The sequence below is a fragment of the Microtus pennsylvanicus genome, chromosome 6 (assembly GCF_037038515.1).
Source record: "Microtus pennsylvanicus isolate mMicPen1 chromosome 6, mMicPen1.hap1, whole genome shotgun sequence".
NCBI classification, from domain to species: domain Eukaryota; kingdom Metazoa; phylum Chordata; class Mammalia; order Rodentia; family Cricetidae; genus Microtus; species Microtus pennsylvanicus.
Window position 1 is genome coordinate 104,891,052 of NC_134584.1, and position 70,212 is coordinate 104,961,263.

Sequence of the window (70,212 nt, forward strand, 5' to 3'; positions counted from 1 at the left end):
TGAAGAATGTTCCTCCAGGTAATGACCAAGCCTGGGGGAAGAATCAGTTACAGGTTGGAATGGATAAAGGCAGAATGGGCAAGGGGAGAGCCTAGAGCCTGGAAGATGGCTTAGTTGGAATCAGAACTGTCCCCAGATTCAGATTACAGCTTTGGGAAGGTGCGTGTAGAGCACGAGAGGGGAATAAACAGAGTGACTTGGACATAGACCCTCTTTTATTTCTGATTATTGTTGCTCTCCCTGAGCAAAAGGAAGTTCTGAGCAGGAAGGTGATTACACACTGGGTCAGCTATGCATGACATGGGATTACAGACAGGATTCCCTTAAATTCCCCATGGCTTCCCTGGTCTGTGTTAGCCTCATATGCACCCCCCCCCACATCTCTATAGTCACGTGAAACCATATTCCCCAAGGCCAGATCATATTCGCACAGTGGTTATTTTGGGCTGTCAATCACTAGGCATTTTCCAGTGTTGATGGGTGGGATTCCCAAAGTGCAAATACCCACACTGGTTTTGTGTATGTGAGCCTGACACTGAGAGGACAAAAAGCAGTACAGCTAGTCCTGCCCCTTGCACAGATTGGAATACCAGCCCTGTTACCGGGTTCTAGCGGTTCCCTCCGGGGAAGAGGGGAAAAGGTGCAACATCAGCGGCATAGACACTGGATTCAGGTCCCTCATTGGTTAGGCATGATCAGGACCCCTGACAGTGCCTGTTGCTAGAGTTCCAGGCAGACTCCAGGTTGGCTCATCTCTGGCCTTGTATGCCTTATCTTCCTACACAGCCCTATTTGTCTCCAACTCCTTGGGCTTCTTCACCAATTATAGTGTCCTAAGGCAGGGAACTGGCCAGTGCTGTACGTTACCTGTACACAGTGAAGAGGTATTTCTGTGACTGGTGTAATAAAGAGCTGAATGGTCAGTAGCTAGGCAGGAGAAATAGGTGGGAATTCTGGGCAGAGAGAGGAAGAGACAATCAAGGCATGCAGGGCATGACATGGAGCAGCAGAACGGGTCGGATACTCAGAATGAAAGAGAGTTAAAAGTCATGTGGAAGAACAGAGATTACTCTGTGCCATTATTCGGGAGCAGTTGGCACAAAGAGAAATCATAACAGAGTCCTGGACACAGCAGTCTTCAGAGTGACCTCCATCATGGGGATGTGTACAAGGTTTTGGGTAATTTCACGCAAAGGAATTCCAAGAAAGGCCAGGCCCACATCCAGCTTACCTGGGGCAATGTACTGAAGGTTGGAAGATGTTATTTGTAAAGGTGGCCCCAGAATAGATATGAGCTGGACAGAACAGAGGAGAAACAAATGGGTTAATAGCAGGCTAGGGAGGGTTTTCCAGTATCATGAGTATAAATGGGTTCAGCCTGATTTGCCCATGCTTTGAAGACACAAGGCCAACAGTATCTTTCATGTATCCATGTATCCATTCCTCATCTATCTGTTTAGCAAGGTCTGGCGCCACAGATTGGAGGGGCCCATCTCCAGGAACACACCTTCTCCAACAAGGTCACACCTCTTAAACAGTCCATCAGTTGAGAACCAAAGATTCAAATGTATGAGTCTATAGGGGCCATTTACATTCTAACCAGCACAGAACTTAGCTGAGAAAAGTCTGTAACAAGGAGAAGAACCATGAACATCAAGAAACATGAAGACCTTCAATAGAAGAATGGATGAAGAAAGTGTGGAATATGTACACATTAGAGTACTACTCAGCGGTAAAAAACAATGACTTCTCGAATTTTGCATGCAAATGGGTGGAAATAGAAAACACTATCCTGAGTGAGGTATCCCAGACCCAAAAAGAGGAACATGGGATGTACTCACTCATAATTGGTTTCTAGCCACAAATAATGGTCATTGAGTCTATAATCTGTGATCCTAAAGAAGCTAAATAAGAAGGTGAACCCAAAGAAAAACATATAGTTGTTATCCTGGCTATGGGAAGTACACAAGATTGCTGGGCAAAAAATTGGGAACTTGGGGGTGGGGTGGGACGGGGGTAAAGGGAGATGGGGAGAGAAAAGTAAGAAGGGGAGAATGGGAGAAACTTGGGGAAACGGGATGATTGGGATAAAGGAAGGTTGGATAGAGGAGCAGGGAATCACATAACTTAATTAAGGGAGCCATCTTAGGGTTGGCAAGAGACTTGAACCTAGAGGGGCTCCCAGGTGCCCAGGGCGATGTCCCCAGTTAGCTCCTTGGGCAGCTAAGGATAGTGAACCTGAAATGACCCTATCCTATAGCCATACTGATGAATATCTTGCATATCACCATAGAACCTTCATCTGGCGATGGATGGAGATAGAGACAGAGACCCACACTGGAGCATCGGACTGAGCTCCCAATGTCCCAATGAAGGGCAGAAGGAGGGAGAACATGAGCAAGGAAGTCAGGACCAGGAGGGGTGCACCCCTGAAACAGTGGGGCTGATCTATTGGGAGCTCACCAAGGCCAGCTGGACTGGGACTGAAAAAGCATGGGATAAAACCGGACTCTTTGAACATGGCAGACAATGAGGGCTGATGAGAAGCCAAGGACAATGGCACTGGGTTTTGATCCTACTGCATGTACTGGCTTTGTGGGAGCCTAGTCTGTTTGGATGCTCACCTTCCTAGACCTGGATGGAGGGGGGAGGACCTTGGACTTCCCACAGGGCAGGAAACCCTGACTGCTCTTTGGACTAGAGAGGGAGGGGGAGGGGAATGGGGGAGGGGAAGGGAAATGGGAGGCGGGGAGGAGGCAGAAATTTTTTTTTTTTTTTGGTTTTTCGAGACAGGGTTTCTCTGTGGTTTTTGGAGCCTGTCCTGGAACTAGCTCTGTAGACCAGGCTGGTCTCGAACTCACAGAGATCCGCCTGCCTCTGCCTCCCTATTGCTGGGATTAAAGGCGTGCGCCACCACCGCCCGGCGAGGCAGAAATTTTTAATAAAAAAAAAGAAAAAAGAAAAAAAAAGGAACATGAAGAACTTCTCAATCCAATGACACATTAGTTCCTTTGGTCAAGGAATTGAGGGTAGGGAGAGTAACTGACAGTAACAGCTGGAACCATAGATTGGACAGCAGTTCGCTAGAGCCACTACAGCACAGCAACAGGGAATTTTGATTATTGCAGGAGGCTGTGCCATGCTAGCAACAAGAGGAAGTTTTGCAGTGCTAAGCCAGGGTCCATAGAGGCAAAGGTGGGAAAACCTCCCTGACTTGAGGTCAACCTGGTTTACAGAGCAAGTTCCAAGACAGCCAAGGCTATGCAGAGAAACTCTGCCTAGAAAATCAGAACAAAGGAAGGAAGGAAGAATGGGCAGAAGGAAGAAGGAAGGAAGGAAGAAAGGAAGGAAGGAAGGAAGGAAGGAAGGAAGGAAGGAAGGAAGGAATTCCTACCCCCACACCCTCCAGCTGAACCCAGACACCTCGGATTCCCTGCCCCATGCACCCTAGTGAAATGAGTGGAAACAGTGTGGTAGATGTAACCCAGATGGTGTCTCTCTACCTGCAGGCCTGGACTAAGTGAGCCCCATCGTGAGCACACACACAGGGCAGATGGAGGAAGCCTCCTCCATGAGAAGGGCACCATGGTTGGTGTCCACACTTCCTGGGAATTCCCTTTGCCCAGCCACCTGTGTTTTGCACCCGTGAGTCCCCTGAACTATGCTGTAGTGTCATACATGGGACTTCCTATCTTGCTGTCTGGTTAAGGGTTTCTATTGCTGTGAAGAGACACCATGACAAAGGCAACCATTATAAAGACAAACATTTAATTGTGGTGGCTTGATTACCATCCAGAGGTTTTAGTCTATTATCATCATGGAGGCTAGCATGTTAGTTGGGAGTACGGCAGCATGCAGGAGGACGTGGTGCTGAAGAACTCTATGTCTTGATCCAAGGGCAACAGGAAGGAATTGTCTCACTGTGCACGGCTTGGCAATACAGGAGACTTCAAAGCTTGCCTTCACAACGAAGCACTTCCTCAAACAAGACCACGCCTACTCCAACAAGGTCACACCTTCCATTAGTGCCACTCCCTTTGAAGCCCATTTTCTTTCAAACCATCTTACTGACCATGTAAGCCCAGAGGACTTCAGGTCCTGAGGTGAGAATGTGCTCTGAGCTCTGGACCAGAATGGGGGGCTTCCTTCATCCCATCCAAACAAAAGTTTTCCATCTGTGACTGGTAGTCTGCCATGCATTTTCAGATACACGCATACGTAAGATTTCTAAGAGAACAACTTCGCCAGGCTTCTGGGTCAGAGGTCAGTGCCCGCAGGGAGTCTAAAGATCTTTTGTTGTGGTGCGTGTCACCACAGGGTTGGAGAGGGAGGAATGCACAGACTTGTCTAACAGAAGACATCCTTGACCCTGGCACCGTGACTGATGGTTTCTCAATGTATACAATCATCTTCCTGTTTTCCACAAATCCTGCTGAACAATAGTGTCTCTTCTCCATGTTCCACGTGACTGGTTTTCATTTAGTTTCAATTCTTAGATCTCTCTTTGTTAGTGTTGTACTTAAACTTCTCACGCCCACCCATTCAAAGTGTCTTTATTTTGTCATTTGCAGTGATGCCAAATTGTTCTCATTGTGCCTTTTGTTTCTCTGTTATTTCAGGGGGTGCGTCCTGTGTTCTTTAGACCCTGGGACTTGCACAACCCTCTCCCTCTGACCAGCTGGTCATCTTTGTTCACCACCTTTCCCAGGGCAAAGACTCCTTGCGTCATTCACTGAACTGAGTACCAGCCATAAAGCACCATGACTTTGCGTGAAAGTCATGACTCCTGTGTTATCTGTCCTGGGCACCAGGACACAGACGAGGGGAGTGCTATGGAGTGGCTCCATTGCTGAGCACTTGGATATCACCCCCTCTCAAGAACCCCTCCATGCCCTCATCCACTTCTTTCCACCTGCATGTGGCTTAGAATACTGTACCTCTTCCTGCCATGTCCTGTAAGAGGAACCACTGGAGACTAGCTGCCATCTGGGATAACGTTCTTGTCATCCCCTCCTGTCATTGCAGAGTCTCAGCCCAATTTATGCTCTCAGCAGAGGCAGCCTGCGTCACTTCCATGTTCAGACTCTTCTTTGGTGGGGAGAGGTCTTGCTTTTTGACTCACTACATAGCCCAGGCTGCAGTCACACTTACCATCTTCCTACATAAGCAGAGGACCACCCAACGCAACCAGACTGCAGATCTGTGAGTCCCAGTGCAGGTGAGGATGTGAAGCAGCTGTCGCTGCACACAAGGTTACAGGGGTGAGAAATGACGCGCTCATTTTGGAAGACAGATTGACTTAGTTTTTCTCAGTTAAACATTCATAGGTTTGTCACAAACTCCACAGTTCCAGGTTTATAATTTCATTCAGAGGAAGCAGAAGCCTGTAGACACACAAAGCTATGCTTGAAGTTAGCCATAAGAGTTTCATTTAAAATTTCAGTGTGCACACCTTTCATTCCAGCAACCAGGGCCGATTCAGGAATGTTAGAGTCTTAGGCAAGTGTGACTATATTTTGAGACATTGTGTAAAAATAAAGAGATACAGAAACCTACCCGCTTGGCCTTTGAGCTCAACTTGATCTATTTTTGTGAGAAGCAAGATTGTTAACACTCATAGGACTCTGATCTATGGACTGCTAGTAGATGTGGGATATGAAATTTTTCTTAACACCTAATTGGATGAAGTCAGTTTAGATATATATCAGTTGGGTGGTGATTTGGAAGGAGTTGGTCTAGGTAAAGGAGTAAACATGATTTGAATACATTGTATCTGTGTTTGAAATTATTAAAGATTAAAATATTCTGGATACATAGTTTAGGGACTTGTCCCTCATGTATAGGATCCTGGATTCAATATCCTGTCTCCACTTCAGATATTTGGGGAAACTGACTCACCAGAGGTGATGGGATGTCAAAATCTCATGTCCATCTGTTAACAAGCTCTAAGTATTCTCATCTACATAGGAAACTTATAAAACATGTGGCTTGACAGAGCCCTGGTGTATCAGAAAGTTTATGTGTTCATAACAAAAATCCCACCAGAAGCAGCAAGCTCAGGTCTATGACAGACACACAGTGATCTGGGTACTTGGAAGACCAAGGCAGGTAGATTTTATGAGCTGGTAACATACACACACACTCCAACTCAATTGCATATATGCATAGACTGATACATGTGACATGCATACATGAATTTGTATATATCATAACCTATGTGACTTATAACCAATAGGAATTCGCTCCCAAGTTTGGAGACCATGAATTCCAAAGTTAAGGTACCATTTGGTGTGTTATATATTGAGGATTAGCTTTCTCACCAAAGATTGTTCTTTTTGGTCACACTGGGCTGATAGGACAAATAATGATGCCCGTGACCTGAGCGCCTAGTGGCCCAACTCTCAATATTCTCACTGTAGAGTGCAGGTTTGAGGTGACCTGATAATAGATGTCACAGCGGCAAAAGACAAGGTCAGATAGAGACAGGAAAAGGCTTGAAGGGACACCTGGTAATTCAAGCAGGCTTTAGCAACAGTAGGAGATTTGCTGAGTCACAGCACAGGTGTGTTTAACTTTTGCAGAAAAGGTCAACCTGTCTTTCAACATGACTACACCACTTTGCATCCCCTCCAGTCATACATGTCTGACCATGTCAGTGGGTCCATGTTTTGCCAATACTGCTATGTACGTGCATATGCAGTAGTTTCTCCATGAAGAGGATTCTGTAGACTTTAGTCCCTCTTCCCCTTCCTGTCTATAAATGAAAGGTTCCAGATCCACCCCTTGCAGCACACACACAGAATTTGAGAGTCTTCCTTATTCTACATGCTTATGACGGTCTCCACCATCATCCATGAAGGGCTTTTGAATGATGCTGCACTGGATGACAGAGCACAGGGGAACCTTCCCCCAAGCCATGCTACACAGCAGCCCAGGAATAAGTAGAGGGCCACCAGGTTGTCCAGATAACACAAAGAAGTTACTTCCATGTCGTTGAGCTTGGAAGAAATGGAGGAGGGTGGGTGGACTCTTCAGCTCCCATAGCCCAGATGTTCTCCTTTAGAAAGGGAGAGAGAGAGAAGGAGAGAGAGAGAGAGAGAGAGAGAGAGAGAGAGAGAGAGAGAGAGAGAGAGAGAGAGAGAGAGAGAGAGAGAGAGAGAGAGAGAGAATATCTGCCTAGACAGGGCCTGAAAGCACAGAGAGTGTGGAGGGAAACACTAAATCTATAGCATTTGTGAATGGGATGATTTTTATGTTCCAAATTGCAAACACCAGGGGGCAGAAGAGAGACAAGACTGTCTCAGCCTTGGCTGCTTTGAGCACAAGAAGACTGCTTGCTGCCTGGTGCTCTCACTGGGGACTGGAGACGTTTGTGAGCTCCTGCTGCACATGTGCATCTGTGGAGTCTCCATTTCTTTTTTTTTATCTTTTTTTTTTATTGAGAAAAAAAATTTCCGCCTCCTCCCAGCCTCCCACTCCTCCCCCCTCCCTCCACTCCTCCCCCCTCCTCCCACTCCTCTCCCCCTCCCCCTACTCCTCTCCCCCTCTCTCCAGTCTGAAGAGCAGTCAGGGTTCCCTGCCTGTGGAAAGTCCAAAGTCCTCTCCCCTCCATCCTGGTCTAGGAAGGAGAACATCTAAACTGACTAGGCTCCCACAAAGCCAGGACATGAAGTAGGATCAAAACCCAGTGCCATTGTCTTTGGCTTCTCAGCAGCCCTCATTGTTCGCCATGTTCAGAGAGTCCGGTTTTATCCCATGCTTTTTCGGTCCCAGTCCAGCTGGCCTTGGTGAGCTCCAATAGATCAGCCCCACTGTCTCCGTGGGTGGGTGCACCCCTTGTGGTCCTGGCTTCTTTGCTCATGTTTTCCTTCCTTCTGTTCCTCATTGGGACTTTGGGAGCTCAGTCCAGTGCTCCAGTGTGGGTCTCTGTCTCTATCTTCATCCATCGCTAGATGAAGGTTCTATGGTGATATGCAAAATATTCATCAGTATGGCTATAGGATAGTATCATTTCAGGTTCCCTATCCTCAGCTGCCCCAGGAACTAACTGGGGACCTCGCCTTGGGCACCTGGAAGCCCCTCTAGGTTCAAGCCTAAGATGGCACCCTTAATTAAGATATGTGCTTCCCTGCTCCCCTATCCAACCTTCCTTTATCCCAATCATCCCGTTGCCCCAAGTTCTCCCCATCCTACCCTTCTCACTTTTCTCTCCCCATCTCCCCTTACCCCCCTCCCACCCCACCCTTAAGATCCCGATTTTTGCCTGGCAATCTTGTCTACTTCCCATACCCAGAAGGATAGCTATATGTTTTTCTTTGGGTTCACCTTCTTATCTAGCTTCTTTAGGATAACAAATTATAGACTCACTGACCTTTATTTATGGCTAGAACCCAATTATGAGTGAGTATATCCCTTGTTCATCTTTTTGGGTCTGGGTTACCTCACTCAGGATACTATTTTCTATTTCCATCCATTTGCATGCAAAATTTGAGAAGTCATTGTTTTTTACCACTGAGTAGTACTCTAATGTGTATATATTCCACACTTTCTTCATCCATTCTTCCATTGAAGGACATCTAGGTTGTTTCCAGGTTCTGGTTATTACAAATAATGCTGCTATGAACATAGTTGAACAAATGCCCTTGTCATATGATCGGGCATCTCTTGGGTATATTCCTAAGAGTGGTATTGCTGGGTCCAGGGGTAGGTTGATCCTGAATTTCCTGAGAAACCGAAACACTGCTTTCCAAAGTGGTTGCACAAGTTTGCATTCCCACCAGCAACGGATGAGGGTACCCCTTCCTCCACAACCTCTCCAGCAGAGGCTATCATTGGTGTTTTTGATTTTAGCCAATCTGACAGGTGTAAGATAATATCTCAAAGTTGTTTTGATTTGCATTTCCCTGATCGCTAAGGAGGTTGAGCATGACCTTAAGTGTCTTTTGGCCATTTGAACTTCTTCTGTTGAGAATTCTCTGTTCAGATCAGTGCCACATTTTTTAATTGGGTTAATTAGCATTTTAAAGTCTAGTTTCCTGAGTTCTTTATATATTTTGGAGATCAGACCTTTGTCTGTTGCGGGATTGGTGAAGATCTTCTCCCAGTCAGTGGGTTGCCTTTTTGTCTTAGTGACAGTGTCCTTTGCTTTACAGAAGCTTCTCAGTTTCAGTAGGTCCCATTTATTCAATGTTGCCCTTAATGTCTGTGCTGCTGGGGTTATACCTAGGAAGCGATCGCCTGTGCCCATCTGTTGTAGGGTATTTCCCACTTTCTCTTCTATCAGGTTCAATGTGTTAGGACTGATATTGAGGTCTTTGATCCATTTGGACTTGAGTTTTGTGCATGGTGATAGATATGGGTCTATTTTCATTCTTCTACAGGTTGACATCCAGTTGTGCCAGCACCATTTGTTGAAGATGCTTTCTTTCTTCCATTGTATACTTTTAGCTCCTTTATCGAAAATGAGGTGTTCATAGGTTTGTGGGTTAAAGTCTGGGTCTTCTATACGATTCCATTGGTCTACTTCTCTGTTTTTATACCAATACCAAGCTGTTTTCACTACTGTAGCTCTGTAGTAGAGTTTGAAGTCAGGGATGGTAAGGCCTCCAGAAGTTCCTTTATTATATAAGACTGTTTTGGCTATCCTGGGTTTTTTGTTTTTCCCTATAAAGTTGATTATTGTCCTCTCAAGATCTGTGAAGAATTTTGATGGGACCTTGATGGGGATTGCATTGAATCTATAAATTGCCTTTGGTAGAATTGCCATTTTTACTATGTTGATCCTCCCAATCCAAGAGCAAGGGAGATCTTTCCACTTTCTGGTATCCTCTTCAGTTTCTTTTTTCAATTCCTTAAAGTTCTTGTCAAATAGATCTTTCACTTCCTTGGTTAGAGTTACCCCAAGATATTTTATGCTATTTGTGGCTATCGTGAAAGGTGATGCTTCTCTGATTTCCCTCTCTGCTTCCATATCCTTGGTGTATAGGAGGGCGACTGATCTTTTGGAGTTGATCTTGTATCCTGCCACAATACTAAAGGTATTTATCAGCTTTAGGAGTTCTTTGGTGGAGTTTTTGGGGTTGCTTATGTACACTATCATATCATCTGCAAATAATGAAAGTTTAACATCTTCCTTCCCAATTCGAATCCCCTTGATCCCCTTATGTTGTCTTATTGCTATTGCTAAAACTTCAAGCACTATATTGAAGAGGTATGGAGAGAGTGGACAGCCTTGTCGTGCTCCTGATTTTAGTGGGATGGCTTTGAGTTTCTCTCCATTTAGTTTGATGAGAAATCAAAGTCTTCCTTGAATTCAATGAAAATAAAGAAACAACCTACTCATACTTATGGGACGCTATGAAAGCAGTTCTGAGAGGAAAGTTCATAGCACTAAGTGCCCACTTAAAGAAAACAGAGAAAGCTCACATTGGAGACTTAACAGCCCACCTGAAAGCTCTAGAAAAAAAAGAAGCAGACTCACCTAGGAGGAGTAGAAGACTGGAAATAATCAAACTGAGGGCTGAAATCAACAAAATAGAAACACAGAAGACAATCCAAAGAATAAATGAAACAAAAAGCTGGTTCCTGGAGAAAATCAACAAGATTGACAAACCCCTATCCAAACTAATCAAATGGCAGAGAGAGAATATGCAAATTAATAAGATCAGAAATGAAAAGGGGACATACCCACAGACACAGAGGAAATTCAAAGAATCACTAGATCTTATTACAAAAGCCTGTATGCCACAAAACTGGAAAATGTAAAAGAACTGGACACATTTTTAGATAAATACCATATACCAAAGTTAAACCAGGACCAGGTGAACAATCTAAATAGACCTGTTAGTCGTGAAGAATTAGAAGCTGTCATGAAAAACTTCCCTACCAAAAAAAAGCCCAGGACCAGATGGTTTCAATGCGGAATTCTACCAGAACTTCCAAGAAGAGCTTATACCTATACTCCTTAATGTATTTCACAACATAGAAACAGAAGAGTCATTGCCAATTCCTTTTATGAAGCTACAGTCACTCTGATACCAAAACCACACAAAGACTCAACCAAGAAAGAGAATTACAGGCCAATCTCACTCATGAACATCGACGCAAAAATCCTCAACAAAATACTGGCAAACCGTATCCAAGAACACATTACAAAAATTGTCCATTATGATCAAGTAGGCTTCATCCCAGAGATGCAGGGCTGGTTCAACATACGAAAATCTATCAATGTAATCCATCATATAAATAAACTGAAAGAAAAAAAATCATATGATCATTTCATTAGATGCTGAAAAAGCTTTTGACAAAATTCAACATCCCTTTATGATAAAAGTCTTGGAGAGATTAGGGATACAAGGGTCATACCTAAATATAATAAAAGCTATTTACAGCAAACCGACAGCTAACATCAAACTAAACGGAGTCTCCATTTCTGTTGACGTACATAGGACACCTCACCAAATGGTCTTTAGACTTTCAGTAGCTGTGTCATTTTTGAAAACATCTGACATCAAATGGTCTCTATGCAACCACAATTGTCCACTTACCAGCATAGATGGGTAAATTTTTCATGAAAGTATGAGCTATGCAATTCCTTTCAGGGAAATATGAGTCTCCTTCTTTCACTGGAAGAAGTCCCCCTGAGCTCCTCTCAGCCAATCACTGCCTAGTCTCTGCTCCAGGACATGATTTAGAAACATCAGAATCCTAGTTATCCTGTCTTCAAAAAGGATTCCTAGGCCACTGGTCCCATTACTAAGTAAAATGCCGTTAGGATTCAAGTGTGCTATGACCAAGTACAGGGCTGAGCTCAGGGAGTTTTGCTGAAGAAAGAGAGGAGGGATTATAGTACCCAGGGGATCCTGACAGGGATGGGGCACAGAGACAGCTGAGCTGAGCTCATAGGAGCTCAAGGACTCTGGACCAACAGTTAGGGAACCTCCAGGAGACTGACATGTGCCCTCTGCATGTGTGTGACAGTTGTGTAGCTTTGTAAAGTTCCTAGCAGTGAGATCAGGATCCGTCCTTGGCACTTAACTGGCTTTTGGGAACCTGCTCCTTGTGCTGGATTACCTTGCCCAGGCTTGACACAAGGGGAGGAGCTCAGTCCTGTCTTAACTTGATGTGCTATGCTTTGTATAAGTCCACAGTAGGCCTGCCCCTTTCTGAGCAGAGATGGAGGAGGAGTGGATAGGTAAGGGGGTAGATGCGAAGTGGGTGGGGGTGGGGCAAAAGGAGCGGAGGGAGAGGAAACTGCAGTCAGTATGTAAAATAAATGGAAAAAATTATTTAAATAAAATAAAATATAAAAAGAGAAAGAAGGAAATTGAAAAAGGAAAAACAGATTCAAGTGTGCTGCATTTAGGAAACCGTGTCTCTCCATATGTGCAAACATCTCCTTTTACCTAATCCCTATTGATAAACACCTGAGTAACCTGATTTTGACTACTTTTAAACAAGCTCTTGTGAACTTTGGAAGTATGAGCTTTTGTGATTGGTGTTTTCAGTTTCTTGAAATAAAGACCTTGCGTGTGTACCTACTCACAGAAGCCCTCTGTCTCTCCTGCAGCATCTTGAGTGTGTACCTACTCACAGAAGCTCTCTGGCTTTGATGGAGGAGGGTCATCTGTCTATGTGTTACTTTCATTGGTTAATAAAGAAAACTGCTTTGGCCCTTTGATAGGACAGAAAATTAGGTAGGTGGAGTAAACAGAACAGAATGCTGGGAGGAAGAAAACAGTGAGGTCAGTCGCCATAGCTCTCCTCTCCGAGATAGATGTAGGTTAAGATCCTTCCTGGTAAGCCACCACCTCGTGGTGCTACACACATTAATATAAATGGGTTAATCAAGATGTGAGAGTTAGCCAGTAAGAGGCTGGAACTAATGGGCTAAGAGGTGTTTTAAAGAATACAGTTACCGTGTAATTATTTCGGGTAAAGCTAGCCAGGTGGCAGGAAGCGGCCCGCCGCTCCTATTTCTACATGGCTTCTCCTGTTACAGCTTTCTGTTAATGTGTGAGGACAGGGCTCCCAAAATAGCTTCAGGATCCACGCTGTGCCTTTCTAGGAGATCAGAGAGAAAATGGAAACAGCAGAGGTGACTTTGCCCTGCCTCCTGGACATTGGCTCCTGTCACTCTGACTAATCAGTTCTCCAACAATGAGAACTTTGCCCTACCACACCAAGGTCCCCGCCCACATCCTTTTGATTTAATTCATAGCTAGGGAAGACCCACAGATTCTGCTTCCTGTTTGTGAAACGTGGTCGTCCTACATAGCAGCATCGACTCAGGCCTGAGAGCTGATCATGTCACTGAACCAGCTTCATAGCTGGCTGAATGCTGCGGTCTTTGGGCTCCTGCTTCTCCTCCTCCATGTGCAGGGTGAGGCTCAAGATCTGCCTGTGGGAATGACTAGAATCAGAGCTGCCAAATTCTGCAGAATCAGAGGCTGAGCTTGTGGGAGGGAAAGCCAGGGAACGAGGGTGTGGGTGGGGTGATGAAAAGAAGAGACTAAAGTATGGAAAACACGTGTCTCACAATTCTCTGGCCAAAGCACACAGATTTTGTGGGTGCTTAGCACACAGAGGGTCAGAGGTGTTTAAGATCATTCCATAGTAAGGAGACAGTTCAGTGTAAGGAGCTCTGGAAAGATCTAGACAATTCAAGGAAGAGCAAGATGAAGAAAATTTCCCTCCTCAAAGTATGGCTCTCACTGTAGCCACTGCTGAACTTCGTATAAGAATGACAATAATCATAATTTCATGTGGCCAAAGAGCTCAGAGTGTGTGAACTCTTTGGCAGAGAAATGCTCTGATGCCCTGCAAAGGGCAATAGGAAAGTTCCTGGCTCTGAGGGATAGGGAAGTTCCCACACTCACACCCCACAGCTGAACTAGGAGGTCCCTTCTTTTGTGCCCTGGTAACAGTGAGATGGGAACTCCCACCATCTGCTGGCAGCTGATTGCATGAAACTAACCCAGATGTCATCTCTCCACACAGGTCAGGACTCCTCAGAAGTCAGCCCCATCAGAAACACACACACAGGCCAGGTCCGAGGCAGCCTTATCCATGTGACTGATACCAAAGTTGCTGTCCACAGATTCCTGGGAATTCCCTTTGCCAAGCCACCTGTAGGACCATTGCGTTTTGCACCCCCTGAAGCCCCTGAACCGTGGAGTGGTGTGAGAGATGGAACCTCACATCCAGCCATGTAAGTTCTGGACCAAGAGGATGTTTGGCCCTGGGGTGAACAGTTGCTCTGAGTCCTGAGTCATGCTGAAGTCTTTCCTCCATCTCAGTCCACAGCAGTTTTCTCTCAGTGTGGGGAGTCCACCATGCATTTTACTAACACATGTGCTAAGGATGAGTAGAACAACTGTACCTGTTCCTGCATCAGAATATAGCTACGAGTTAGATGCAGGTACTGTAGAGAGGAACAAAAGTGAAACTGATCACAACTTCAAATTAAGCCCAGTGTTCTCTGCCACAATGGGAGGAATCTCTAGGCATGAGTTGTGTGACCTATTAAGCAGAGAGCACCCCTGAATCCAATAGAATACACTCCAGGTTCTGAGGTGTGCAGCAGGATGGATACTGGCTAACCCCCCACCACAGTCACTGTGAGAACGTATAGGGCCGAGCATCATTGACCAAGGAACTATATGTAACTAATTCACTCTGAAAACAGCATAGGAAAAAGATGTTCCCGAGAGTCTGTACTTGGGATGAAGGATGCCTTTCCAATTCAGAAGTCACACATACATATGACTTCCCAACCACCCTGTGCATAGCTGAAAGCCCAGAAGAAAAGGGAGAAGAGATATTTGTCAGCATTTATACACTGTGCTTTTTTAGTTGTTCCAGAATGTTGGTGAAGGCTGCTCTTTTGTTCCCGGCCATCCAGACTCCGAACAACCACACAGAAACTGTATTGATTAAAACATTACTTGGTCAATCACTTAAATGTATTGCTAAGTAGTGCTTATATCTTAAATTAACCCATTCTTATTAATCTGTGCATCACTAAGAGGTTGTGGCCTACCAGCAAGGTTCTAGTCTCCTCTGGCAGCTACATGGCATCTCTGTTACTCCATCTTCTTTCTCCCAGCATTCAGTTTAGTTTTCCTGCCTAGCTCTATTCTACCCTGCTGGAGGCCCAAAGTAACTTCTTTATTAACCAGTGGGATACAGAGGGGAATCCCACGTCACCAGAAAACACTGCTTTCTGAACTTACATAACAAATCACATAGAACAGGAACTGGTGAATATGCACTCCCCACACCCATCATTTCATTTTATAAATATAATTTTATTGGAATTCTTAAAAACGAAAGAAGTTTCCTGAGAGTCTGTACATGGGTGAAGGCTTTCTCACTGCCCTTTAGGAACAATGAACTCGACGCTCTAATACCTGTGGAGCGCAACACTCCAATATTGCATCTAAGTTTGTTTTCTGTTGCTGCAATAAAGTGCCAACTAAGCAACTTAGGGGAAAAAGCTACTATGGGGAGAAAGCTACTATTAAAGGCTCTGCAGTATAATCCATCATCTTGGGAAGTTACACTGAAAGAAAATTACAGGAGCTGGTCACATTACACCCACAACTAGGAACAGAGAGGAGAAAGCGCTTGCATGCCTTACATTGCCAAGGTCTAGGTCACTTTTCTATTCATATACACTTCAGTGAATGTCACCACACACAGCCAATCATTTCCATAGAGACACCGAGATGTCTCTATATACCAGACTCAGAAATATAACAACATAAGGACCCAACAAAACTGCAGCACTCCACTCCAGGTTTCATGGAGCCTGTGGCCATTACCTTGGTGGAAGGGACTTCAGAGGGGGAATATGTGTTAACACAACATCATGAGGAGTAGCAGCTAAAGGTGGCCAGGAAAAGATTCAGAACCACATTTGGTTTTGAACACCATGCATCTCTTGGAATATTTGTCTTCTATTTCCACCAGGTGTCTACAAAACCTTGAAACCATGAATCCAGAGGGCCTGACGGATATGGACGTGACCATGCCTCCCATTTCTATGTCTGAGGACTGCCTGTATCTCAACATCTACACACCGACACATGCCCATGAAGGTTCTAACCTGCCTGTGGGTGTCAGGACATATTCAACTTGGGGACCAGGCATGATTTTCAAGATGACTAGAAGGGACAGAAGCAACCTGAGCTCCATTGCAGTGTGGGCTCTGCTGAAATGCCTTCCCTAATTTAGGTCAAAGAAGGGTTTTTCAGCTACACTAAGCAGCTGAAACCTGGGTATGAGATATATATCACTAGAGCACTGCATTATTAAAAACTCTAGCTCTTTGATAAAACAAGGATGTATTCTATAACCTGAGTTCTGTAGAACCACTTAGGTTCTAAAGTCTCAACATTGAGGTTACCTATATCTACTTTTGGGTTATCTGTTTTACCAATGAGAGTTGATGATTCCATTTTTAAACTGGGGAGATATCCATGGAGACACGCTTCTTTGTTCTACTACGGAGAGTCTGAATAATGATAACGTTACTGTATACATAGAGCCATTAACTAAAATGCAAATACTTGCTGGGCATAGGGAGAGAATTACACAGATGGGCTATTAGAGGACCCTGACGGTGACCAAGCCCTGAAGCCCTGAGGATTGTATGTATTTGTATAGCTGCACAGAAACCCAGCAGTTGATACTCTAGTAAGTAGTCCTGCAGAGGTTGGACTGAGTAGGGGTCTCCTGACATCTCTCTTTGCTCTTCCAGGTGATGGTATGGATCCATGGTGGTGCTCTGGTTGCAGGAATGGCTTCTGGAACTGATGGCTCCATACTGGCAGCCACTGAGGATGTGGTGGTGGTCACTATCCAGTACCGTCTGGGTGTCCTGGGCTTCTTCAGGTGAGCCTAGGACTAGTTGGGGCAATGATATCTGATAAGAACCCAGACAGCTCTTTGATCCATGTCCCTTCCTCTTCTCAGCACTGGAGACCAGCACGCCAGAGGCAACTGGGGCTACCTGGACCAAGTGGCCGCCCTACGCTGGGTCCAACAAAATGTCGCCCACTTTGGAGGCAACCCTGGCCTGGTCACCATTTTCGGCGGGTCAGCAGGAGGCACGAGTGTGTCTTCACTTGTTGTGTCCCCCATGTCCCAAGGACTCTTCCACAGAGCCATCATGCAGAGTGGAGTGGCCCTGCTGCCTGACCTTATCTCTGACACCCATGAACAGGTCTACACTGTGAGTGCCCTCAACCATCATAGTCCTATTCTGACCCTTCAGCCTTCATCTTCTGGTGCTCTGGTCTTCTGTTGAGAGGGGAGAATAATGATCATGAAAAATATTTCTTTCCAGCAAATTTTGAGAAACTCTGGGGTTAGCGTCTATTCATCTCTCTTTCATATGGGTTGAGAATGCTCTCTGACCATCTAACTTCTCCTAGTAGTAATTTCCATCATTGACAGAAATAAATATGTATATGCTTTGGGAGATAGCTCAGTGCATTTTTTAAAAAAAGTGTTTGGAGTGTAAAGTCCCCAGAACCCTCAGAAGGCTGAAGAGAGTAGCATGTATCTGTCATTCCAATGTTCCTGTGATGAGGTGGGCGGCAAAGACAAGGGAATCCCTGGATGTTCACGGGGCAGCTCAGGTAGTGTAGGAGCAGAAACCAAGAGGACACCCTGTCTCAAATAAGGGGGCATCTGTGAAGAAAGGAGACCTGGTCCTCTAATACTCACATATAAACCCTGGCAGACTTACTCCTTCTCTCACATCTGATATACAGAAGGATGGCTGGGGCTAGCAAAACATCCCTAAGGGAAAAGGTGTGGAGGTCGAGAGGAGACTGCCTGATGTCTGTAACCTTTGAGGAAAAGGACAAAGGGAATAATTTGTATTTATAACCATCGACACCAAACATACACTATAGTGTGATATGTAGGATAATATCATCCAGTTGGGATTGTAAAAATCCTTCTCCTTACTTGTTCTCCTTCACAGACAGTGGCCAGCCTATCTGGATGTGAGACCACAAACTCAGAGGCCATGGTGCACTGTCTGAGAGGCAAGAGTGAAGCAGAGATTCTGGTCATTAACAAGGTAAGTAGAATTGTGTGCCTTGGAACATCTAGTCAGACTTTGTGTTCTCTAGTTCTGTGTACAATATGAACACCAAGATAGGCTAATCTAAGTGTAGATTCTCTTCCAGAGTGAGCAGAGAACCCCGAGGATAGTAGGAGATGTGAAAACAGTGGAGATAACTCAGTGAGCATCAACATACATATTTCATTGACTTCAGCATTGACTTTTAATGCCTCTCAGGTCTTCAAGATCATCCCTGCTGTGGTAGATGGGGTATTCCTACCCAAGCATCCCCAAGAGTTGTTGGCTTCTGTGGATTTTCATCCTGTTCCTAGCATCATTGGTGTCACCAATGATGAGTATGGTTGGATCATCCCCATGGTGAGTCTCAGTTCTAATCCTTTGGGAGATTGGAGACTCATACGTTAAGCAGTGAGAACTAAATACACATTGAATCCAAGTTCATCAAATTCCACTGGGTCTTCTATCTTCCAGATCATGGGCTCTGCTCAGGCAATAAAGGAAATAACCAAAGGGAACCTGGAGGCTTTTATGAAGAATACAACAGTACAAATGGTGAGATACCTCTGGTCCTATCCAAATAGAGAGGTCCCTCCTATTTTCTCTCAGACAGCATCCCTATTAACAAAAGTAAGCATATATGTGTGATTCTGTGTGGGGTGACCTCAGAGCATTAACCTTTTTTACCTATGTCCTATCTCCACCCAGACCCCATTCTCCCCATACCAAAGCTGCTGCCCACCTAAGCGAGAACATGCCTAACCTCTGATCTCCTTGGTGTAGATGCTGCCTCCTGAGTGTAGTGACCTGCTAATGGAAGAGTACATGGGGGACACTGAGGATCCCCAAACCCTCCAATTGCAGTACACGGAGATGATGGCAGACTTCATGTTTGTGATCCCTGCACTCCAAGTAGCACAGTTTCAACGTGAGTACATCTGTAACAAGGCTTAAGGGAGCAACTCAAAGATTTAGACCATGGGTGAGCACTGTTGAGCAGTGTGCTATGCAGGTCTCATATTGAGTGAAAAAGAGCGACATCCAGGTGCAGATGAGAAAATGGGTTGCTGATAATCTATTAACTTGACATAGCTATCCAGTTGGAAAGGCCATGAGCACTGTTCTGCCCTGAGATTTTCCACAGCTAGAGCTCCAGCCTGGAACTTTCTCTCCCTTTAACATTTATGATTCCAGGTAACTTTATGTCAAGGTACCTTGTCAGCAAATATGTATCAGAAGAAATCCAGTAGATGGGCTTAGTAAAGTCTTAGTTGTCCTTACTTCCAGGTTCCCATGCCCCTGTCTACTTCTATGAATTCCAACACCAACCCAGCTTCTTCAAGAGTTTCAGACCACCTTCTGTGAAAGCTGACCATGGTGATGAGAATACTTTTGTCTTTGGATACTTCTTCTTTGACATGAAATGTGAGTCTTCCTTATTCTCCTTGGGCTGACTGAGTTCCCAGATGACACCCTAGGGACTCCTGAGCTCTCTGTCCATTTGATGAAAACTAGATTCTGGCAGAGAATAAATTCAAATATGTACCATATCATAGACTAAAAAAAATTATACCAGGATTAGAATCTGAACCCGTCCCAGTCTAGCCTGTGACAGAGATGACAGCACATTGGGGGCAGGAATTTCTTTAAAGGATTGCAAGGATGTTGAATATTGTATAGTGAAGAAGGGAGATAATAAAACAAATAGTTTAAGGTCTGACAACAGCTGGGATTGTGAGGGTGAAGCATAAATTGACGTTGTGTGAGGTGTCATGGACTTCAACATTTATTTTTCTCATGACTTTAGTCAACCTCACTGAGGAGGAAGAGCTACTGAACAGGAGGATGATGAAGTACTGGGCCAACTTTGCAAGACATGGGTGAGAACACACCTTTCTCTCAAACCTCCCTATATGGGTTATAGGGATATGTGGGTGTCTATATAGGTCTTTCTTTTGGGTGGTGGTCTCTTTAGCATTCCTGAATATGACATGATAGATTCTTCTCTATTGCATAGCACATTTATATAGATACTTTGTAGGTGTCAGTTCCTGGTCATCTCGCAGGGACCTGGTTCCTGAGTCACCATGCTATGGTACTGTTCTTTATATCTTGCCTCTTAGATGTAGATATAAAACATGTCAAGGAGTCTTCCTCCACGTGGAGCAGATCTTTATCAGGACACCTGTCCCATCAACCCCATTAACCACGGGCCTAATTATACCATAGCCATGACCCAAATCAGGGGATCAGATTTGAATCAGAGTGACCTCACTCTTCCTTGTTGGCTGTCATATTCATAGAAACCCCAACAGCGAGGATCTACCCTACTGGCCTGTGTTGGACCATGAAGAGCAGTACCTGCAACTGAACATCCAGCCTGCTGTGGGCCAAGCCCTGAAGGCCAGAAGGCTGCAGTTCTGGACCCAGACTCTGCCTCAGAAGATCCAGGAGCTAAAGAAATCTCAGAACATGCACAAAGAGCTATAGTGTCCTGTGTGAGGAATGGTGTGTAGCACTGGCTGCCGATGGGGTCACCTTGGGGTTCCCAAAATATACTAACCTGGGTTGATCCTAACACTCACATAACCTCTGCACTTGTCTGTTCTTCTACATTTATCACGAATTTTCTGCATGTGACTCTATCTTGCTGGGTCATCTTTTGTTAGATTCACTCAATAAATGCTCCTATAACAATGTGGATTTTGTGAGCCACCCAAGGCAGGCTCATCTCCTTTCAGACGCCTCTGGTACTAGACCCCTTCTATCTTTCCTTCTTAAATTTTTTTCTTCATTTTCATCTTCTGAAAAACTAAAATGCTCTTTAAAATAAAACAGAAGTTTGAAAAACCATGATGTGTGTTCTTCAAAGACCCCATATCATATTGGTGTGGTCTGTCAAAATCACATGCCCTATCTCATTAGGTTCATTTTGGAGACCATGAAGTTCAACATTAGGATACGAATCTGTTTGCTGTATTGTGATGACTAGCTCTCTGACCCAAAGTTGATGAGTAAATGGGATATTTAATAGTTCTCAGGACCCAGACCTCTACTAGGTCTCAGTCTTAATAACATCTCATCAGAATCTAAATATCAATATAGAAATATGACTCTATGATTATTTCTTTTTTTGAAATTTGTTTCTCTCTGCTCACCTCCTTTCCTCTCCACTCCACTTCTACCCTATTCTGTGGTACCCATACTCCCAATTTACTCAGGAGATCTTATCTTTTTCTACTTTCCAGGTAGATTAGATCTATGTATATCTCTCTTAGGGTCCTCATTGTTGTCTAGGTTCTCTGGGATTGTGAATTGTAGGCTGGTTTTTTACTTTGCTTTATGTCTAAAAGCCACTATGAGTGAATACATATTATATTTGTCTTTCTGGGTCTGTGTTACCTCACTCAGGATGATGTTTTCTAGACACAATCATTTTCCCGCAAATTTCAAGATATCTTTATTTCTTTCTGCTGTGTAGTACTCCATTGTATAAATGTACCACATTTTCCTTATCCATCCTGTGGTCCAGGGGCATTTAGGTTGTTTCCAGCTTCTAGCTATGACAAACAATGCTGCTATGAACATAATTGAGCACATGTCCTTGTGGTACAATTGAGCATCCTTTGGATATATACCAAAAGTGGTATTACTATGCCTTAAGAAAATTGTTTTCTAATTTCCTGAGAAATCACCACACTGACATCCCAAGGGGCTGTACCAGCTTGCACTCCCACCAGCAATGAAGGAGTGTTCCCCTTACCCCACAACCTCTCCATCATATGCTATAGAGATGGATACTTTGCATTGGTATGGATCTTGGTTTATTGATACAAATTTTTTTTCCTCATTGAACCACATTTATTAAAAATGACTTACAACTGTACATAAAAATCCAGAGTCTCTAAAAAGTCTATAGGAACTGTGGCATCAGACTGCAACTTCTTCACATTTACTGAAGGGCAAAGTAGGGATGACCAAGGAAAGAGGATTAAACAGGTTTTTTTTTCTTAAGTGTGGTTGAATACAGAGGCAGCTGAGTAAGTACATAACTAAGTGGAGGGAATAGCCGAGCTACTGAGGCTCCGCTCAACCCTGCAAATTCTTTACAAAGCCTAGGCACCAAGTTTACATTAGTTTATCTCTGATACCTAGGCAGCTGAATTTGTACAATATATTCCAGAGTACTCTACAGTGTCTAAACACACAACTGTACAACTAAATTCTCCCTTTCTCTCTGATCCCCCTGGTATCATCCAGCAACACAGGGCCATCCATCCCTATGGCAAATGGTTTATCCCAGGCAGCCAAGACTAGCTAGCCACTTTCCCATTAGTTTTTTCTTCCTTGACTCTCAAGCCCAGACTCTTCAGACACTGGCAGAAGATAGCCGTGAAGAGCCCACTTTTGAAACTCAAGGCCTAGCCCTTCTTTTCCTGAAGTAAAAATACCTTAACACTCTGGGCTGCTGTTTGCTTAAAGATTTACAAGTAGAAATGAGAGCTAAAGACTTTTGCTTGCTTTTTGCTTTTGAAACTCACTGGATAGCATCTGGCACTCAGTTTCACAGCCTTTTCTTGAATGTTTGTTTCCCATAAATAAATCCAGCACTTTGAACAACCTCTGAATTTTAAAACACTTCCGAGTCCTCCATTAACTTTATTTTACAAAGGGTAAAAAAAAAATGCTAGGTTTGCTTCAGTTCGTTACCTGCAGCTACGGCAAAGCTTTGGCACCTTCTCTCAGAGAACTGCACACAACAGGAGACAGCAAAGGTGGAGGGGAAAAGTCTTTTTGGTCACCTAGGTAAAGAAAACGACAACAGGAACACCACCAGGTCCACCTGGAAAACACTGGGGATTAAAACAGCTCTTCAGGGAGTTGTGTAGAAAGCGTAATATGCTCCCATGCCTTTCGAGGCGTCTTTACTGTACTCTTCAGGGTTCACGTCCTCACACTTGACAGGGGGCGAGTTTCCATTGCTGGAGGTGCTAGGGGACAAGCGCTTTCTCTTGCAAGCGCTGCCGTACACCCCTGAATCGTTGGAGTCTAGAGACTTGATGGAAGGGGGGTTTTCTATCCAGGAGGAGCTAATTTCTTCTTTGACTTTTTCCTTGGCAAGCTGGTCTTCTGGGAACACAGGGGGGCTCATTCTGGATGTCCATGGTAGGCCAGCTGCCATCTTCCTCTGATAAGCGCCTCGGCCTCCCCACCCTGCCATTGCAGGGAAGGTTGGGTCAGGATAATACCCCAGGGCATGAGATGTCTGGAGGGGCAAGGACTTAATACCATACGGGAGCAAGGTACTGGAAGTGTATTCAGATTCATAGGAACTGATGTCTAGCTTGTTGGTCACAGGTTGCTGGACAGGCGTGACAAGCCACCGCTGGGGAGGGTTGGTCACCTCTTCGCTCTGTTGGGGCGAAAGGAGGCCGTTGGTCTGTGGCACGGTTCTCTCACCATTATAATATCGGGCTTGAGGTAACGTGTTGACAAAGGGCTCCGGGAAGAAGTTTTGAACGCCGTACCGACCTCCAGGGACAATCTGATGGGATCTAGGAGAATCCGTGGGAGATGGAGTTAACCTGTCATTTTCTGAAGCGGTGTACATGGAATCGTAGTTGTCCCGGAAGCCTTTGGCGAAGGGGTTATGGTCAATCTTTAGCTGCGTAATGTCGGTGTTTTGGTAGGCGGTCACGGCGATGAACTGTGTTTCTGAGAAGGTGAAGGTCTGGGTCTTGGAAGGCTCATTCAGATCCTCTACACCATCCTCGGTCACTTCCACAATGTGCAGTCGTGGTTGGTATTTGTGCAAAGACTGCAGCACTATCATCTGTGTGTTGTTGCTGCTTGCTCCTTTGTTATTAGTGAGTTTTAACTTTCCAAAGGAAATCTCCTGCCTCATCCAGTGGGAACCAGTGTTAGGAGATTCCGGGTGAACGTACATTTTGTTGCCCTGCATGTTATTGTCGGCTTTGCCACAGGTCACCCACTTGCCCCCTTGGAAGCGCCAGTGGTTAGGGTCGGCCAGAACCACCTCCACGAACACGTTGTAGTGGGCGGTGGGATTGAGTCCGTTTATGTTGAAGCTCAAGAAAGGAAACATGCGCCTGCCCTGTTTGGTGATGATCATCTCAGTTTGGTGACGATGGAATTTGAGCCATAGGGGCCGGTTGCACAGGTAGACGTGGGCGCGGAAGCCGGAACCGGGCACCCCGAGGCCTCCCAATCCTCCACAAGATCCGGCCGCTGCGTACGGCCTGTAGAGAGGAGAGCCCTGGCCGTAGGGATAGGCGCCAGGACCGCCAGCCCCGCCGCCGCTGCCACTGGCACCGGTCCCCGAGCCCGCGGCGGGGCCGTACTGCGCCCTCGCGGGCGGGCACACGGAGCTTATTTATACAAATTTAAGGTCAATCCTGTTATATGTATATTTCTGCTCTTGATTAAGGTATTGTGTTTGTACACTTCATTTAAAAATGTAATGTATAATTAAGAAATATAGGTTAATAGATAATCATCTATAATAGTCAACCTTGTAGTCATGTTAGATAGATTTTCTAAATATACAGAGATGTATTTCAGATAGACAGGTATTCTTCAAATCTTTCAGAGACCTTCAGAATATGGCATTTAAATGTTTTAAGAAATTAGGACTTTTCATGACAGTGAGACACATCTGCTCCTGGCAGCACCAATCTACTCCAAGAGGATGATGGGCATTGAAGAGTCTCCTTATGGAGTTGGTTAGCCATTTGGGCAAGAAACTGCTTTGCCTGGACTGCTTGACTAGGTATGCAGAACCCACAGAGAAATGACTGCTGAACTTGCCTAAAGGTGAGACGGTCTTTTGGGGTTCCTTCTTCATGAAAGAGTCTGCTAGACATTCTGCTTCTTTTTTTCATTCAGGGGAGACTCTTAAGTGGATCCTTACTTAAACGGGCAAGTTCTGCAGGTTAGAGGCTGAGACTACAGAGAGGGAGTAACTCTCAGATGCATCAGAAAAATTTGTAGGAAATGTGTCTCCAAATTCCCTTACCAGGGCCTGTGAAATGACTCAGCAGAAAAAGGTGCCTGTATCTAAGCCGGGCCAGAGTTCAACCACAGAGCCCACACTGTGGAAGGAGAGAACTGACTCCCAATGCCCCTCCCAATGCCACAGAGTAGCCTTCTCCCTCGTAAGCATCACTGATACTGGAGGAGGTCACCCATACTGAGGAGCCAGCTCAGTAGTAGGGGATCTAAGCTGTGCTGGACCTGCGGGTCAGGGGATAAAGCAGCAGGTGGGTCTTTTCCCTCAGTTCTTTTGTAGCTGCTCCTGGACTTCTGGGTAATAATACTATATATTTATGCTGTCATATATCTGTGAGTGTGTCACCCCATAGGACAGAACAGTGGCCTGGAAACCATTGAAAGGTACAGAGTTAGTTGACAGAGACTTTCCTGGTGCCCCACGGGCCTCAGTGTACCTTAGTGGTCCCTGGGTTTTCTTCACTGTGCACCTTCCTTGGTGCAAGGGCAGGTTGGATTCCAGAGCAAAGGGCGTGTGTGCTCTGGGCCTATCAGCAAACTTCAGGATCTTATCAGAAAGAACTTAAGCCAGAATGGATTGTTCCCCAGGGTGTGTGTGTGCAGCCCACACACTCTCCTAGTGCGGACCCATTGACCTCCTCCTGGGCCTCTGCACTCTGATAGTGTACACTTTATTGATCTGTTCCTGAGTTTCCCCAGTCAGAGCCACTGAACTCACTTCACCTGTGACCCCTGCTGTGGGTCACCAGGCTCTGGGAGGTCACCAGAGTTCTCCAAGCAGAAAGGTCTGTCTGACTCACTCAAGGCTGCTGTTTGGAGTATTCTTTCTCTAGATTCCTGGGCTCAGAGTCAGAGATAACTGTAAAAGGGATGGAGTGTGCCTGTCCTCTTCTCTCTCATCCTGGCCTGTGCCATCCATGGGAACATTAAAAGAGCAGGGTCTTATAGACGATGCCCAGGATTACTTAGAAGGGATGTATTAGCTGCATGTTTTGTGACACACCTTTAAACCCAGAAACTGGGATAGCAGACCTGTCTGTACTACATACAATGCTCTGTCTCCAAAATCAGAAGAAATCCAAAGAGCAGTAAGAAAAGGAATTTGTTCACCTAATTTGATTTTCACCAATGACTCCTCGTCCGGATATGGCTTTCCAGCTTCCAGGGAGAAGGACATTTGAGTTGATTACACAGGGTTTCATGGAGATTTTCTTTAAAGATAAAGCACTGTGGGTGTGGGCAGGCTCTAAGCAGGACCGTTTCCATAGGTTTTGTCTGTTGCAATAACTGTCAGTCATCACAGGCAGGAGCCCTCAGTGAGATGCATGGACAAAGATGCTGTCTGGAAGGCCATTGTGTGCAGGCAGCAAGTCACAGGACAGGGTAAGAACTTGACTGAGAACGATGTTGGAAGTCACTCTTGGGTGGCTGTGAGTGGCTACTGCCCTGGCCTCATCCACAAAGGCGGCACCAAAGATGTTGATTCCTGTGGGTCAGATGGGGGAGGGCTGCAGGAAAAGATTCCCTTGGCTGATTTGGGGATTTTAACTTTTCTTGTTGCAACTCATCAGGTCTGCCAGACTCTGCAGTGTTGAATGTGGTGCTATGGGAGGGGAGGGGCCAGGGAGGTGGAGCTGTAGAGATGACACACAGCAGGAGGAGGGTCTCACTGGACCCCTCCCTGCACTCCCAGGCAGAGAGGATCAGGGCTGCTTAAGACTGCACAGCGTCCAAAGCAGGACTTTTTCTGAGGTAAAGAAGAGTTAACAAACCCATGGTGTCCAAACCCTTATTTTTACCCAATGTCCAGACTTGGAGCGTGTGAGTCTTTTAGGTCCTTAGGTGACTTTCTCTCATGCCCTCATTTTCCTCATTTTCAGATCCACACCAGAGCAGGCTGGAATTTTGTGTGTAGTTCACAGTTGTGTTTCTCTCTCATGACAGTGCTGGCACAGACAATGCTGTGTCAGTGTGTGCGTGTGCGTGTGTGTGTGTGTGTGTGATTGTGTATTCTTCGGATCAGCCAAAGTTTCTCCCCACCTCCTCTACAGAGCCTGGAGATGCTATGAGGTTCATGTTCACAAACTCAGGACATCTGTGAATATGACCTTGAGGTGTGTCCTGGGAGTTGGATGGGAGCATCAGAAGGCCTGGAAATGTCCGGGAGAAGAGCATCCTATCACTGTCTTCCTGAGTACCACCAGTCCATGTATGGAAGGCTATTTCTAACTTTCACTTATCCCCAAGAACTGTTTGGTTCCTTGTGACCAATCATTCTCATCAGGTCCTGTATTATCAATTTATATTCTGACTTCACATTGTTGTCCCTAAAATTTATAGGCCCTGTATTAAAAACTTCTCTTATAATATATTCCATTGTACAAAGGTGACAAATGGTGCTCAGTCTGTCTCTGTGTTCACCTAAAGCATTTTTTCTGTGATTAAAGGGCTCTATCTCCCATCGTCTAGATCCCGATGCTCACAAGATTCCTGCACACGACAAACCCAGGCCATCCTAGGATCTTCTCAGGTTTCATTCATTGTCTTGTAAGCCAACCATAGGATATCACCAAAATGATGACTTCTGAAATGCCAGTCTTAAACACCAGGAAGCAGAGAGTTGAAGATGAGTTTCAGCTGGGCTCAGGAGCTGGGCAGGGAGAAAGGCCCTTCCTTTGAATGCAGGAGGGATGAGGCCTGAGAGAGTCACTAGAGCAGTGGTTCTCAACCTGGGGGTCATGACCACTTGTGGTCGCATATCAGATATCCTTCATATTAAATACTTACACTGCAATTCATAATAATGGCAAAGTTACAGCTGCAAAGTAATACCAAAAATAATTTTATGTTTGGGGATCCCTATAACATGGAGAACTGTATTAAAGGGTCATAGCATTTGGGATGTTGAAGACCATTGCACTAGGGCCTAAAATTTTATTGAACTTCTGCTGGACATGCACACACATACACACACACACACACACACACACACACACACACACAGAGAGAGAGAGAGAGAGAGAGAGAGAGAGAGAGAGAGAGAGAGAGGCAGAAGAGCCAGAATTTCATTGTCTTTCAAAGAAACTGCCATGATCTAACAGGAAGTAAACAGGAAGTGATCCTAAGATCACCATATGGGTAAGGGACCCTGAGGGTGGACTCACTGCTCTATGAGTCTCGACAACATAGAGGTGTCATGAGGATGAGGTCACACTTTGAGCTCCTGCCCTCTCACTTCTCTCCATCTGTGGCATCTTGAGTGTGGTCCTACCCACAGAAGCCCCGTGGCTTCTCCTGTTACAGATTTCTGCTCCCCATTTTTTGCTCATATACCTACATTGGGTTGGTGAGGAAAAGGGCCAGGGATCATGTTCAAGGACAGGGATCCTGGCATTCCAGAAGGATTTCAGATGCTATGTCATGCCTATCCAAGAGGTCATGGAAGGAGCAGAAACTGCACGGTTGGTTTTGTCCTGCCTGCTGGCTATAGGTTCTCTCTTGACTTCTGCCTTATCAGTTGGGCCGCAATAAGAACTTTGCCCCACTCAACCAAATTTCCACACCCACGTCCTGAAAGGTATAAACTCCTGCCTGGGCAAAGCCTACCTGTTCTGTTTCCTGTTGCTGAGAGACTGTCATCTTGTAGCAGCACAGAGTTAGCTCTGGGATTCAACCATGCCGCTCGATAGACTTCCTGGCTGGCTGTTTGCTGTGGCCTGTGGGCTCCTGCTTCTCCTCCTCCGTGTGCACGGTGAGCAGAGGGACCAGGGTCAGAGCTGCCCAGTTCTGCAGAGTCAGAGTCTGAGCTTGTGAGAGGGAAATACCAGGGAGGGAGGAGCTGGTGAAGACGACAGATCAAAGTGTGGATTTGTGCACCCTCTAATGCCCACACCAAAGCCCACAGGATGGGCCATGTGGCACAGGAGGGTCAGAGATGTGTAAAGTTACCATGTACTTAGGAGCCAGCAGGGACAGAAGTGCAGGAGGGACATGTCCCTCCTCCGTGTGTGGTTGAAGATAGAGCTCCTAGTGATTGTGTGGGTAAGGATAATAATTCCTTCATAATGCCAAGTGGCTCTGAACCTTTCACCTTCTGGAGTAGAGAAGTGCTCTATCAATTTTCAAGAGGGCCAATGGACAAGGTTTCTGGCCCTAGGTAATTCAGAAAGCCTCATCTCCACATGCCACAGCTGAACTGAGAGGACCCACATTACCTTTTCCGTGTACCACGGAGACAATGAGGTAGGAATTCCCAAGTGTGGTTGCAACTGATGGCTTCTCTTCCCCTACAGGACGGGACTCATCCAGCCCCATCAGGAACACACACACAGGGCAGGTGAGAGGAAGCCTCGTCCATGTGAAAGACGGCGAACTTGGTGTCTATACCTTCCTGGGGATTCCCTTTGCCAAGCCACCTGTGGGACCACTGCGCTTTGCTCCCCCTGAACCCCCTGAGCCGTGGAGTGGTGTGAGAGATGCAACCTCTGAGCCAGCCATGTAAGTTTTGGGGCCCAGGGGACTTCAGGCCTGAGCTCTAGGCCACATTGCTGTGCTTCCTCCATCTCAGCTCTATAGCAGTGTTCTGTCTGTCCTGAGGTGCTCTCCCATGCAGTTTTTCAATGAATGTGCTAAGGATTAGAAAGGAACAATGATGCCAGGCTCTTGAGTCAGAGCTTGGCACCTGTAGGGACTTAGCTGCAGGTTCTGCAGTGAGGAGCAGAGACTAAGGCCATTCTTCACGGTCACTGTGACCATCCACTGTCCAGGTGCCATTGGCTAAAGAACAGGTATACATGTTTTCCATTCGAGAATATGTCCATTCATTCCTATAGATCCTATGTGGTCACAGCTCCAATACCCAAGTATCTTAGTTTGTTTTCTGATGCTGTGCTAGAGGACCCTGACATAAACAATGCAGTGAGGAAATATTTTACAATGGGTCACAAGTCCAGGTTATAATCAACCATAAGTGGGCAACCACAGGTGCAGAAGTTTAAGGCCGCTGTTCATATCATGCTCATAATCTGGCATAGAACCTAAATGTCACATGCATGCCTGCTGAAGCTTCTCTTACTCTCTCCATTCTTACGCGGTTCAGAAAATCTTCCTAGGGAATGGTCCCTCCTATAATAGGCAAGTGTTGACGGGGTAACAACTGGGAGGGCCACGGGAGAAAGGAAGTATTCTCTTTAGTGTTCAGCTCTGAAGTAAGAACAGTAGGGATAATATGGCCCTGCCTTCTTCATGGGATTATAAGGACTGAGTCTGAACAAAAAGTAGATAAACTATGTATTGACATAAAACAATCCGTGTGTGACTCAGTTGCTCCCTAGATATTTTGAGGGACAGCCGAGAAGGTGCTCTGGATGTGGCGACTCACTGCTATGTTCAGGCCTCACTAGGACTGATGGTTACACCAGTAACACAGTAAGCAGCGGGCTCTCCAGCTGCTGGCATGGCCTGGGTGACCTAATATATCACAGCCACTGTGATACTTGGCTATGTATGCCAACTTGGGTCCACCTCAGCACTGACAGCTGCGAAAGTATTAGAACAGACATTATTATAAAGGTATTTTAAAACTCTGCTTAATATTTAAATCAATAAAATTTGAGTAAATAGGTAGCATGGCTGGGTGGGCCTTGCCCAATTTGGTAGAAGCCTCAATAGAAGAAAAACTAAATTTCCCCCAAGAAGGATGGAATTCTGCCTCTGTACTTAACCTACGTCATCAGCTCTTCCCCTGGCCTCCATTCTGGTCTGCCCCACAGACTTTGTAGCCCCAGCAATGTGTGAGCCAGTTAAAATAAACCCTCTCTCTCTCTCTCTCTCTCTCTCTCTCTCTCTCTCTCTCTCTCACACACACACACACACACACACACACACACACGGTTCCCAACTTTCAGGGAACCGCCCTTTGGCTTTATGGTATTCTGAAACTGGTACACAATAAATAGAAGCCATACTTCAAATTTTGAATATTCTTGTCTTGAGCCATTGAGCCAGCATTATGAAGTACAGTGCTGACCCACGGTGCCCACTAGTGACAGTGCTGACCCGCGGTGCCCACTAGTGACCGTGCTGACCCGCGGTGCCCACTAGTGACAGTGCTGACTCACGGTGTGCACTCGTGACCGTGCTGACCCACGGTGCCCACTAGTGACCGTGCTGACTCACGGTGTGCACTAGGGACAGACTGATGCAGCGTTCAGAGTACCTTTCAGGCTGCTGAGGTTCAGCTATGTTGGTCAGCAAGTTGTCTGTATTACATATATTTGTAAGTTAAGGTTCCTTTTTTTCAGTCCGAATCTCTTCATTTTTTTATTTATTAGATTGTTACCCTGTCCCCACTTCCAGAACCTGTTCAAGCATAATTATCTCTCCCCGGACGGGTGACACATTTCCCCCAGCCTGATGCAAAACTCTCTGTGTATTATCAGGTCAGAGAAACAATAGCATCATAAGCAGTGGGTGTGCTTGATTGGAGGATCCCCGTGAACGCTGACCTGGGAGTCCCCGTCAGTTACATGGGTTTTTTGAGTGGATCTTGGCGAACCAAATTCACCTATTAAAATATTATCTTTTAAGAAAAAACAAACTCCACACTTCAAGAAGTAAACATGCGCATGAACTTTCGGAACGTGGCTCTGTTTATAAAAGATTTCCTGTGAGACGGGCACAGCTGGGAGACAGTAAGAATTTGTCCTCCCATTCACTGTGTGCTGGGGCTGCTCTGTTTTATTTTACTTTTTTAAAACTTTATTTTTTATTTAATATGTGACTACGTGTCTGTATGTGTTCCATGGGTGTACAGGTACCCAAAGAGGCCAGAAGAGAAAATCGGCTCCCCAAGAGCTGTAGCTATAAAAGGTTGTGAGGCACCCCATGGGGGTGTAAACTGAACGTAGGTCCTCTGCAAGAACAGCACACATTGTTAACCATCAAACCAGCCCTCTTTCTGTTTCCCCTCAAATGCTTTTACATAATTGTTTATACGAGATAAATGCACAGATATAAAACCCAAGAAAAAATAGGCAAGTGTTCCGGTCTCAATGAACATAATTAAGACAATTTTCTACATGTATGCCCAGAGGCCCGCAAGATCTAGAGCAGCGGTTCTCAACCTGGGAGTTGCTATTCCCACAGGTGTTGAACATCAGATATCGTGCATATCATATATTTGCATTACAATTCATAACAGTAGCAAAATTGCTGTAAAGAAGTAGCAACAAAGTCATTATTTGGTTGGGGAATCTCCACAACATGTGGGACTGTATTACAGTGTTAAAGCATTAGGAAATTTGAGAACCGCTGGTCTAAACATTCTCTCATTAATATCCTTTCCCAGTATATTCCACCTTGTGCCAGTCAGCAATCAAACTAACCACCACACCAGGATTAAATAGTACAGGAAGACAATCGTTTTCATAGAGGATGCCAACAGTCTCCATATACTAGCCTGATTCAGGATATTACTTTTCTTTTTTTTTTTTTTAACATTTTTTTATTGATAAAAGAAGAATAAAGAAAAAAAAAACAAATTTCCACCTCCTCCCAGCCTCCCCTTTCCCTCCCCCTCCTCCCACTCTTCTCCCTCTCCTCCCACTCTTCTCACCCTCCTCCCACCCCTCTCCCCTCCCCCCCACTCCTCTCCCCCTCTCTCTCCAGTCCAAAGAGCAGTCAGGGTTCCCTGCCCTGTGGTAAGTCCTAGGTCCTCCCCCCTCCGTCCATATCTAGGAAGGTGAACATCCAGACTGGCTAGGCTCCCACCAAGCCAGCAGATTGCGTAGGATCAAAACTGCGTGCCATTGTCCTTGGCGTCTCATCAGCCCTCATTGTTCGTCATGATCAGAGAGTTCAGTTTTATCCCATGCTTTTTTTGGTAATAGTCCAGCTGGCCTTGGTGAGCTCCCAGTAGATCAGCTCCACTGTCTCAGTGGGTGGGTGCACCCCTCGTGGTCCCGACTTCTTTGCTCATGTTCTCCCTCCTTCTGCTCCTCATTGGGACCTTGGGAGCTCAGTCCAGTGCTCCAGTGTGGGTCTCTGTCTCTATCTCCATCCCTCGCCAGATGAAAGTTCTAAGATGATATGCAAGATATTCGTCAGTATTGCGCTAGGATGGGGTCATTTCAGGTTCCCTATCCTCAGCTGCCCAAGGAACTAACTGGGGACCTCAGCTTGGGCTCCTGGGGGCCCCTCTAGGGTCAATTCTCCTGCCCACCCTAAAGTGGGTCCCTTAACTAAGGATTGTGGTTCCGTGCTCCCCTATCCAACCTTCCTTTATCCCGATCCTCCTATTTCCCCAAGTCCCCCCTCCTTCCCTTCTACCTTTTCTCTCCCCATCTCCCCTTACCCCCTTCCCACCCCACCCCCAAGATCCCACTTTTCTCCTCTATGAAAACAATCGTTTTCATAGAGGATGCCAACAGTCTCCATATACTAGCCTGATTCAGGATATTACTTTTCAACCAGACGCCTGCCCTAAAAGTATTGCTCCCTTTTCATATCTATAGAGCTGGTGGCCTTTACCTTGGCAGGAAAGGACTTTAGAGAGGGGTCATACATTATCAGGGCCATCATGGAAAGGAGTATCTGAAGATGACTGAGAGAAAATTCAGACTATGATTTAGGTTTGACCACCAAGGATCTTGGGCTATCTGTCTTCCATTTTCATCAGGTGTCTGCAGACTGATAGCATGAGTTCACAGTTTTCAAAGGAGAGGAAGATGATCGTACCTCCCTTGTCTATGTCTGAGGACTGCCTGTATCTCAACATCTACACACCGACTCATGCCAATGAAGATTCTAACTTACCTGTGAGTGCCAGGCTGTGGTCAGCTGGGGAAGAAGATGTTTCTTTCTCTGGAAGATTGGAAGGGACAAAGTAATTCTGAGATCCTCTGTAGTTTAGATCCTGCTTAGTAGTCTCACCTTATTGGGGTGAAGAAGGTCATCCCAGACATGGGGAGCTGCTTAAACCTGGGTGTGTGATCAGAGTTCTGGGATTCTAGAGGTAAGAGGCTCTAGGTCTTTAATTAAACCAGGAATTCTTCTATTAACTTGAACCTGGAAGACCCACTCTGGAGGGTGCCCAAGGGCTGCATATTGACATCACCAAAATTTCTAGCTGTAGGGTATGTGTTGTGCCAATGGGATTTGATGTCTCTTCTGATTGGCAATCAGGAAAGACACACATGGAGACACTCCTGTTTGCTCCACTTTGATGAGTCTGAGAGTGATGATGACATTACTTGTGATGTAGAACCATTAATCTATGGTGAGATTTCCTGGTGGGGACGTGGGAAGGAAATATGTTTCGAGGCCTGGAGTACTCAATCAGTGGGTCATGTCCCGAAATCCTGTGAAGATTGGTATGCATGTCAGCCTGCACAGAGGCAAAGCAGTTGATAATCCAGTGGGCACTACAGTTGGCTTTGGACTGGGTGTGGTTCTCCTGAGATCTGTGTTGATGTCTCCAGGTAATGGTATGGATTCATGGTGGTGGACTGGTTCTGGGCATGGCTTCCATGACTGATGGATCCATACTGGCTGCTACTGAGAATATAGTAATTGTCTCGATCCAGTATCGCTTGGGTATCCTCGGCTTCTTCAGGTAAGCCTGGAACTGGGCTGGACAATGGGGTCTGAGTAGAGCATAGACAGACTTGTGATTCCTGTTCCTGTCACTTCACAGCACTGGAGACAAACACGCTACAGGCAACTGGGGCTACCTGGACCAAGTGGCTGCCCTACGCTGGGTCCAGCAGAATATTGCCTACTTTGGAGGCAACCCTGGCCAGGTCACTATTTTTGGTGCTTCAGCAGGAGGAACAAGTGTGTCTTCACTTGTTGTGTCCCCCATGTCGAAAGGACTCTTCCACAGAGCCATCATGCAGAGTGGAGTGGCCCTGCTGCCTGACCTTATCTCTGACACCTCTGAGGTGGTCCACACAGTGAGTGTCCTCATCAATTCTAGCCCAACTTTGCTGCTTCAGTTCTCGGCTTTGGTACTCTGGCATTCTGTTAAGTGGGAAAAGCTAGGATTATTGGAAATAGTTTCTTTCCAGTATTTTCTGAGAGGCATAAAGTTTATAATATTCCCCTCTGCTTTATGTGTGCTGAGTGTGAGATATGACAAGGAAAGTTGTGCCCAGTGGCTTCAACCATTGTCAAAACAGCTACGCATTGTTTTTCCTAGTTTTCTTCTTATTGTTGTGATAAAGACCATGGCCAAAAGCTGTTTGGGGAGAAAAGGGTTTATTTCAACTAATGGTTTATAATCCAACTTGAAGAGAAGTCAGAGTGGGCATACGGGCAGGGACCTGGAGCCACAATGGAGTTTAGGAGGAAACTGCTTACTGCCTTGTTACCCTTGGCTTCCTCAGTTTGCTTTCCTTTTTTATTCTTTTTATTGTGCTATACATTTTTCTCTGTTCTCCTCCCTTCATCCCTTTTTCTTTTCTACCCTCTCCTGTGACCCCCATACTCTCAATTTACTCAGGAGAACTTGTCCTTTTCTCTTTCCTATGTAGACCCATGTATATCTCTCTTAGGGTCCTCTTTGCTGTCTAGGTTCTCTGGGGTTGTGCACTGTAGGCTGTGGTTTTTTTTGCTTTATGTCTAAAAGCCACTTATGAGTGAGTATATATGACATTTGTCTTTCTTAATCTGGTTTACCTCACTCAATATGTTTTTTTCTAGATCCATCCTTTGCCTGCAAATTTCAAGACGTCATTATTTTTTTTACCGCTGAATCGTACTGCATTGCGAAAATATACCACATTTTCCTTATCCATTCTTTGATTGCAGGGCATTTAGGTTGTTTCCAGGTGTTAGCTATGACACTCAATGCTGCTTTGAACGTAGTTGATTGGTATGATTGAGCATCCTTTGGATGTATACACAAAAGTGGTATTGCTGGGTCTTGAGGTAGATTGTTTCCTAATTTTTTGAGAAATCACCATACTCATTTTCAAAGTGGCTGTACAAGTTTGCACTTCCACCAGCAATGCATGGGTGTTCCTCTTACCTCACATTCTCTCCAGCATAAGTTATCATCAGTGTTTTTGATCTTGGACATTCTGACAGATGTAAGATGGAATCTCAGAGTTGTTCAGATTTGCATTTTTCTCATGGCTCATGATGTTGAGCATTTTCTTAAGTGTCTTTCAGGCATTTGATATTTGTTTGTTGAGAGTTCTCTGTTTAGGTCTGCACCCCATTTTTAGCAAATTATTTGTTCTTTTGATTTCAAGTTTCTTGAGTTCTTTGAATATTTTGGAGACCAGTCCTCTGTCTGATGTGGGGCTGGTGAAGACTTTCCACATTCTATAGGCTGCAGTTGTGTCTTGTTGATTACAGATGAATGCAAATAGATCCACATCTATCGCCATGCACGAAACTCAAGTCCAAATGGATCAAAGATCTCAACATAAAACCAACCACACTGAACTTCATAGAGGAGAAAGTGGGAAATACACTTTAATGCATTGGCACTGGAGACCTTTTCCTAAATATAACCCCAGTAGCACAGACACTAAGAGCAATAATTAATAAATGGGACCTGAAACTGAGAAGCTTCTGTAAAGCTAATGATAGTTTGCTTTCTTATATAGTCCTGGACACTTGTCCATAGGTGTCACTGCCCATAGTGATATGGGCCCTCCTGCACCAGTCATTTAATAGCAAAATTCCCAGACACAATTAGGAGCCAACCTGAGGGAGGCATTTTCTCAGTTGAAGTTCCCTTTTCAAGATTACCCTGGCTCATGTAAAGTTGACAAATTAATACCTAAGCAGGACACAAGGATTGAGGGAGAGGGTCAGCTGGTAAAAATATTCACTGTGCAAGAGTGAGTCCCCAAGTGCAAACATCCAGAGCCCACATAAGGCTAGAGGAAGTAGTATGAGTCAGTAAACCCAGTGTTTCTACAGAGAGATAGGACACAGAGACAGAAGAATCCCTGGAAGGTCCTAGCCCAGCTAAACTGGTGTAGACAAAAGGAAACATGGGGAAGGATGACAAGTGACACCCGAGGGTGTTCTCTGACATTCATAGGCAAAATATGACACGTCATACCTATTGCCACATATGAACACCACACACAAAACAAACAAAACTACAACAAAATGAATATGCAGACAGAATGCCCTTTCCAAGTTGACATCTTTGAGAAACAGAAAATGTGAACAATTTCACTTAAGTCTTTTCATACACAACACACAATAGGATGTGGTAATCAGGTGTAAACGACATCTACTTGGATTTAAGGAAACTCTACCTCATGCTAGGATGAATGAGCCAACTACTGCCTGTTCCATTTACAGACGGTGGCCAACCTATCTGGATGTGAGGCCAAGGACTCAGAGGCCCTGGTGCACTGTCTCCGAGACAAGAGTAAAGCAGAGATTCTGGCTATTAACCAGGTTGGGAGAATTGTGTGGCTTGGAGGTGCTAGTCATCAGGCTATGGGATTGCCAGTTCTTACTACTTAAACCAGATAATTTACTTGTCTCCATGGTTAGCTGTCCTTTTAGTACTGTGGGTAGAAATATCAAAATAGAAAAGGACATGATCTTCTGAGTAAATTGGGAGCATGGGGATTTTGGGAGAGGGTTGAGGGGAGGGGAGAGATAAGGAGGGGAGCAGAGAAAAATGTAGAACTCAATAAAAATTGATAAAAAAGAAATATCAAGATAGGATAATTTTGATGTTCAGTTTCTTCTGGAGTGAGCATATCATCCTGAAATGAGAGAGGAAATGGGGAATTGGTGGGTATTCAGTGGGCATCAGAATATTTAGGTGATTGATCTTTAGCACTGACTCTTAATGCCCCTTAGGTCTTCACTATGATCCCTGGTGTGGTGGATGGGACATTCCTACCTAGGCACCCACAGGAGCTGCTGGCCTCTGGGGATTTTCACCATGTCCCCAGCATCATTGGTGTTGACAGTGACGAGTGTGGCTGGGGGATCCCCTTGGTGAGACCTGGTTCTAAGCACCTGGGAGCCTAAAATCAAGTGGTGGGTGATGGGAACTCAGAGATACTTTGATCTAAAGACAACCCATCCTATACTTAAGACTCTCCTCTACTTCCCAGTTCATGGGCCTTGATCATGTCATAAAGAACATAACCAGAGAGACCCTGCAAGCTGTTCTGAAGAGCAGAGCGGTACACATGGTGAGAGACCTTGGCTCCTGTCCCGATGAAATTATTAGTATCTAATAATATTACTCTAAGAAAAATTATTAATAATAATTACTATAATTATTCTGATATACTCTTCTCAGATACCATACCCAGAAATGAAGGCAATTTTTGTGTGTGTTTCTGTGTGGACTCACCCAAAGCTTGTACCTTTCATCCTATCCCCTTTCTCTCCCATGGCAACTTTCATTACTAGGAGGTTGCTGCCTATCTAATCCAAGAGCTTTCCCTACATCATCCTTCCTGATTCCTCCTGGTGTAGATGCTGCCTCCTGAGTGTAGTGACCTGTTGATGGAAGAGTACATGGGGGATGTTGAGGACCCACAGACTCTTCAAGCACAGTTCAGAGAGATGATGGAGGACTTCATGTTTGTGGTCCCTGCACTCCAAGTAGCACATTTTCAGCGTGAGTACATCTGTAACAAGGTTGAGGGAGGAAACTCAGAGCTGTGGGTCCCAGGTGAACACTGTAGTGTCCGGGTATGGTGCATGTTGATCATGTCTCTGATACCAGGCACCTGAAGACACTTATCTCAGTAAATCCTTATGGCTAGAGTAAAAGAGTGATGTTTTATCCATGTCTAGAGGGGGAAACATGTCAGTTACACTCAGTATCTTATAAAAACTCCCCATCTGGAAGTGTCAGGGTTACTGCTTAACAAAAGGTTTCCCATAACCGATGCCCCAGTCTGGAGCTCACCACTCAACTGTTATTCCAGATAACTTTAGAGCAAGGTTTCTTGTCACCGATGTTAGGTGAGAAAACTCCATGTGAGAAACCATTATGCCAACATGTGTCCTCACTCCCAGGGTCCCATGCTCCTGTCTACTTCTATGAATTCCAGCATCAGCCCAGCTTCATCAAACATGCCAGGCCATCCCACGTGAGGGCTGACCATGGTGATCATGCTGCCTTTGTCTTTGGCTCTGACTTCTGGGGCTTGAAACGTGAGTCTTCCTTGTTTTCCTTGAGCTGAATGGAGCCTTTGATTGTTTCCTGTGGAATTACTGAGCTCTTAGGACAGTTGAGGAAACTGAGGCTCTGGGAGAGAATGTAGTCGAGTGAGAACCATTTCTGAACTAAGGGAAAAGGTTAGCAGGGTTAGAACATGAACCTTTCCTAGTCCAGCTTGTGTTAGCAGGAATGAGCACAAACTAGGGTAGGAGTGAACCTGAGTAGAGACTTGGATGGGTGCTGGGTTCTGAGTGCCGAGTAAAGAGAGCATCCACCAGGTCTAGAATTCAGACCCAGGCTACAGTTGAAGCCTAAGATGCAGGGCTAGGCTGTCGTTGCTATAGTAGAAAATTGGCACCTACATAAGGCAGCTAGGACTTTTACCCTTTTCTTCCTTTGTCTGCAGTTGACCTCACTGAGGAGGAGAAGCTGCTGAACAGGAGGATGATGAAGTACTGGGCAAACTTTGCAAGACATGGGTGAGAACACACCCCTCCCTCAACCTCCTTATGGTTGGGTCTCCATCCAGGTACCAATGTAGGTGTACCTCATTAGCATGCATGGGTCTTTAATTACACTCCAGTCTTCTCCATCCCAGGGCACACTTAGGTTGACACCTTCTTGCTTTCAGTTACTGCTAATTCCACAGAGACTGGGTGGTGAGTCACAGTGTTCTGGTACTGTTCTTTAGATTTTTCCCTCTGAGAGAGACACACAAAACTAGACAGCTTTCCTTGTTTCATATCAGACACTGGTGGGTGACACTTGTGTTCTACATCTGTACACCAGTCCTCCTGCACCCTCTGGCCCTTGGCCTACTCACCCACTGCTCTTACCCAAATCAAGGGATCATGCCTTGGATGAGAGGGACCTCACCCTTCCCTGCTGGTATCATATCCACAGGAACCCCAACAGTGAGGGTCTCCCCTACTGGCCTGAGTTGATCCACGATGAGCAGTACCTGAAGCTGGACATCCAGCCTGCTGTGGGTCGAGCCCTGAAGGCCAGGAAGCTGCAGTTCTGGACTCAGACTCTGCCCCAGAAGATCCAGAAGCTAAAGGGGGCTCGGGACAAGCATGTAGAGCTTTAGTGCCAGTTACAGGAAAGGTGTGTGGTGTTGGGGATGGATGAGGTCATCCCGAGATTACAAAGTCCATTTATTTTTATTCATTCCAAACTCACATAAGCATTTCTAACCTCAGCATTTCCCTTTCACTGTGCATGACAAACCCTCTGTGTGCTACTCCTTATCCTTATGGACACATTTTATTAGACTCAATAAATGGTCCCACAACCATATGGATGTGTGTTCCCCTCATCTTCTTTAACACTTCACTCTTTTAGACTCTCTCCTTCCTCTCATCTTTTCTCCTCATCTTCTCTATCCTCATCTCCAAGCCTCAGACCCTCTTCAAATGAAGCAGAAACTTCAGGTACTGTTGACTTCAGGAAATCCCTTGTCCTCTCTCAGCTAGTTCATGTTTTCTCGTACTTCTAAGTTGCCAGTAGCAAATCTTATTTCCCAAAATTCATTAACTTCATAAGTGCAGAATGTTGTTCCTCAAAGTTAATCAACTACAAAGTGGGCTCCTAGCATCTGTGACTTCAGATGTTTGGAGACTGAGAACAAAGGGTTGCATAAGCCCAGGGCAAGATAACAAGATCCACATCTCAGAAACAAAACAAAATACATAACCTCAGTAACTTACAACCAGTAGCAAATGTACAAGACCCAGAGGGTTTCAGTGTATAATTCTACAAGATTTTCTAAGAAGAATTTATACCAATGCTCTTCAAATTGTTTCATGCAATAGAAACTGACAGAACATTACCAAATTCTTTTTACAAGACTACAATTACCCTGATACCCAAACCACACAAAGACAACACTATGAAAGAGAAATACAGACCAATCTCACTCACGAATATTGATGCAAAAATACTCAGTAAAATACTGGCAAACTGAAACCAAGAACACATCAGAAAAATCGTCCACCATGACCAAGTAGGCTTCATCCCAGAGGTGCAGGGATGGTAAAACATACAAAAATTTGTCATTGTATTCTACCATATAAACAAACTGAAAAAGAAACCACATCATCATCTCATTAGCTGCTGAAAAGTCTTTGACTAAATACAACATCCCTTCATGATAAAAGTCACAGAGAGAGCAGGGATACAAAGAACATGCCTAAACACAATAGAGGTAATATACAGCAAGCCAACATCAACCTAAATGGAGAGAAACACAAAGTGATCCCAATGAAATCAGGAACAAGTCAAGCTTGTCCATTCTCTCCATATCTATTCAATATAGTTTTTGAGGTCCTAGCTAGAGCAATAAGACAACAAAAAGAGATCAAGGGATACAAATCAGAAAATAAGAAGTCAAACTCTCTCTATTTGCTGATAATATATAGTTTATATAAGTGACCCCAAAAATTCTGCCAGGAACTTCTACAACTTATAAACACCTTACAGTAATGTAGTAGGGAACAAGATCAACTGAAAAACAATTAGTAGCCCTCCTTTATACAGATGATAAATGGGCTGAAAACAAAATCAGAGAAACATCACCCTTTATAACAGCCACAAATAACATAAGATATCTTTGAGTAGCTCTAGCCAAACAAGTGGAAGACCTACATGATAAGAACTTTAAATCTTTGAATAACGAAATTGAAAAAGACACTAAAAAATGGTGGGTAGAAATAGCATAGTAAAAATCACAATCTTACCAAAAGTGATTTTCAGATTCAATGCAATTCCCATCAAAATACCAGTAAAATTCTTCACAGACCTCTAAAGAACAATACTCAACTTCATATGGAAAAACTAAAAACCCAGGATAGCCAAAACAATCCTATACAATAAAGAAACTTCTGGAGACATCATAATCCCTAACTTCTAACTCTACTACAGAGATATAGTACTGAAAAAAGCCTGTTATTGGAATAAAAACAGACAGGACGACAAATAGATCTGAATCAAAGACCCAGATATCAGTCCACACACCTAAGTACACCTGATTTTTGACAAAGAAGCAAAAATTATGAAATGGAAAAAAGAAAGCATATTCAAGAAATGGTGCTGACATAAATGGATATCAACATGTAGAAGAATGAAAATAGATCCATATGTATTGCCATTTACAAAACTCAAGTTTAAATGGATCAAAGACCTCAACATAAAATCAACCACACAAACCCTCATTGAAGAGAAAGTGGGAAGTATACTTGAATGCATTGGTACAGGAGACCATTTCCTAAATATAACCCCAGTAGCAGAGATACTGATAGAAACAACTAATAAATGGGACTTCCTGAAATGGAGAAGCTTCTGCAAATCAAAGGACATGGTCATCAAGACAAAATAGCAGCCTACAGAATGGGAAAACATCTTCAACAACTCCATGTTGGACAGAAGGCTGATCTCCAAAATGTACCAAGAACTCAGGAAACTGGTTATCAATAGGACAAATAATCCAATAAAAATGGCGTGTAGTCTAAAACAGAGAACTCTCAACACGTGAATCTAAAATGGCTGAAAGACACTTAAGGAAATGCTCAACATACTAGGCCAAAAGAGAAATGCAAATCAAAACATCTCTGAGATTCCATCTTACACTTGTCAGAATTGCCAGGATTAAAACCACTGATGACAGCTTATGCTGGAGAGGACATGAGACAAAGAGAACACTCTTCCATTGCTGGTGGGAGTGCAAACTGTTACAGCCACTTTAGAAATAAATATGGCAATTTCTCAGAAAATTGGGATCAACTTTCCTCAAGACCCAGGTGTTGTAGGAATTCCTTTAGCCAGTAGCCTTTAAGATGCCAGACCACTTGGGCATGGCCTCTTATACTATAAATGAGGATGTAAGAGCATGCTTGCTCTCTCTTCCAGCTGCTGGATTCGGTTCCTGTACTGTGATCATACAAAGGACTGTGATCTGTTAGTCTACCCCTAATAAGTAACACTGAGCTAGTGTGGGATTTCTTTTGAGAGTCCATCTTCATCTGGTTCCCCCATGGATTCCCAACTCCTACAGGGTAGACTGGCCTAAAATGTCCATGACACAGAAGGTCTTCCACCCCTCTCTTTCTGGCTTAATTTCACCATACTAAGCATTTTTTTTTTTTTGCAAAAACCCTGCCACAGTGGAGCTAAGTGTATGGTGACTTTGAAATTTCCCAGGCTCATGTACACGCCCCCCCCCCCCCACACACACGCATTGCTTTCTCTACCACATGGTGACTTGTGAGGTGCTTGTGCAGCTTCTGGTTTATGTTCCCTGCTCACGAGTTCTGGGCTCCGTGATCTAGTTGATTTAATTGCTATTAAGCAAAGCATATTTTTTTAGCATTTAACCAGGCACCAATGTTCAGAACCAAAGCAACATGGGACTGTTTGTGCCACCACCAATCAAGTCTTGTTGCTATAGCTGATGACCAATAAAAATTATTACACCTTCAACAATTTACCAAAATCTCATGACAAAGGTAACCATTTGATTAATAAATAAAACAATAAACTTGAGATTTATATAATGCAGACTATATTACCATCCAGCAATCTAATAACCTTTTTGTTTATTCTATGGATGGTATTCTTCAAGGCTTGTATGGTTTTTCTGATACACCCTTTTATTGGATATTGGGACTTAGTTTTCTTTCTCATATTATATCCTTAAAAATGATTTGATAACAGAGTCAAGAATCAGGCACTTTTAGAAATGATAGTCTTTACAGACTGATAATGAACAGCTAGCCAACAGAATTAATACCATGGAAAATGAAAAGTTAGCTGAAAAAATTAATACTATTGGAAAGGATAACATTAATTTGACAGACAAAATTCAATCCTTGTGAAAGGGTACTAAGAAATTATCTGAAAGAATTAATAGTATTGAATTTGACAATCAAAATCTGCTAAAAATTTATGATAGGTTAGCAGTTACAGTATCTCTCCAGGAAGGCAATCTACAAGTTTTCCAATGATGAGGATGAGGTGTTTTCTTTAAAGGAAAACTTTGTACCTTGGAATAGCATGTGCAGAATGAGGACCAGAGGCTGGGTGCATCAATGAAATCACTAGGAATATACAGTGTAAAAGATTCAGGCATTACAAAAGACAGTAGTAAAAAGATTTGAAATGATTGAAGAAATTATCAGAGCTGAGAATCAGGGAAAGAAAGTACAAGGACAGGATTTAACATCGCCAGTACCTGTCAGAGTCAGAAATGACTTACCCAGGGTTTTAGTTCCTAGCCTGTACAACTCTGAAAAAGTATCAAGTTGTAAATGCCCAAAAGGACCCAAAGATTATATATTGATACCTATAGGTATGAGTGATCTAATAGAAAGTAAGCAAGCAGTAGTATCTTATGGCTTGCATTCATCATTTGTTAGGGAGATGTTAAAGACAAGGGCTTCTAGCAATACGACTACCCCACATGATAAGCTTTAGTTAGTTTCAGAAGTACTGGAAGATAGGCCACAACTACTGTGGAAATGCTATTGTTAAGAAAAAGTAAAATGTTTATAACAGAGAAATGCAACAGGACTTGAGGCTACCCAAATTCATGGCAAGGGCACTTATGCTGACCCATAGGATCAGGTCTTTATAATGAATAAATCTTGCTCATATGCCACAAAGAAGCCTTAAATGCTTGGGGCAGGATTCAAAACTTAGGAAAATAAATTGAATCATATACCAGGGTTAAACAGGGCTAGAGAGAATCCTTTACTTACTTTTAACAAAGATGAACTAAGGCTGTACAAATAGGAGTAACAGACCCAGAAGCTAGATGAGTACTTATTGAATCTCTGGCTTTTGAAAATGCCAACTTAGAATGCAAAAAGATACTTGGGCCTTTAAAGTTTAGATCAGCACCAATGGATAAATAGATCCTGCATAATTGTACATTGAGAAATTTGACTATAATACTGAGGCTTGGGTAGGAGAAGCAATTTCCAAAGGTATATGGAGATGTCAAAATGCCAAATGTTTTAATTGTGGTAGAATAAGACATCTGAGAAGAGATTGTAGATAAGTAATTAATAGAAATAATGTCCCCCTTCCCCGGGAATGGCAAAAATAAAAGTTATCAATATTTTGGATTATGTAGGAGGTGTTACAAAGACGGACATTGGACCAATGAATGCAGATCAACAAAAGACAGGAAAGGCAACCTAATAACATCAGGAAACTCCTTGGGGGGCCTCTCATGAGCCTCCAAGTGAAACCAGCAGAGATTATAGTGACTTTTACTGCTAATGAAATTTAAAAAATTATGTGAAGATAATGAAGCATGGTGAGGAGCTTGGTCTAATTTTTTTTAGGAGAGATTAACAGCAATTATCCTAGAAGCGATACAATTAACCTTATAAAGAAAACTTCATGTATCCTTCCCAGCATTCTCCGTGACACACCAATAACTGGAATCCATACATTCTATACTGATTCACATAAATTAGAAAAGGCAAATTACAATTCAGAAGATTTAAGTAAGGTGGGACAGAGTCTTTAAAATTCTGTTTAAAAGCAGAGCTATATGCTGTTTTCATGATACTAAGTGATTTTAAAGGACCTCTCAATATAGTTACTGATTTGCAATTTGCAGAAAGAGTTATCTTGCATATTGAAACCACCGAATTTATACCAGATAATACAGAATTGAGTACATTATTCATACTCTTTCACGATACATTCAGGAATAAGCTTTATTCCTTATACATAACATATATTTGATCCCATACTGGTCTGCCAGGTCCTATAGCACAAAGTAATGCAGAAATTTAGTGATTATTTATTGTAAATATGCTCAGAATTTCTAAAAAAACATCATGTCATTAGCGAAGGTTTATAGAAAGAGTTTCCTATTACATAGCAACAAGCTAAGGAGATTATAAAGAGATATCCTACTTTCTCTTTCTATAATCAAACAGCACTACCTGCAGGGAGTTATCCAAAAGGTAGTCAAAGGAATGAAATCTGGTTGATGGATGTGTTCTACTTTGCACATTTTGGGAAATCAAAATATGTACATCACACCACTGACACTGATTCAGGTTTTCAATGAGCAACTGCTTTGAGTTCAGAAAAGGTTGATTCAGTAATCACACATTTATTAGAGGTTATGGCCATCATGCGTATATCTGCACAAATAAAGACAGACAATGGTCAAGAATATGTGTCTGAGAAACAGTTTTTTGCTTATTATAATATACAGCACACTACAGATATACCAAATATTCCTACAGGTTAGGCAGTTATAGAAAGTTCAAATCAAACTATAAAGGATATTTTAAACAAGCAGAAAGGGATGGAAAATACCCCCAGAAATGATTGCATAATGCTTTATTAATCTTGAATTTTCTTAACACCAATGAGAAAGGAACAGCAGCAGAGAGAAAATAAGCAGTTTCCCATAGTTAGGGTAAGCAGATAGAATGTGTCGTGTGCACAGTTGGATGGAGTTCCACAATAAAAGGAAACAAAAGCATTATGTAAAGTGACATAGCCAATCACACAACTTTCTACTTATATTTCATTGGTGACAAGCTCCAATATACCAAGATAAAGCAATGTCTTGGTTACAGTGGTCAAAGGTAGTGAATGATAGCAAGGCACCCAAGGAAAGCTTTTGATGGGGGCATGAGGACTGTTCTGAATATGATGTGGTGGCATTTGCAAGCCTTGAGACTATTTTCAGACTAACTAAACCATACATCTAAAAGATTGATTGCATTTACACAGTCCACAGTGGTCTGATGCTATAGTCCATGGATAGAGCACTTACCTAATGTGCACAAGCCCTAAAATCGAATCCTAACCCCATGAAACAATCTACACTCAAGCCACTAAAATGAGATAAATATCAAAAGTCTAGAACAGATTCTGGCTCCCTGTTGGAAGTTTATTGTGTGTGTGCAGAACTGAAAAGCAGAAACAACCTTGCAATAAGAACTTTAATAAATTCTCTACACATAGAATGGAAACAACCTGCAAGGTCAGTCTCACTTACAGGAAAATCTTCCCTGTCCCCAGTTCAAGTCAACAGAGACTTAACATTGTCCTTGGAATGTCATTGTTTACAAATTCTACCAGCAGAGGACAGAAGATATAATCATGGAGACCTCTACCCAGAGACCTGTATCTCACCACACAGCAAATTTGTGGAGGTCTGAGTCCTGGATTTCTCAGTCTAAAAAAGTTTTATTTGTTACCATTTGTAAATTACTGAGATTTGTTGTCTGAGGTTTCTGTCCTGCCCAGTTCCCACAATCATTAAATCCCAAAGAAATTACACAGAGTTCTACATTAGTTATAAACTGATTGGTCCATTAGCTCAGGCTTCTTATTAACTCTTATAATTTATATTAGCCCATTATTCTTATCTATGTTAGCCATGTGGCTCAGTACCTAATTCAGCAGGGCAGTCACATCTTACTTTTCCTGTGGCTAGGTCAGGACTGGAGACTAGGCTTTCCTCTTCCCAGAATTCTTCTGTTCTCATTGACCCACCTTTGCTCCCTGTCTGGTTGTCCCACCTATACTTTCTGCCTGGCTACTGGTCAATCAGTGTTTATTTAAAATATAATTGACAGAATATAGACAATTGTCCCACACCAGAGATTATAATTTTTTTGCTTTGTTTCTGAGATGTGAGTCTTGTTATCTTGGCATGGGCTCATGTAATTCTCCATTCTCAGTGTGCAGACATCTGAGGTCACAGACGCTAAGAGCTGATTTATAGTTTATGATTTTTAGGAACAGCATTACACACTAATGAAGTTGATGGATTTTGGGAAAACAGATTTTCTATTGGCAACTTAGAAGTATGAGAAAACATGAACTAGCTGAGAGAGGACAAGGGATTTCCTGAAGTCAACAGTGCCTGAAGCTTCTGTTTTATTTGAAGAGGGTCTGAGGCTTGGAGATGACGAGAATGAAAATGAGGGGAAGATGATGGGAGGAAGAAAGGAAGGAGGGAGCCTAAAAGAGTGATGTGTTAAAGAAGATGAGGGGAACACACATCCATATGGTTGTGAGATCATTTATTGAGTCTAATAAAATGTGTCCAGAAGTATGAGTACCATACAGAGGGTTTGTCATATACAATGAAAGAGCAAATACTGAGGTTAAAAATGCTTGTGTGAGTGTTGGAACAAATAAAGAAAAACAAACACACTTTTTAATCTCAGGATGTCCACATCTTCCCTCAACTCCACCCATCTTTTCTGTAACTGGCACTAAAGCTCTACATGGTTGGCCTGAGCCCCCTTTAGCTCCTGGATCTTCTGAGGCAGAGTCTTTGTCCAGAACTGCAGCTTCCTGGCCTTCAGGGCTTGACCCACAGCAGGATAGATGTCCAGCTTCAGGTACTGCTCATTGTGGATCAACTCAGGCCAGTAGGGGAGACCCTCACTGTTGGGGTTCCTGTGGGTATGTCCCCAATAGGGAAGGGTGAGGTCTCTCTCATTCAAGGCGTGATCATCCCTTGATTTGGGTCAGAGCAGTGGGTGAGTAGGCCAAGGGCCTAAGGGTGCAGGAGGACTGGTGTACAGATGTAGAACACAAAGGACACTCACTAGCGTCTCATCCATATAAACCAAGGGAAGCTATCTAGTTTTGTATCTTTCTCTGAGAGGGAAAATCTAAAGAACAGTACTACAATACTGTGACTCACACAGCATGTCTCTGTGGGATGAGAAGAAGCTAAATCTAGACAGTATCTGCCTTAGTGTGCCCCAAGCTGGAGAAGATTATGGTGTAATTAAGATCCTACATATGCTAATGAGACACATCTACATAGGAGCCCTGGATAGAGACCCAACCATAAAGAGGTTGAGGGAGGGATATATTCTCACCCATATCTTGCAAAGTTGGCCCAGTACTTCATCATCCTCCTGTTCAGCAGCTTTTCCTCCTCAGTGAGTTCAACTGCAGACAAAAGCAGACAAGGATTCAAGTCCTAGCTACCTCATGGAGGTGGAAACTCGTATTCTACTATAGCAGCTACAGCCTGACACTGATTTCTGGTCTAGTTTAAACTCTTCCATAAGCACTCAGAATCCATCTGTGCCTCTACTTGAATCCTCTCAGGTTCACTCCCACCCTAGTGTGCTCTCATTCCTTCTAGCACAAGCTAGGCAAAGAAGGTTCATATTCTTACTCTGATAGAGTTTGTGTTGGTTGGTTTGTTTTTTATTTTGTCTTTTTTTTCCAGCTCAGAAATGGTGAACACCTACTGGATCCTATTTTCTCCCAGAGATTCAGTTTCCTCAACTGCACTGAGAGCTCAGCCTTCCCTCAGGAACTCATCAGTGACTCTATTCAACTCAATGAAAACAAGGATGACTCACCATTCATGCCCCAAAGGTGGGAGCCAAAGACAAAAGGAAGGTGATCACCATGGTCAGCCCTCACGTGGGATGGCCTGACGTGCTTGATGTAGCCGGGCTGATGATTAAATTCATAGAAGTAGACAGGAGCATGGGAACCTGGGAGTGAGGACATAATGATTTCACACATGAAGCTTTTCTACCCAACCTTTTGTGACAAGAAACCTTGCTCTAAAATCATCTGGAATCACAGTTGAGTGTCAAACTCCAGGCTAGGGCATTGGCTATGGGAAACTTGTTAAACAGTAATGCCAGCACTCCCAGATGAGCAGTTTTGACAAGACACCAAGAGTAACAATCATGTTTTTCCCCATCTAGTCCCAAATAAGGCATCACTCTTTTAAACTATCATAAGGAATTACTGAGGTAAGTGTCCTCAGGTGCCTGGTATCAGATAGCTGATGAAGATGTGGGTCAGGCCTGTACACAAGGGACGTCATCTGGCGATCACAGCTCTGACCTCCCCCTGCCCTTGGTCTTGTTACAGATGTACTCACGCTGAAAATTTGCTACTTGGAGTGCAGGGATCACAAACATGAAGTCCTCCATCAATTCTCTGAACTGTGCTTGCAGGGTCTGGGGGTCCTCAATATCCCCCATGTATTCTTTCATCAGAAGGTTACTAAATTCAGGAGGCAGCATCTACATCAGAAGGAATTAGGGAGGGTAATATAAGACAGGCTCTTGGATAGATAGACAGAAGCCTCTCAGTAAGTGGCCAGGAATGAGACAGGGTATTTGGGAAAGATATGAGCCTTGGGGTGAGTCCACACAGAAACACACACATACAGTAACTTTTATTTGTGGCATCAGAGAAAAATTTATGGGAACCCTCTTTATCAGGACAGGAGCCAACGTCTCTCACCATGTGTGCCGCTCTGCTCTTCAGAACAGCTGGCAGGGTCTCTCGGGTTATGTTCTTTATGACATGATCAAGGCCCATCATCTGAAAAGCAGAGCAGAGTCTTAAGTATAGGATGGGTTGTCTCTAGAGAGTTCCCACCAACCTCCACTTGAGTTTAGGTCCCCAGAGGCTTAGACCCAGGTCTCACCAAGGGGATCCCCCAGCCACACTCGTCACTGTCAACACCAATGATGCTGGGCACATGGTGAAAATCCCCAGAGGCCAACAGCTCCCGAGGGTGCCTCGGTAGGAACGTCCCATCCACCACAGCAGGGATCATAGTGAAGACCTATGGGCATTAAGGGTCAGTGCTGAAGATCAATCACATAAATTTTCTGGTGCCCACTGAATACCCACATGATTTCCCCATTTCCTGTCTCATCCAAGAATGCTATGCTCACTCTAGAAGAAAGTGAACCTCAAAATTAGCCTATTTGTTTTTCTCTGCCCATAGTATTTAGTTAACAAGAGACAAGTTAACTGGTCCAACTAGTAAGGACTAGCCATCCCACATGCTGGTGACCAGATCCTCCAAGTCACACAATTCTTCCAACCTGGTTGATAGTCAAAATCTCTTCTACAGTCTTCTCTCGTAGGCAGTGCACCAGAGCCTCTGAGTCCTTGGCCTCACATCCTGAAAGGTTGGTTACTGTCTGTAAATGAAAAAGACACAGGTTGGTTCATCTCTACCAGCAGGGAGCAGAGTTTCCTTGATTCCAAGTAATTATCTTTGCCCCTAAATACCACATCCTGCTGTTTGCTGTGTATGAAAGAACTTAAGTGGAATTGTTCACATTATTTTTTTTGCTCAGAGTTGACAGTTGGGAAAAGGGATCATTCTACTCGTGTATTTGTTTTCTTGCTGTTGTTTTGTGTGTGTGTGTGTGTGTGTGTGTGTGTGTGTGTGTGTGTGTGTGTGTGTTGTTCATGTGTGACAATAGGTATGGTGTAGTTCAGAGAACACCCTCAGGTGTCACTTGTCACCTTACCTCCTGTGTGCATTTGTCTATAATAGCTTAGCTGAACTATGTCCTTCTAGGGACTCTACTCTCTCTACTTCCCTCTCTGCATAGGAGCACTGGGTTTACCATCACCACCTCTAGTCTTCTGTGGGCTCTGGGGATTTGAACTCGGGACCTCACATTTGCACAGCAAGCCTGGTTAGATTTTTTTCTTTGCCAACTTGACACAAGCCAGGGTAGTCTTGAAAGAGAATGTCAACGGAGAAAAGACCTCTATCGGATTGTCCCATAGGCAAGTCCAGGCATTTTTGATAATTGACTGATGGAGGAGGCTCTGTCGTATTGTGGTCAGTGCCACCCACGGACAGGTGTCCTGAGCTGCTGAAGAACTGAGGAAGCCATGGGTAACAAGTCAGTAAATAGGGCTCCTCTCTGGCTTCTGCTTCAGTTCTAGGCTCTAACAACCTGCTTGAATGTCTACTCTGACTTCCCTTCAAGATGGACTATAAACTGTAAGCTGAAAGTTAACCTTTTCCTCCTCAAGTATCTATTATTGGTCATGGTCTTTCTCACAGTAATAAGAAACAAACATACTGTTTTTGCCAGTGGTGGAAGCCACTGTGCACAGTTTTTATGTCACATAACATGCCCTTCACGCATAAAGCAGAGGGGAGGGGAGTCTAAGTTTTACACCACTCAGAAATTAATGGGAAGAAATTATTTCTCATAATCCTTGCTTATCCCACTTAAGAGATTAACAGAATACTACAGGCAAGGACTGACGTAGCAAAGTAAGGACTGGTATTGATGAGGACACTCACTGTGAGGACCACCTCAGATGTGTCAGAGATGAGGTCAGGCAGCAGGGCCACTCCACTCTGCATGATGGCTCTGTGGAAGAGTCCTTTGGACATGGGGGACACAACAAGTGAAGACACACTTGTTCCTCCTGCTGAAGCACCAAAAATGGTGACCTGGCCAGGGTTGCCTCCAAAGTAGGCGATATTCTGCTGGACCCAGCGTAGGGCAGACACTTGGTCCAGGTAACCCCAGTTGCCTGTGGCGTGTTTGTCTCCAGTGCTGTGAAGTGGCAGGAAGAGGAATCACAGGTCTGTCCATGCTCTACTCAGACCCCATTGTCCAGCCCAGTCCCAGGCTTACCTGAAGAAGCCAAGGACACCCAAGCGATATTGGATAGCAACAATTACTATATTCTCAGTAGCAGCCAGTATGGATCCATCGTTCATGGAAGCCATTCCTACAACCAGTGCACCACCATGAATCCATACCATCACCTGGAGAAATCAACAGAGATGCCAGGAGGCCCACACCCAGCCCAAGCTCCACTGGACTGGCTACTAGATTATCATCTGGTTTGCCTCTGTGCAGATCAATACACACAATATGATGTCAATATGCAGCCCCTGAGCACCCTCTTGAGTGGGTCTCCTCAGGATTTCAGGACATGGTCTACAAATGAGGTACTCTAGGACTATAAACATATTTCTATTTCCACTTCCTCATCAGGAAATCTCAGCCTAGATTAATGGTTCTACATCACAGTCATGACATCATCACTCTCAGACTCATCAAAGTGGAGCAAACAGGAGTGTCTCCATGTGTGTCTTTATGATTGCTAATCAGAAGAGATATCAGATCCCATTGGCACAACAGATAATCTGCAGCTAGGAATTTTGATGATGTCAACATGCAGCCCCTGAGCACCCTCTTGAGTGGGTCTACCAGGTTTAAATTGATAGAAGATTTTCTGGTTTAATCAAAGACATAGAGCCTCTTATCTCTCAGAGCACCATAGCTCTGAGTCCCACACACAGGGGTAAGCAGCTCAACATGGCTGGGATCACCTTCCTGACCCCAGTAAGGAAAGACTACTAATCAGGGTCTAAACTACAGAAGATCTCAGAATTACTTTTTCCTTTCCAATCTTCCAGAGAAAGAAACATCTTCTCTCCCAGCTGACCATGTTCTAACACTCACAGGCAGGTTAGATCCTTCACGTGCATGCGCTGGTGTGTAGATGTTGAGATACAGGCAGTCCTCAGACATAGACATAGGAGGCATGATCAGATTCATCTTCTCTGCAAAGTCTGATTTCATTATATCAATCTGTGGACACCTGGAGAACATGGAAGTCAGTTAGTCCAACATACGTGATAATCAATCCTAAATCTTAGTCTGAATTTTCTCTCAGCCACCTTCAGCTACTGCTTTCCATAATTTCCTCCTGCTAACATCTGACCCCTCTCTGAAGTCCCTTCCTACCAAGGCAAAGGCCACCAGCTCTGAGGAAATGGGAATGGAACAGTACTTTTAGGGAGGCCTCTGGTTGGGTATTAGCGCCCTGAGGGCTAGAATATGGGGACTGCTGCCATCCTCTATGAGATGGTTGCCTTCCTGTACTGACTTTCATCCTTTCTGTGCTAATTAAATCCCGGTGTGGGGGTTGGTTTTGACTGTTGACTGACACAATGTGGAATCACCTGGGAAAAGAATCAAAATGAGGGATGGTCTAGATCAGCCTTAGGTTGCAGTGACGGTCAACCCTAAAATTATTTCACTGTTCCTTCGTAACTATAATTTTGCTACTGTTACTAATAGTAATGCAAATATCGGCTATGCAGGATATCTGTTATGTGACCCCTGGAGGGTTATGACCCAGGTTGAGCACTATTGACCTAGATCTTGTGAGCTTGCCTCTAGCCCATTATCTTGATAATCATGGAGAGAAACTCCCGCCTGTTGTATGAAGCACCATTCCCTGGAAGGGGCTTCTGAACTGTGTAAGAATGGACAGAGTGAGTAGGGCATTAGCAGGCAGGCATGTGTCTGTAGTGATATGTAAGCGAACCTTTATAATTCGCTTTAAGTGATACGTATAGTAACGCCTCTGTGTCTGGCATTGAGAGAAACGAGTCAGCAAATCCCTTTGCTATGTTTGGGTTAGTCAGCAGAGGCTGAGAAATTGTTTGGAGACTGTTTAAACCTTGAAGAAATGATGTTTCTCTGGAGAGTCTGCACTTGGTTCTACTTGACAGTTTGCAGCTGCACTGACCTTCATCCTAAGACACTGGCGGACCTGGAGTTCTTGCTTTTGATTATGACTTGCTATGATCAAAAGGGACTGAGATTTGTGTGCACTGTCCGTTCTCATGGGCAGCAAGTGCAAGATGACTCAAAGTTTGCCAGCTCCAATTAACCATGCATATACATACATGCACACACACACACATATGAATAAAGTAACTGGATTGAACTAGCTGAGGATCAGCCAGTTCCTCCAGCATCTTGGTGAGCTTCCTCTCTACCGCAGCACCTATGAGCCAACATCAAACAAGATGTACCCCTTAGGCTCTGTTCCTGTTTAGGGCTGGGATCAGCTCCCTTAAACTTCAGCCTCTGTAGTTTTCCTGGAATTGTGATCCATAGTAAAATCTCTCTTCACTACATTGCTTTTGTCAGGGTCCTCTATCACAGCAATAGAAAACAAACTACAATACTCGGGTTTTGGGGCTCTGTGCCTACACGGGAGCTATAGGGATGAATGGACAACACCATAGGGTAGTGAGACATTCTCCATCTCACTCCAGACTCTCATGGTACCTCCTTCTTCCACATAGTCTCTTCACAGTGGAAAGCAGGTGCACCTGTTTCTTAGTCAGTGGCACCTGGACAGTGGATGGTCCCAGTGATGAAGAATGGCTTTAGTCTCTGTTCCTCACTGCAGTACCTGCAGCTAAGTCCCTATAGGCATCAAGCTCTGACCCAGGAGCCTGGCACCGTTGTTCCTCTGGAATCCTTAGCACATTCCTCTGAAAACTGCATGGGAGATGCCCTCAGGACAGACAGAACACTGCTATAGAGCTGAGATGGAGGAAGCACAGCAGTGTGGGCTAGAGCTCAGGCCTGAAGTCCCCTGGACCCCAAAACTTACATGGCTGGATGGGAGGTCCCATCTCTCACACCACTCCATGGCTCAGGGAGTTCAGGGGGTGCAAAGCGCAGTGGTCCCACAGGTGGCTTGGCAAAGGGAATCCCCAGGAAGGTGTGGACACCAACATCGCTGTCTTTCACATGGACGAGGCTTCCTCTCACTTGCCCTGTGTGTGTGTTCCTGATGGGGCTGGCTGAGTCCTGGCCTGTAGGTGGAGAGAAGACATCAGCTGTCACCACACTCTGGAATTCCTACATCGTTATCACAGACTTACACGGGGAAGGTAACTTGGGTCCTCTCAGTTTGCCTGTGGGACGCGGAGATGAGTACCTGGGACTGGAATCCTTGCCCTTTGGCCCTCTTGAAGATTGACATGGCACTTCTATAGTCAACAAAATGACAAGTTCAGAGCCACTTGAAATTAGGAAGGAATTATTGTCACTATCCAAGGTCAGTTGGAGCTCTAGCCACAACCACGTACAGAGGAGGGACATGTCCCTCCTGTTCTTCTATCCCTTCTTGCTCCTTAAGTAAAAGGTAACTTTAGACATCCTTGACACTCCTGTGCTAAGCGCAGCCCATCCTGTGGGCTTTAGAGTGGGCATTAGAGGGCTCACAAATCCACACTTTCATCTGTCACGTCCACCAGCTCCTCCGTCCCTGGTATTTCCCTCCCACAAGCTCAGCCTCCGACTCTGCAGAACTGGGCAGCTCTGACCCTGGTCCCCTCTGCTCACCATGCACGTGGAAGAGGAGAAGCAGGAGCCCACAGGCCACAGCAAACAGCCAGCCAAGAAGTCTACCGAGTGGCATATTGAATGCCAGGGCTAACTCTGAGCTGCTACAAGATGACAGTCTCACTACAGCAGGAAGCAGAGAAGGTAGGACTTGCCCAGGCAGGAAATTTATATTTTTCTTGGGGCAGGTGCAAAGTTCTTATTGCAGCACAACTGATAGGGCAGAAACCACTGGGAGCCAATAGCCAGCAGGCGGGGCAAAGTCACTCTGCAGTTTCTCCTCCTTTCTGGACTCAGAGAGACAGAGCTTAGCATCTGAAGTCCTTCTGGAATCAGGATCCCTGACCTGAACATGGAGTCACCATGATCTCTGGCCCTTTAATCCAATGTGGTGTGAGAGTGAAGACCCGGGAGCAGAAAGTTAATAGGAGAAGCCACAGGGCTTCTGTGGGTAGGAACACACTCAAGATGTCACATGTGGAGAGAAGTGAGAGAGCATGAGCTCTAAGTGTGACCTTACCCTCATGACACCTCTGTGCTGCCAAGACTCATAGAGTAATGAGAGCACCCTCAGGTCCCTTGTCTCTTAGGGTGGTCTTAGGATATGAAGGTCCCCTTCGTGTTAGGTTATGCTGGTTTCTTTGAAAGACATTGAAATTCTGGCTCCTCCCTACCCCGCCCTCTCTCTCTGTCTGTCTCTCCTCTCTCTCTCTCTCTCTCTCTCTCTCTCTCTCTCTCTCTCTCTCTCTCTCTCTCCTTCTCTCTCTCTGTGTGTGTGTGTGTGTGTGTGTGAGTGTGTGTGTGATAAGCGTTTGGACACCATGGGTTTGTTGACTCTTCTTTACCTCAGAAAATGTCCTGTTTTGGGTGCTGTGCAGACCTGATCCTCTCTGCCTGGGAGTGCAGGGAGGGGTCCAGGGAGACCCTCCTCCTGCTGTGTGTCATCTCTATAGCTCCACCTCCCCGGCCCCTCCCCTCCCACAGCACCACATTCAACACTGCAGAGTGTGGCAGACCTGATGAGTTGCAACAAGAAAAGTTAAAATCCCCAAATCAGCCAAGCGAATCTTCTCCTGCAGCCCTCCCCCATCTGACCCACAGGAATCAGCATCTTTGGTGCCACCTTTGTGGATGAGGCCAGGGCAGCAGCCACTCACAGCCACCCAAGAGTGACTTGCAACATCGTTCTCAGTCAAGTGCTCACCCTGTCCTGTGACTTGCTGCCTGCACACAATGGCCTTCCAGACAGCATCTTTGTCCATGCATCTCACTGAGGGCTCCTGCCTGTGATGACTGACAGTTATTGCAATAGAAAAAACCTACAGAAATGGTTCTGATTACAGCCTGCCTACACACACAATGCTTTATCTTCAAAGAAAACCTTGCCATGAAACACGGTGTAATGGAGTGAAAATGTCCTTGTAACTGGAAGCTAAAAAGCCATACGCCAGACCAGGAGTCACTGTTGAAAATTAAATTAAGTGAACAAATTTCTTCTTTTGTGATTTTTGTTTTTGTTTTGATTTTTGAGACAGAGCATTGTATGTAGTCCAGACTGGCTTGCTATCTCAGCTTCTGGGTTTTTTGGTGTGTCACCTATAAAATTTACATCTAACACATCCCTTCTTAGTAACCCTGAGCATCATCTGTAAGCCTCCATCACTTTGATGTTCTCATGGATTTCACAGGCCAGGATGGAACAGAAGAGGACAGGCACACTCCATCCCTTTTACAGTTATCTCTGACTCTGAGCCCAGGAATCTAAAGAAAGAATATTCCAAACAGCAGCTATGAGTGAGTCAGGCAGACCTTCCTGCTTGGAGAACTCTGGTGACCTCCTAGAGCCTGATGGCCCACAGCAGGGGTCACAGGTGAAGTGAATTCAGTGGCTCTGACTGGGGAGACTTATGAAGATTTCAACGAAGTTTACACTATCAGAGTGCATAGGCCCAGAAGGAGGTCAGTGGGGTCCACACTAGGAGAGCATGTAAATACTGCACACACAGCCTGGGTCTTTTTGGTTCAAATTCTGATAAGAGCCTGAGAGTTGCTGATAGGCCCAGAGCACACATGCCCTTTGCTCTGAAAGCCTGCACCAGGGTAGGTGTATGGTGAAGGAAACCCAGGGACCACTAAGGTCCACTGAGGCCTGTGGTACTCCAGGAACTTCTATATGCCCAACAAGTATACCTTTTAAAGGGTGCCAAACCACTGTCCTCTCCTAGCGGTAACACACTCACAGATATCTGCAGCATGAATTTATTATGTTATTATTATTCCAAAAGTCCAGGAGCAGCTGCAGTTACAAAGCACTGAGGAAAAGATCCCTCTGCTCCTTTATCCACTGGCCTGCAGGTCCAGCACAACCCAGACACGATTCTTCTGGGCTGACTCCTCAGTATGGATGATCTCCTCCTGAACCAGTGTTGCTTCGCTTCGGAGAAGGCTCCTTTGTGGGCTTTGGGAGGGGTATTTGGAATTAGTCTCTAATTTCGCAATGTGGTTTCTGGGGTTGAACTCTGGCCCAGCTTAGATACAGACACCTTTCCCTGCTGAGTCATTTCCCAGGCCCTGGTAAGGGAATTTAGAGTCCCATTTCCTACAGTTTGTTCTGGCATGTCTATGAGTTACTCCCTCTCTGTAGTCTCAGTCTCTGACTGTGCATAACTTTCCAGTCCAATCTAAGGTTCCCTATGTCCCCTTAAGATTCTCCCTTGGGAATTCTGCAGCAAATGGGGATTAAGAATTGTAGCATCCAGAGGAGTCAAGGACATCATAAGAAAAACCACAGAATCATCTAACCTGGGTTCACAGGGGCCCACAGAGACTAAACCAACAACCAGCGAGCTGGCCAGGACTGACCTAGGCCCTCTGCATATATGTGACAATTGTGTAGCTTGGTCTTCTCATGTAACTCCTAACAGTGGGAGCAGGGGCTCTCTCTGACTCTTTTGCAGATTTTGGGAGCCCACATCTCATACAGAGTCAGCTTGCTCAGCCTTGGTACATGGGGAGATGCTTGGTCTTACTGAAACTTATTATGCCCTGTCTTGTTGATATCTGTGGGTGGACTGCCCTGTTATGAATGGAAACACGGAGGAGGAGGAGATTGTGTAGGGAAGAGGGGAGATGTGGGGGAGGGATTGGGAGGAGAGAATCAGCAGGAAACTGATGTCAGAATGTAAATTAATTCATTAATTAAAAATTCTTGAAAGTAGTAGCAATAATAATAAAATAAATTTAAAAAGAACCTTGCTCTACGTGAGAAGATGGAGAAGTAGGAGGTCCAACATTTAACCAGTAAGGAAGTCAGTCCAGTGGCATGATGAACTCCCAGGCCTGAGTTTGCGCTACCTGTGTGGGGTGCACAAGGTGTCACTGACAAGAACCAGAATATGGGGACCTGGCTCAGACAGGAATTTGGATCCACGTGGAGTAGGAGGAATGTTTGCTGGGACAGGGAAAGGTCTGAACTGAACTGACAAAGTAGAGGTGACAAGAGTCAGTGGCAGCAGACAGGGCCAAGCCAGGTCCACCATTCCTGCTTCACCGTTAGCCTCTGTGGAAGGCACAGCAGGGCTCCCAAGGTCTTTCTAGGACACCAGCACCCCTCCCTTTAACCTGGAGTCACCGCATTCACAGTCCTTCCAGCAACAAGGCCTGGGGCAGGTGTTGGGGTGGAGGGGAGGCTGCAAAAGCTGTAACTGGAAATATCAGGAGGGCGTCTCTAGTAGACGATGCTGAGGACGTCACAGGCGGAGGATGGGATGCGGCTCTGGGAAAGGTGACATGGATCAAAGAGAACCGCATGAGCATGCCCGCCACCCCTGCTGTAGTATGAGCGGTGGGCTGTGTCCCCAACACCCCGGCCGCCTGCTAGCTTATACCCTGAAATAAAAACACACTAATTGTATTCATTTAAACACTGCTTGGCCCATTAACTCTAGCCCTTACAGGCTAATTCTCATATCCCGATCAACCCGTCTCTAATAATATGTGTAGCATCAGTCTTACTGGGAAAGATTCTAGCCTACATCCATCCTGGGTGTGAGCTTCATGCGTCTGCCTCAGAGAGCAGAGCTATCGTGTCTGCCTGGGAGAGGGGAGCATGGCGTCTCTGAGCTCACTTCCTCTTCCTCCCAGCATTCTGTTCTGTTTACTCCACCCACCTATGTTCTAACCAATAAAATGGGCCAAGGCAGTTTCTTTATTTTTTAACCAATGGCCTTCCTCCATCACACCCCGAAAACTGCTCCCTGCTTCCAGGACTTACAGTTAATATGTGTTATTAATTGCTGTAACAAATCACACCCCATAAATTCATTGCTATGTTAACCACATATGGTTTAATTTTTCTATTTGTCCTTCTGGCCATAGAAGTTGTACATTTACCTCCTGAGGGGCCAATCTAGATGCCAAGATTTTGGTGAAGTTATTGTCACTTCAGCTGCTGTGTCCATCCAGCTCTCAATTTTAATGCCGTTTCTATGCATTTTTTTGCTTTGATATCTGATCATTTATAGCAGTTCACCCAAATACTTGTTTTCTAGCCTCTATTGAACTTTTTGTTGTATCTATACAAGATTTTTCTGTCTTAGAGAGCAGTGTGATCTTTAACAGCTGTTATTAAGTCTTTTAATTGCTCTCTGGACAAGTTTCTCTAATGCTGAGAAGAAATGATTGAGCCAAATTTGATGCTGAGGCCTGCAGGGGCCCCTAAGGGCATTTCCTGATGGCCAAGGGTTACCTTGTCTGTAACTTGCTGATCTGTGTTCATTAGTCCAGTCCCAGTCTTTGCCACACCTTTTGCATACTTCAGAAGGATGGGACATTCTGTTTGGATTATCTCTAGAAAAATCATTGTTTCTAAGAACATTTTTGACAACAAATCCCTTTCATATGTCTTTGTTTATCACAATTGAAACATCAGACATTTTGATTTTTCTTCAAATTTCTAGAAATTAGTTCTTTTGCCAAAGCAGCACCAAAAGTATTAGATTCAATATTAGCCATATTTCCAATCCATTCACCTATGGGTGCTGCTCTTGCATTTCAAGACATAATTACCCTTTTCCATTCTGAATAAGCATTTTCAACAGTGAAAGACTCGATTAATGCTTGGCTAACTTATGGATCTGATATCCTTCTATTTGCAGCTGAAGTTAATCAGTGAAGGCTTTTTTGAGACTTGTATAATTTTAGTAAATGACTCAGACCTCTTTATTGATTCCTCAACCTTGTCCTAATAATTCAAAACTGCTATATTATAATGAATCAAATGTGATCACCAAATGTAAACCTTCTGTCCAAATTAGCATACTGGCATTCACCAAAAAGATAATCTTGGGAAATTTCTATACCTCTACTCCTACCTGTTGTTCTATGACCTTATCTTCCTCTTTACCGCTGTTGTCTATTGTAGCTTAGGACTAGCTTCCAATACTGCTTTAGTTAAATATTTCCAATCTTGTGGAATAATTAATTCTGTTCCAAATTGCCCATGAATTTAATATCTAATTCACATAGAGTGAATGCATCACATATGAAATGACTGCTTCTTATCCAGATCTCCAGGATTACAATCACCTTCTGCATGGCCTTAGGGATGATGCCCATCGCCTGGTGGTTGTTCTATACAGTAACTGGATAAACTAAAGCGCAGAGGGCCATGGGGCTGTGCAGCAGTGACAACTAATATTTAACAAGTTGACCCACTCGATGTAGTTGGAGAGTCTTACTTGGCAAACTCAACACACCAGGTGTTATTGGGGACCCCTTCTTGGCAAAGCTGGGAGGATATTGATTGTGAACGGCTGGTTGTTTTCTGTCTGTAGCTTTCTTAGATATCACTGCTATGCCTCCCTAATAAGAATAGCTGTGGCATTCTTTCTACAGCCCTTTGGTGGTGTGTTTTACACTTATTGGGCACACATATAGCTGTAGATGATCTAGAGGATGATTCGGTTTAAGTTATATAATATTGATGAATAGAAATAATAATTCTCAGCCACAAAGACAGCTAACTTTAGACTTCAGAGCAGATTCAAAGCAGGCTGGTTGCCCCTAGAGACTATAAATGGTTGCCGCTAGAGACAAATACACACAGTCATTTTCCCAGATGTTCCTATGTTGATTTAAAGCTAAAACTTGAAACAACTTTAGTCTGCACATAATCCCAGTCTCAGTCTCAAGGCCCAGCTAATTAATTGTTATTGTTAAGTCTTGACATCCAATATCATTTTCATTTAAAAATATTTTATTAGTGTTTATTTTTATCTACTTTTGTTATTCTTTAGGTTTCCCTTTGAGAGGGGATGCTACAAACCTGAGGAGCATATATGTAGAAGAATCTAGGGAATGAGTGAGATTGGGATGCATGGTTTGGGGTCCCAAAGAACCAATTAAAGACAAAGATAAAAAATAAGAAAAAGGAAAATGGAGAAATGCTTATGTGAGAGTTGGAACAAATAAAAATTAATAAATAGGTCATGTACCATCCAGATGACCCCATATGCTCATAATCCCCTATCTTTCCTGACACAGGGCACTAAAGCTCTGTGTGCTTCCCCTGAGCCCCCTTTAGCTCCTGGATCTTCTGTGGCAGAGTCTTCGTCCAGAACTGCAGCTTCCTGGCCTTCAGGACTTGGCCCACGGCAGGCTGGATGTCCAGCTGCAGGTACTGCTCATCATAACCCAACTCAGGCCAGTACGGTAGACCATCGCTGTTGGGGTTCCTGTGGATGTGATACCAGCAAGGGAAGGTGAGGTCACTATGATCCAAAGCCTGGTTCCCCAATTTGTGTCAGGGTAGTGGATGAGCAGGCTGAGGATCTGAGGTGACACATGGACTAGTGGGGTACTGATATAGAATATAAGGGTCACCCACCAGTGTCTGGTCCATTTAAAGCCAGGGAAGTTGTCTAGTTTTGTGTTCCTTCTCAAATGGAAAATCTAGAGAACAGTACCAGAATACTGTGACTCACCCACCAGGCCTCTGTGGGATGAGTAGTAACTGAAAACAAGATGGTGTCTGCCTAAGTGTGCCCTGGGTTGGAGAGGACTATGACAGAAATAAGGACCTATGCATTCTGATGAGATACATCCACCTGAATGGACACACAGCCATAAGGACGTTGAGGGCGGGGACATGTTCTCACCCATGTCTTGCAAAGTTGGCCCAGTACTTCATCATCCTCCTGTTCAGCAACTTCTCCTCCTCAGTGAAGTCAACTGCAGAGAGAAGGAAACAAGGATCCAAGTTCTATCTACCTCATGCAGGTGCTAACTCAGGCTCTACTATGTCTGTCACAGCCTGACACTGAACCCTAGGCCTGGTATATACTCTTTTCCCTCAGCACTCAGAACCCAGCATCCTTCCAAGCCTCTGCTTGAATTCTCTCAGGTTCATTCCTTCACTCCTACCCCAGTGTGCTCTCATTCCTTCTAGCACAAGCTAGACTAGGAAAGGCTCATATTCTAATCTTGGTATAGGTTGTTGTTTTCAGCTCAGAAAAAGGTGAACACTTGATCCCATTCTCTCCCAGAGCCTCAGTTTCCCCAGCTGCACTGAGAGTTTAGCAATCCCTCCAAAAGTTGTCGGGGGCTCCATTCAGTTCAAGGAAAACAAGGAAGATTTACCTTTCAAGCCACAGAAGTAGGAGCCAAAGATAAAGGCAACATGATCACCATGGTCAGCCCTCACGTGGGATGGCCTGACGTCCTTATGCTTGATGTAGCTGGGCTGATGCTGGAACTCATAGAAGTAGACGGGAGCATGGGGACCTGGGAGTGAGGACACATGCTGACATAATGATTTCTCACACCGAGCTTTTCTGCCTAAACTTTGCTGACAAGAAACCTTGTTCTAAATTTATCTGGAATCACAGTTGAGCTGTGATTTTTATGCTGAAGCTTTGGCTATGGGATACATTTTACTCAACAGTGACCCTAGAATTCTTAGATGAGTAGTTTTGACAAGACACCAAGTGTAACTGACATGTTTTTGTTCCTCTCTGGACCTGGATAAAGAGTCACTCCTTTAATTAGGTATAAGGATTTACTGAGGTAAGTGTCTTAAGTGCCTGGTATCAGAGACTTGGTGAAGACATGAGCCAGGTCTGGGAACTACATAGCCTACATGGGACTCATGGATCTAGAGCTCCCTGTGTCTTGGTCTTGTTACAGATGTACTCACGCTGAAAATGTGCTACTTGGAGTGCAGGGATCACAAACATGACATCTTCCATCAACTCTCTGAATTGTGCTTGCAGAGTCTGGGGGTCCTCCACATCCCCCATGTACTCTTCCATTAGCAGGTCACTCCATTCGGGAGACAGCATCTACACCAGGAGGAATCAGAAAGAGTATTGCAGGGAAGGCCCTTGGATAGATAGGCTTTAGCCTCTTAGTAAGGAATGTGGCCTGGTTTGAGACAGGAAGTATGAAGAAAGATATAAGCTTTGGGTGAGTAACATAGAAACATACATAGACATTAGCCTTTATTTCTGGGTGTGGCATCTGAGAAGAATGTATAGGACCCCCCTTAATCTAGACAGGAGTCAAAGTCTCTCACCATCTGTGTTGCTGTGCTCTTCAGAACAGCTGCTAGGTTCTCTTTGGTTATGTTCTTTATGACATGATCAAGGCCCTTCGTCTGAAAGGCAGAGGAGAGTCTTAAGAATAGGATGGGTTGGACTGAGATTAGAGTATTTCTGAAATACCAACACCCTCCACTTGAGTTTAGGTCCCCAGGGACTTAGAACCAGGTCTCACCAAGGGTATTACCCAGCCACACTCGTCACTTTCAACACCAATGATGCTGGGGACAGGATGAAAATCCCCAGAGGCCAACATCTCTTGAGGGTGCCTAGGTAGGAACGTCCCATCCACCACACCAGGGATCAACCTGAAGACCTATGGGGCATTAAGAGTCAGTGCTGAAGATCAATCACATAAATATTCTGATGCCCACTAAATAGTCACATTATTTCCCCATTTCGTGTCTCAACTCAGGATGCTATGCTCACTCCAGAAGAAACTAGACTTCAAAACTAGCCTATTTGTTATTTCTACACAGTGTACTAAAAGGACAGTTAACTATGGGGACAAGTTAACTGGTTCCAGTAGTAACAACTGGGTATCCCACATCCTGGTGACCAGGTCCTCCAAGCCACACAACTCTCTCAACCTGGTTGATAGCCAGAATCTCTGCTTCAGTCTTCTCTCGTAGGCAGTGCACCATGGCCTCTGAGTCCTTGGCCTCACATCCTGATAAGTTGGCTACCGTCTGTTAAGAAAAAAATTTAGTGGTTGGTTCATCCGTCCCAGCATTGAGCAGAGTTTCTGGATTTCAAGTATCTGTCATTGCTCTTAAATACCACATCCTCCTGTTTATTGTGTATGAAAGGACTTAAGTAGAATTATTCACTTTTTTTTGCTCAAAGGTTATAAACAGGGATTATTCTACCATATTTATTTTCTAATTGTTGTATTGTTTGTTTTTGTGCGTGGTATTCGTGTGTGATAATAGGTATGGAATGCCATGTTTTGCCTATGAAGGTCAGAGGTCACACTTGGATATCACTTGTCACCTTACCTCCTGTTTGCATTTTCCAGTTTAGCTGGACAGTGACCTTCCACGGATTCTGCTGTCTCTTTTTCCCATCTCTGCATAGGAGCACTGGGTTACCTGTCACATAATACCACCCCTAACTTTCTGTGGGCTCCAAGAATTTGAACCTATGGACTCACACTTGCATAGCAAGCGTTTTTACCAGCTGGCCCTTACTTACCTTCCTTACATGTGTCTTGGATAATTCTTTTTGTCAAATTGACATGAGTCAGGATCATCTCAAAAGAGGAACTTCAACTGAGAAAAATGCCTCTATCAGATGGGTCCCAAGGCAAGTTCAGGCACTTTTTAGATAAGTGACTGATGGAGGAGGGCCCATCACATGGTGGGGAGCACTCCTCATGGGCAGGAGTTTTGGGTTGTGTAAGAAAGCAAACAGAGGAAGTCATGGGTAACAAGGCAGTAAGCAGTGTTCCTCCCTGGTCTGTGTTTCAGTTCTGGCTTCCATTGACCTGCCTGAGTGTCTACTCTGATGTCCCTTCAAGATGGACAGACTATAAACTGGAAGATGAAATTAATCTTTTCCTTTTCAAGTAGCTTTTGGTCATGGTATTCAACACAGCAATAGGAAGCAATGTAGGAAACCATGAATATGTGGTTTTGCCAATGATGGAAGCCACTGGGCACAGCTTTTCTATCATATGTCATACTCAGCACACATGAAGCAGAGGGTATGGATTGTAAATTTTATGTCTCTCAGAAATTATTGGAAAGAAGCTATTTCCCATAATCCTTCTTTCCCCACTTAACAGAATATTAGAGAAGAGAGGCAAGGGCTGAAGCAGCAAAGTAAGGACTGAGATTGTAGAGGGCACTCACTGTGTAGACCTCCTCGGGTGTGTCAGAGATAAGGTCAGGCAGCAGGGCCACTCCACTCTGCATGATGGCTCTGTGGAAGAGTCCTTTGGACATAGGGGACACCATATGTGAAGACACACTTGTTCCTCCTGCTGAAGCACCAAAAATAGTGACCTGGCCAGGGTTGCCTCCAAAGTAGGCAATGTTCTGCTGGACCCAGCGTAGGGCAGCCACTTGGTCCAGGTAACCCCAGTTGCCTGTGGCGTGTCTGTCTCCAGTGCTGTGAAGTGGCAGGGACAGAAATTACAGGTCTGTCCATGCTCTACTCAGACCCCATTGTCCAGCCCAGTCCCAGGCTTACCTGAAGAAGCCGAGGATACCCAAGCGATACTGGATCGAGACCATTACTATATTCTCAGTAGCTGTTAGTTTGGATCCATCGTTCATGGAAGCCATTCCTACAACCAGTCCACCACCATGGATCCATACCATCACCTAGAGAAATCAACATGGATGCCAGGAGGCCCACACCCAACCCAAGCTCCACTGGACTGCCTACTAGATTATCATCTGGTTTGCCTCTGTGCAGATCAATTTACATATTGATCTCCTCAGGATTCCTGGACATGGTCCACTGATGGAACACTCCAGGCCTATAAACATATTTGTATTCCTACTTCCCCATCAGGAAATCTCAGCATAGATTAACGACCCTATATCTACTGCAATGTCATCATCATTCTCAGACCCATCAAAGTGGAGCAAACAGGAGTGTCTCCATGTGTGTCTTTCCTGATTGCTAATTAGAAGAGGCATCAGTCCCATTGGGGCAACAGATAACCTGCAGCTGAACATTTTGGTGATGTCAATATGCAGCCCTTGGGCACCCTCCTGAGTGGGTCTTCCAGGTTCAAGTTGGCAGAAGAATTCCTGGTTCAATCAAAGACCTAGAGTCACTTACCTCTAGAGCCCCAGAGCTCTGAGTCACACACACACAGGTTTAAGCAGCTCAACATGGATGGGATGACCTCCTTCTTGATCCCAATAAATTAAGACTACTAACCAGGATCTAAACTATAGGGGAGCTCAGAATTACTTTGTCCCTTCCAATCTTCCAGAGAAAGAAACATCTTCTCTCCCAGCTGACACAGTCTGACACTCACAGGTAAGTTAGAACCTTCACGGGCATGAGCTGGTGTGTAGATGTTGAGATACAGGCAGTCCTCAGACATAGATGAAGGAGGCACGATCAGATTCATCTCCTTCGCACCATTCAAACTCATTATATCAGTCTGTGGACACCTGGAGAACATGGAAGCCCGTTAGTCCCAGACATGGGATGATCAAACCTAGATCTTAGTCTGAATTTTCTCTCAGCCACCTTTAGCTACTGCTTTCCATGATTTCCTGCTAACATCTGGCCCCTCTCTGAAGTCCCTTCCTACCAAGGTAAAGGCCACCAGCCCTGTGGAAATAGGAATGGAGCAGTACTTTTAGGGATGCCTCTGGTTGGGCTAGAATATGGGGAATATGGGGACTGCTGCCATGCTCTATGAGATGGTCGCCTTCCTGTACTGACAATCATCCTTTCTGTGCTATTTAAATCCTCATGTGGAGGTTGGTTTTGACTGTTGACTGACACAATGTGGAATCAGCTGGGAAATGAATCATAAAGAGGGATGGTCTAGATCAGTGGTTTTCAACCTTCCTAATGACACACTAGAAGAATTCCTCATGGTGTAGTGACCCCCAACCATGAAATTATATTGTTGATACTTCACAAGTGTAATTTCGCTACTGTTATGAATAATAATGATATACAAGGTATCTAATGTGGGCTCTGGGGCTTTGGATCCACAGGTTGAAAACCACTAGTCTACAGCCTGTTTGCCTTCAGGCAGGCCTGTGGCAAATTATCTTGATTACCTTCATTGAGATAGGAATACCTGCCTATTGTAGGAGGCACCGTTCCCTGGGAAAGGGTCTCTGAACTGCCATTTCTCACAACACTCCATAGCTAAGGGGCCTCAGGGGGAGTAAATTGCAGTGACCCTACAGGTGGCTTAGTAATGGGAATTCCCAGGAAGGTGTGGACACCAACTTCACTGTCTTTCACATGGACAAAGCTTCCTCTCACCCGCCCCGTGTGTTTGTGCTCCTGATGAGGCTGGCTGAGTCCTGACCTGTAGGTGGAGAGATGCCACATGGGGAAGATAACCTGGGTGCTCTCAGTTCAGCTTTGGGATGTGGAGATGAGGCCTTCTCAGTTACCTGGGGCTGGAAACCTTGTCCACTGACCCTCTTGAAAACTGACAGGACACTTTTCTAGTCAACAAGGTGATAGGCTGAGAGCCACAACAACAGGAAACAGAACACATCGGCCTTGCTCAGGCCGGACTGTGTGCCTTCAGGGGTGTAGGCATGGAAATTTGGTTGGGTGGGGCAAATCTCTTATTGCAGGAGAAATGAGGGGAGCCAATAACCAATAAGCTGGGCACACCGTTGCTGCAGGTTCTGCTCCTCCCCTGCCTTCTTGGATAGACAGAACACGGCATCTGAAGTCCTTCTGGAATGCCAGGATCCCTGTCCTTGAACACTGAGTCGCCATAGGGCAAATATCCAATAAGCAGGACATCTGATATGCAACCCCTTTGTGGGGTTGCAACCCCCAAGTTGAGAACTAGTCTAGATCCCGTTTGTTAGTGGGCAGGCCTAGGGCAAATTATCTTGATTACATTTATTCTGAGAGGAATGCCTGACCATTGTAGGAGGAAACAATCTCTGGGTAGGGGATTCTGAACTGTGTAAGAATAGAGGGAGGGGCTGGAGAGATGGCTCAGAGGTTAAGAGCATTGCCTGCTCTTCCAAAGGTCCTGAGTTCAATTCTCAGCAACCACATGGTGGCTCACAACCATCTGTAATGCGGTCTGGTGCCCTCTTCTGGCCTGCAGGCATACACACAGACAGAATATTGTATGCATAATAAATAAATATTTAAAAAAAGAATAGAGAGAGAATGTGAAGTTTTAACAGGCATGCATCTGTCCTTTGGGCTATGTTTATGATTGGGGATGTGATCGACTTCTTAAGCTTCTGCCTCTGTGGTTTCCACCTATGGATGGTTATAACCTGGAATTGCAACCCATAGTAAAATCTTTCATCACTATGTTTCTTTTGTCATGATACTCTACCATAGCCAAAGAAAACAAACTAAGACTTTTGGGACTGGGGTTCAGTGCCTACATAGGATCTATAGGGATGAACAGACAACACCATAGGGTAGTGAGACATTCTCCATCTCACTCCAGACTCTCATGGTACCTCCTTCTTCCACATAGTCTCTTCACAGTGGAAAGCAGGTGCACCTGTTCCTTAGACAATAGCACCTGGACGGTGGATGGTCACAGTGACCGTGAAGAATGGCTTTAGTCTCTGCTCCTCACTGAAGAACCTGCAGCTAAGTCCCTATAGGCATCAAGCTCTGACCCAGGATCCTGGCACCGTTGTTCCCCTCGAATCCTTAGCACAT

General features: G+C 44.6%; 4 protein-coding genes, 1 long non-coding RNA gene and 1 pseudogene across 8 annotated transcripts in view; 2 read left to right on the forward strand and 4 right to left on the reverse strand.

The window, feature by feature from the left end:
- The first annotated feature begins 12,772 nt into the window (after positions 1-12,772).
- On the forward strand, positions 12,773-27,468 carry LOC142852353 (acylcarnitine hydrolase-like). The gene is made up of 13 exons (XM_075977069.1): positions 12,773-13,381; positions 13,999-14,209; positions 15,973-16,114; positions 16,763-16,896; positions 16,978-17,236; positions 17,996-18,094; positions 18,317-18,457; positions 18,572-18,652; positions 18,881-19,025; positions 19,385-19,522; positions 19,905-19,977; positions 20,401-20,605; positions 27,178-27,468. Exons 1-12 carry the CDS (start codon positions 13,306-13,308, stop codon positions 20,585-20,587), a joined length of 1,686 nt encoding a protein of 561 aa, XP_075833184.1. The 5' UTR covers positions 12,773-13,305; the 3' UTR covers positions 20,588-20,605; positions 27,178-27,468.
- On the reverse strand, positions 18,546-28,792 carry LOC142852361 (uncharacterized). Its single transcript, XR_012910955.1, has 3 exons — positions 28,733-28,792; positions 18,662-18,715; positions 18,546-18,579 (listed from the first exon to the last, which is right to left on the reverse strand). It is a non-coding gene; the product is annotated as an uncharacterized LOC142852361 (long non-coding RNA).
- Positions 22,500-24,482, reverse strand: LOC142852359 (eomesodermin homolog pseudogene; annotated as a pseudogene).
- On the forward strand, positions 28,689-40,589 carry LOC142852355 (liver carboxylesterase). The gene is made up of 12 exons (XM_075977072.1): positions 28,689-28,877; positions 29,419-29,623; positions 33,804-33,942; positions 34,606-34,739; positions 34,821-35,079; positions 37,454-37,552; positions 37,967-38,107; positions 38,227-38,307; positions 38,597-38,741; positions 39,146-39,283; positions 39,697-39,769; positions 40,194-40,589. Exons 1-12 carry the CDS (start codon positions 28,802-28,804, stop codon positions 40,378-40,380), a joined length of 1,677 nt encoding a protein of 558 aa, XP_075833187.1. The 5' UTR covers positions 28,689-28,801; the 3' UTR covers positions 40,381-40,589.
- Positions 40,590-48,335: 7,746 nt separating this feature from the next.
- LOC142852356 (liver carboxylesterase-like) lies at positions 48,336-56,414 on the reverse strand. Its single transcript, XM_075977073.1, has 12 exons — positions 56,255-56,414; positions 55,518-55,722; positions 53,564-53,702; positions 52,727-52,860; positions 52,387-52,645; positions 51,158-51,256; positions 50,752-50,892; positions 50,565-50,645; positions 50,197-50,341; positions 49,661-49,798; positions 49,166-49,238; positions 48,336-48,734 (listed from the first exon to the last, which is right to left on the reverse strand). Exons 1-12 carry the CDS (start codon positions 56,328-56,330, stop codon positions 48,548-48,550), a joined length of 1,677 nt encoding a protein of 558 aa, XP_075833188.1. The 5' UTR covers positions 56,331-56,414; the 3' UTR covers positions 48,336-48,547.
- Positions 56,415-62,801: 6,387 nt separating this feature from the next.
- The window catches only part of LOC142852358 (liver carboxylesterase-like), an 8,317-nt gene continuing 906 nt past the window's right edge, over positions 62,802-70,212 (reverse strand). For 2 of the 4 annotated variants that reach the window (XM_075977076.1, XM_075977075.1), the window contains exons 3-12: positions 67,847-67,985; positions 67,045-67,178; positions 66,705-66,963; positions 65,442-65,540; positions 65,027-65,167; positions 64,827-64,907; positions 64,449-64,593; positions 63,893-64,036; positions 63,412-63,484; positions 62,802-62,988 (exon numbers count right to left, since the gene is read on the reverse strand). In XM_075977076.1, coding sequence (XP_075833191.1) covers positions 62,802-62,988; positions 63,412-63,484; positions 63,893-64,036; positions 64,449-64,593; positions 64,827-64,907; positions 65,027-65,167; positions 65,442-65,540; positions 66,705-66,963; positions 67,045-67,178; positions 67,847-67,985 — 1,402 coding nt within the window. Of the gene's footprint in view, positions 62,989-63,411; positions 63,485-63,892; positions 64,037-64,448; positions 64,594-64,826; positions 64,908-65,018; positions 65,168-65,441; positions 65,541-66,704; positions 66,964-67,044; positions 67,179-67,846; positions 67,986-70,212 lie in introns of all 4 variants that reach the window. The other 2 variants (XM_075977077.1, XM_075977078.1) reach the window with 2 other exon arrangements.

Coding starts and splice junctions, on each gene's coding strand:
- LOC142852356 (XM_075977073.1), bottom strand. CDS start 56,330: ATGCCACTCGGTAGACTTCTTGGCTGGCTGTTTGCTGTGGCCTGTGGG. Junction 50,342..50,564: donor AGAGCAGAGCGGCACACATG/GTGAGAGACGTT, acceptor CTTCTGATGTAG/ATGCTGCCTCCTGAATTTAG. Junction 49,799..50,196: donor CCAAGTAGCAAATTTTCAGC/GTGAGTACATCT, acceptor CCTCACTCCCAG/GTTCCCATGCTCCTGTCTAC.
- LOC142852353 (XM_075977069.1), top strand. CDS start 13,306: ATGTCACTGAACCAGCTTCATAGCTGGCTGAATGCTGCGGTCTTTGGG. Junction 13,382..13,998: donor TCTCCTCCTCCATGTGCAGG/GTGAGGCTCAAG, acceptor CTCTCCACACAG/GTCAGGACTCCTCAGAAGTC. Junction 17,237..17,995: donor CCCATGAACAGGTCTACACT/GTGAGTGCCCTC, acceptor TCTCCTTCACAG/ACAGTGGCCAGCCTATCTGG.
- LOC142852355 (XM_075977072.1), top strand. CDS start 28,802: ATGCCGCTCGATAGACTTCCTGGCTGGCTGTTTGCTGTGGCCTGTGGG. Junction 38,308..38,596: donor AGAGCAGAGCGGTACACATG/GTGAGAGACCTT, acceptor CTCCTGGTGTAG/ATGCTGCCTCCTGAGTGTAG. Junction 38,742..39,145: donor CCAAGTAGCACATTTTCAGC/GTGAGTACATCT, acceptor CCTCACTCCCAG/GGTCCCATGCTCCTGTCTAC.